The sequence below is a fragment of the Hevea brasiliensis genome, chromosome 12 (assembly GCF_030052815.1).
Source record: "Hevea brasiliensis isolate MT/VB/25A 57/8 chromosome 12, ASM3005281v1, whole genome shotgun sequence".
In the NCBI taxonomy this organism is placed as follows: Eukaryota; Viridiplantae; Streptophyta; class Magnoliopsida; order Malpighiales; family Euphorbiaceae; genus Hevea; species Hevea brasiliensis.
In genome coordinates this window covers 31,847,833-31,919,921 of record NC_079504.1, presented here as the reverse complement: position 1 = coordinate 31,919,921, position 72,089 = coordinate 31,847,833, and the positions used below count along the sequence as shown (strand labels likewise).

The 72,089-nt window shown below is 31.8% G+C and overlaps 2 protein-coding genes and 1 long non-coding RNA gene across 4 annotated transcripts; 1 reads left to right on the top strand and 2 right to left on the bottom strand.

The window, feature by feature from the left end:
- Positions 1–15,763: 15,763 nt before the first annotated feature.
- On the bottom strand, positions 15,764–30,020 carry LOC110631587 (histidine--tRNA ligase, cytoplasmic-like). 2 transcript variants are annotated; one of them, XM_021779461.2, is made up of 7 exons: positions 28,549–30,014; positions 27,462–27,641; positions 26,498–26,755; positions 25,818–25,952; positions 24,568–24,849; positions 17,030–17,170; positions 15,764–16,390 (listed from the first exon to the last, which is right to left on the bottom strand). In XM_021779461.2, exons 1-7 carry the CDS (start codon positions 29,887–29,889, stop codon positions 16,085–16,087), a joined length of 2,643 nt encoding a protein of 880 aa, XP_021635153.2. In that variant the 5' UTR covers positions 29,890–30,014; the 3' UTR covers positions 15,764–16,084. The 2 variants fall into 2 exon arrangements, with proteins under 2 accessions (XP_021635153.2, XP_057987442.1); XM_058131459.1 differs by lacking the exons at positions 15,764–16,390; positions 17,030–17,170 and adding an exon at positions 17,907–17,972 and having other exon boundaries at positions 28,549–30,020.
- Positions 30,021–33,223: 3,203 nt separating this feature from the next.
- Positions 33,224–35,791, bottom strand: LOC110631585 (probable protein phosphatase 2C 74). The gene is made up of 5 exons (XM_021779457.2): positions 34,965–35,791; positions 34,673–34,864; positions 34,099–34,269; positions 33,816–33,995; positions 33,224–33,623 (listed from the first exon to the last, which is right to left on the bottom strand). The coding sequence occupies exons 1-5, from the start codon at positions 35,631–35,633 to the stop codon at positions 33,474–33,476; spliced, it is 1,362 nt and encodes a 453-aa protein (XP_021635149.2). The 5' UTR covers positions 35,634–35,791; the 3' UTR covers positions 33,224–33,473.
- A 9,289-nt stretch (positions 35,792–45,080) lies between these two features.
- Positions 45,081–49,184, top strand: LOC131171093 (uncharacterized). Its single transcript, XR_009141828.1, has 2 exons — positions 45,081–45,340; positions 48,648–49,184. It is a non-coding gene; the product is annotated as an uncharacterized LOC131171093 (long non-coding RNA).
- Positions 49,185–72,089: the final 22,905 nt, after the last annotated feature.

Here is a 72,089-nt window from a genome sequence, read left to right as displayed (position 1 = left end):
TGTTCCGATACACTGTCTGGCATATCTTGCTCTGCTATACTATAGGCGAGTAATGGGTGTCACATTTAGTGGTATCAGAGCACCACAACTTATCCCATTAATATTTATCCATTCTTAATTTATTTATTTATAGTTATTAAGTGAAATTTATGAAATTGATCTCATTTAAATCATTTATTGAAATTATAAATTAATTTGGGTTCTAAAAATTTTATAGAAAATTCGGCAGAGTGCCGACTAAAAATGGAGAAAACAGTTCTTCGGAACCTGTAGAAAACACTTCCAATAATTGTTCAAATCACAACTCCAATTATCACATCAATTTTCAACAATTTCTCAATAATTCCTCCATTTGTCATTCATTCATTTCACATCATCATCATGCTCAAATCATAAATAAATACTCATATGTTATTTATAAACACAAAGTTACAAATACTTACATTAATACAAAATTATATTACATAGGTTTCAAATATACATGATAAAATAAGAGTTTGATTACAAAACGTACAAAAATCACAAAATACAAAATGGGAACTAGTTTCCTGCCAATGCACTGTAGCCTGAGAGGTGACTCTGACACTATGCAGATTTATGACCTCACCCAGTCTGTGTTTTGCTGGGCTCTCTATCAGTCTCTCCAGAACCTATGCGTAGCAAAAACAATGTGCTAAGCAATACTGCTTAGTGGTGCCAATAATAAAATAAAAATAACTAAAATGATATAAGCATACAGAGTGTATGCATATTTTTCATACGGACAATTTCTGGTACTTATTTGTAGTATTATTCATTTGGTACTTTTTATCCCAATAATTTAATTAAAATTTGTAAATCTTATTTTTTATTGCCCAAGTAACCTATACTCGGTGACTGAACTGGATAAATGAATAAACTGGCACTGGGTACCAAGTACCTCGGGCCATCACACCATCGGTCACAATGTGTCTCTCGGTGTGCAACAAAACAGCTAATGAGCTGTAATAAATATTGGGCACAAGGCCAAGTATTACAATAATATCAGAATGGCTAAAAGCCATAAAATGGCCGAATGGCCACTTAAGCCATAAATCACAGAATGGCGTGATGCCATATGCAGTACTGCTATCAGAACCCTATTGGCATGCCAACCTATCCAACCCAATCTTACTAGGTCTATTAGGGCATATTACAAAGTTCTTGATTAAATTTTTATGTTTAACATGTAAGGTTGCTATTCATTTTACCATTTAAGTCAAAATATTGACTTTCCCATGCATAATAGTTACATGAGTTCTAATCACACGAAATTACCACATTTTGGTTCCCAAAAGTGTTGGCATTAGTTGTCAATCAATACTTCAAACCAATAGGAAATAAATCAAAAATTTTAGTTTTGGGTGCTAGAGTTCACTGTTTCATTAGGCAATTCTACAGTGAGAATTTGGTCAAATGTTCTAAATCAAAGTTGTTCTTTATTATGTCTAGTTACATTTCCCTTTTTGAATCACTTCATTTGGAGTTTTCTAACTCAAGATATGCTAATTTGTACAAGGCTGGCTGGATTAGTATCTACCCAGAATTTCTAGGCAGAATCCCATTCTGCCAGATTTGGCAGCTCAACTTTGGCTACCAATTTCATTTGGTTAAGTCCAGAATTTGAGTTTGTGTTCTGCAAGAAAGTTGTTCTAAATTGTCTAAGCTTTTAGTTGATATAAATTTCAGGTCAATTGGACCCTTCTACACTGAGTTATGACCAAATGAATGAACACTATTCATTTGGTCATTTTGCCCAGGCAAAATGTGTACTACCCTGATTTGGTCAATTTTTAGGACATCCTAAGTTTGTTTTCTGAATAGGATTCCTTCATCAAAGTTGTGCCATTATATGTCTAATTCCATGTCTAATTGGTTTTGCACTAATTGCACTTACACAACTCAAGTTATAGCTGCCCAAACTTACTGGACTCACATCCAGCCCTGCAGGTCCTATGAGGCGGCATACCCAACCTCAAATCCAAAGGCATAATTCACTTCAATTCCTCATCATACATAGCCCAATGGTTGCTAATTGACCATTAGAACTTCCATTCACCAACACATGAACAAAACCCTAGGTTTTCCCCAAACCCTAACTCCACAATTCTAATTTGCTCAAACAACATACAATCAAGTGTTCTAATCATCAAATTCATGTTCAATGTCATCAATTCACAATTATATTTCACTTGAATCATTGAAACCCTATGGTATCTCAAGGCTGCTGAAATTTGAAGGATTTAAAACATGCACAATTCATTTAATTTCTCTCAAATTCATACTCAATTTACACTTCTAATGATGCCTACAAAATATTTAAAAGGTTTAATTGACACTAACCTTGTTGTGTGCCAACCCAAGCTTGACAAACTCCTTTATTTTCACTTTTTTTTGCTGCCCAAGTATTGCTCTAATGGTGAAGACCAGTTTTTGTGAAGGGATGATAGGGTTTTATGGTGGGATGAAGGGGGAAATCAAGCTCACAAGGGAGCTTTAATGGAGGTTAAGAGAGAAGAGAGAGAGGCTGCCGAATTATGGAAGAAGGAGAACAAAAATTTTGTTTCATTTTTACCTCTTTTCTTTCCTTTTTAATTAGTTTAAGAGTGCTTGTTGAAATGCCATTGGTGGAAGCCTTTTTAATGACATCATAATGATGTCATAATTCAAGTTTTCATGCATTTTCTTTTCTACCCATTTTTAATTTAATTTTTAGTAATATTTATTCAAATTTTATGTCATATAAATTATTTATTTAACTGGACTAGTTGGCCAAAAATCATCTCTGAAGACGAAATGACCAAAATGCCCTCCGTTTGGCTTATTAAGCCAAAACCGTCTGTACCGATCTAAAAAATTTTCTAAGCTTTTTCTTGGCATTTTAATGCCATCAAAACCTTAATGACTCTTCTCTGAAGTCCCAAAAATTATTTCATGAATTTTTCCCCCGGGTTTAGGCCTTCTAGCTGTGAAAACAATAACTTCCCGTCAAGTTACTCATCGCTAGGGCACCAGCTCATTTAACTTGACTTTATTTTATTTTTAAAATTTTTTTTAGATTTTTCTTACTATTATTTGAGTTATTTATGACTCCTCACTCTAGTCTAAATATTTTTTCAGATGTTCTAGCTGTCCGGACCGACACCGGTCATTAGAACAGTAGAATGTACGGAATTGCTACGGTGAGGGTGTTACAACTGATGATTGTAGGAGGAGATTTCTCTTTCTCTTCAAGTTTAGCTCATGCTTTTAGCTCTAGAAGACTATATAAGTAAGGGAAATTGTGTTGAGGTGACCCAGTATTTAAGAATTTGGTAGGCACCAATCTGTATACATTCTCCTTAAAAGAAAATGACGTTAAGTGTGTACCTAATGTTAAGCATGAAAGGATGATCAGAGCAGTGATAGGAGTTAAATCAAGTTAGTTACTAGGGCTTGCAACCCTTTTAAACTATAAGCTAGAGGAAGTACTATTTATGGATGAGTTTCAGTGGATGAAATTATTATTGATGGGTAAATTTGAGGCTAAAGTTTGGAGAGCCATGGGCAGTATATGTGGTTATATTAAGGAGAATGAACATGTGAAATATCTTGTCTGGAATTATAGCATAGCATACATTTCCCACAGTCATATTAGTTCAGGTGGGACTTATAGTTTCAAGGGCTCCTATCTAACCATGATGAGCGATCTCCTACAAAGGGTAGTAGGGAATGATAATGTTCTAATGATCAAGTTAGGAAAGGAGATACAAGAAGAATTTTCTATAGTTAATTATAAGTGTTACATAATGTGAAGGATGTGCTGGTAGGAGCCAGTCATAAGGTTAGAAGTCCAAAAGTAATTGACCTAGTAATTAGGATAGGACTAAGAAATAAAAAAAAGGTTAAAGTTGATGATCAGATGGACATCCTTAAAGGAAAAAGGTATAAGGGTGAGAGAGGAAAAAAGTTAAAGAATAAGTATAGTAGGTTGAAAAGATATCAATAATAACAAAAATAGGAAAAGGAAGTGGATAAGATCCAAAGGACAGGAGGAAAGCTTGGTAGAGTTGGTTACAATTATGAGAATAAGGAGGAATAAGTATGCTAGGGACACACTAAGGGATGTTTAAAATAAGTTATGGTGAGATGATAGATTAAAGGAGTAGTAGAGCCTCGATCTAAGTGCCAATGTGTCAAAAAGTGCGTCACATAATAAGAAGCTTTAGGAAGAAGTCAAGATACTTCCATTCCAAAGGAGTGGGAAATGATAAGGTCGCGTTAACTGAGTTGTCAGGGAATCAAGCACTTTTGTCATATAGGAGAAGAGACCCAGTTCACTTTCCAATGTTGATAGATGATGTAGGGTACACTTGACACTTAAATGGAACTCTACATGACTAGTTACATAAGATTGATAGGAGTTGGTCTAAGGACCTTAGTAATGACACAAAGTAGATTGGAAATTTAAAGTATCATGGGGGATGAGAAGATGCATAGGTGTTGACCATTGAGGTCATAGGACAAGTAAAGATTTGGAACGAGATGCATATGATAGGTGCTACAGAAAAGCATCTCATAGTATACTATAGGATAAGGAACATAAGTTTTTTCTTTGGGGAGCAGAGATTATTAAAACAGAGGGATGGGGACTAAAGTCACTAAGAGACATGTTAGGGCGTAATGAAAGTGAGGTAAGCACCAAAATTGATTGAAGTTATGAGATATCAAGTCAAGCATAATGGAGTTATAGTGAGTACTAGAGATATTAGAAAAAGGTAAACGAATAGACAGATGCGATGGTTTAGTCTCAGAAGGAGGACGGTGGCTAGCGTACTACAATAAGGGCAGATAATTGTAAAATGTTTTTAACCATCCATACAGATCCAAGGCGGAAAGATGTAGAATTTGCAATGGGTGGCTATGTGTTCTTGAAGGTTTCTCCTATAAAAGGGTTATGAGATTTGGAAAGAAAGACAAGTTGGCACCCCGTTACATAGGACATTTTGAGATCATGAATAGAGTGGGAGCAGTTGCATATCAGTTAGAGTTACCACCAAACTTTTCTCATGTCCACTCAGTATTCCACATTTCCATGCTTAGGAAGTATGTTCCCGATCCTTCACATGTGCTAGTGCTACAACCAAACACAGTAGAGTTAAATGAGAATTTATCTTTGAGGAGCAACTAGTGGCCATAGTAGACTATCAGGTGAGATGACTTTGATCAAGTTAGATCCCTATGGTTAGTCCTATGGAGGAATGCACTAGGGAGTCACAGCGGGATATGTGCAGCAAGTACTCATAAGTTTGATATGTAACTCTACGTCATTGTTCTGCCTTATGTAAAATTTAAGGACGAATTTTCTATAAGGTGGAAAGAATGTAACACTCCAAATTTTTAAATAATTATTTTATGTGTAGTTATATGATTTTTTACTGGTTTGGTAGGCCTAGGAGAGGTAGTATGATGTTATTGTGATGTGGGCCTGAGGCCATTGGATTTAGAAGTGTTGTTTGAGTTGCCTTGCAGGTTAGGTAGATCCTAGGTACAGAGAAAACTCTGCCAAAGTTTCGGCAAAATCTTAAAAATTATTTTGATTTTATGGTTTAAATCAATTATTTAATTTTATCAATCTTTCGATAGAGGTCAATGTGTATATTTAGGTGGTTGGTGTCGCCCGTCTTCTCCTTCTAGCTGGACTAACTGCAGTCCAATCAACCAATCTGTGAGTAAATATTGATTTTATTTATAAGTTTAATATTATTATATATTCAAGGCACGCTCATACATCACATATAAATATATGTATGTAGTAAAATATAGGCACACCTTGTGTTGCATTTTAAATTGATGAAATTGTTGTGGGTGTCACCTTAGGGTAATTTAGAGCTATGTGTGTGTGTCGGCGTGCGTGTGGTATGGTGTAATGGACATGGATAGGATGGACAAATCTACTTGAGCCAGTCTTTCTTAGGACCCAGTCCTTTTTATGAAAGTCAGGGTGAATACGGCTTTGAGTTGATCTCACTGACCCCCGCATTTAAATTATTAAGCGAAAGTCCAGCTCGAGTTGATCTCGCTGGAAGGCATTAGATTAAGAGAGTTGTATAGGGGACTAGCTCCCATATGTATATATATCTGATGTGATATATGGGTGTGTGAGTGCTCTAAATTATTCTTTATGCGAATGTTGTTTTAATTTGGCTGAATATAATGATCTGTGTTACATTTCATCCTTAGGGATGCATTAATGCTAGATAGATATAGAAATTATACTTAAAATCAATATCTTACTCTATGAGTTGAACGCTCACTCCTGTTCATCCATATGTATATATATCTGATGTGATATATGGGTGTGTGAGTGCTCTAAATTATTTTTTATGCGAATGTTGTTTTAATTTGGCTGAATATAATGATCTGTGTTACATTTCATCCTTAGGGATGCATTAATGCTAGATAGATATAGAAATTATACTTAAAACCAATATCTTACTCTATGAGTTGAACGCTCACTCCTGTTCACCCTATTTTTCCAGGCTACAGGAGGAGTTCTTTTTCAGAATAACCTGTTTCCTTTCTCACAGGTTTATTAGCGGTTATTTATTTGTATTATTATTTTCTAAAATTGTAATCTAAAACTCTGCATGTGTTAGTAGTAGTAATAATCTTATCAGGTACTATGTAAATTTAAGTTTTGGTGTTTTATTAAATGCAAAATTTTTACGATATTTAAAATATTTGCAAATAGTGGTATCAGGGTTGAGCTGGGCTCTCCTAACTTTAGTTTTTTATGATTATCGAATTGGGTTGACCCGAATAAAAATGTAATATTTTTATTTTATTTTATTTGCAAGATGGGCCTCAGTTTTTAGCCCTGATCATGGATTTGGGAACAATAAGGCTTACTAAGGGCCTCGGAGGCTTTATGTCGGCCTAGGTCCTAGTGTCGGTCTGGCCCATGGAATCGGGTCATGAAAAGGAGAATGGTAGCAAATTCTCTACTTCACATCCCTTTAAATATCTCTTCCTGTGGATGTTCAGCAACCGAAGATCCTCTGACTCGATTTTCAAAAATTTCCATCCCCGAAGTTTAAGAATATTCCATTTTCAAAAGTATATTATTTTTAGCCTGGGAGAGGGGTATTACAATATCAAATGCCTCAGTATGGAAGTGTGATAAGTTGTGGTGGAAGGAGTGAGAAGGGAAAGTGGAAGACCTAAAATGACGAGGGAAGTAGTATAAAAAAATTTAAAATTTTTGGATATTGATACAAAATTGATTTTAAACAAAGTTGAATGATGAAAAATGATCTATATAATTGACTCCAACTAGCTTAGTTGTGATTGTATTAATTAAAGGATTTATATCTAAATTATCAATAACTCAATATGCATTTCACAAAAATGTAAAATGTGTACACTTACTACACGAGATTGATCTTAGTGGTGTGTGCTATGGGCATGTTAATGAAGTATTTGATGCAATGAGTGAGAAATGGATCTATATCAACCGTTTACAATCAATAATAATTTCAATAGAGGAATATTTCACTTCAGCTTGGAGTAGTCTACAAACAAAGCGGCTTGCAAGACCTTTAGAAGCTTTATAAAGGTCTTCACCAACATTAGGAAAGTCAACATAATCCTACAGAACTTTTGGAAGCTCAGTGAGAATCTTTATTAACCTTAAAAAATGTTGGGAATCCTTGTAAGACATTGGAAAGTGTGGCAAGGATCTTTACCAACCTTAGAGGAGATTGATGAATCTCATAAAACCTTAGGAAGCTTAGCCAGGGTCCCTGTTGACCTATGTAAATGAACTTAATTATAGCACCTCAGAAAACATGTTAAGGATTTTCACTAACATTTGAAAGTTAAAAAATGAGGTGATCTCCAAGATCAAAGGAAAAGGGAGGGGAAAAAAAGGAAGATGAAAGACTAAAGAGTCTTATGTTTTGTGTCCATAATGATTTTATTCAAACAAGTATAAGCCTTTTTATAAGCTTCAGCTTTACAACTATAATGCATATGAGTTATACATAATGTCTAACTATATCACAAGAATAAATAGTGATGATTTATACAATAGTTATATAATCCTATTTTTATACAACATAAAATACAAGTATGAATATAATGGTGTTTAGCTTTATCCTATTCTATTTGCGACAAGTCTCCATCTCTGTCTTGGAATGTAAATAGTCATACTTCACTGAGATGGGAGCTTGAAATCCTTCGAAGAGTCAAGGTACTTAATGACTCCTATCCTTAGTGTAATCATGTCTCCGTAAGTAGAGGTGAGCATCAATCTGTTTGGTTTAGAAAATTAAAAAGAAAAATTAACAAACCAAATTGAATTAGGGAGAAAACTGAATCAAACTAGTTAATTCAATTTGGTTCACTTTATCAGTATGGGCTTTATCTTAGGTTTATTTTGGACTTATTTCAGACCCAATTTCAATTTTATTTTCTATTCTTAACTCTAATTTGAGACCTAACAAATAATTGAAAAAATTATTTAGTTTTACTGATTTTTTTGTTAGAAAATTGAACAAAACCAAATTACCAAGAAAAGAAACCACAATTTTGAATTAAATAGGATTAGTTAGTTTTCAGTTTGAACCAAATTCTATTCTGTGAGTCACTTTGTAACTTAGATATACTTCTACTTCATTAAGGACTTAGTCCCTCACACTCAATGAAATACTTATCTTCTAGTGAAATTCTTTTAGTTTTAGGATTTTTTTGCAATGCAATTTCATTTGGTTCATATCTCTCAAGTTTCCTTGCGTCATTGAAAGGAAGTTCTTATTTATAAAACATCCCATAGAGGCTAATAGACAGAGGTCAATCTCTAGCGCCCTTTTGGGATTGCTCCAAGAAACTGTTTCTACTTTGCCAATAAGCCCGAGGTGCTTTTGTGGCCATTTGTGTCCATTTCGAGACATCTTGGGTCTTTATTACTTCACATCTGACTTAGTGCCTCAAAACATTTTACTCAAAGACAAGGTATTTGAGGACTCATTTTACTCTTAGAAAGGTCTCAATGACACTATTTTATTCTTTGGAAGGTCTTCACGAAATTGTTTTACTTTTAAAGAGTGTGCCGCAAAAGCAAGTTTAGTAACAACTTCATCTTGCGGCTAAGAAACATTATCCAACTTTTTGTTTTCGCTTATTTCCCATTGAAAGAAATGTCAATCAACCTAGAATGGTTGCTTCATTATCCAATTGGTCAAGCTGCATTTTCATGCCTTAAGGGTTGGCCGCCAATAGGATGATGGTCATCTGCAGCAGTAAAATAGTCATTCATTCTTCAAATGTCCTAGTTAGTTTTCTTGTGTAAGTTTTATCATGCAAGGACTCATTTTCCTCTGCCTTTAAGCATACTCTCATGTATTGCGATATTGTTATGAAAGATAGTACAAAACAAGTTGTGGTCAATACATGCCAGTCACAGTGCTCCTCCTTTGATATGGACTTTCTAGCTACTAAACCATTCAATCTGATGTAAAACAGTTGTTCTCAAATGGAAATAAATGCTAACATGCACAGGGCTAGAACCACAAAAATCGATGTCTGAAACTTTAGTTTCCTCCCTCCCACTATAAAAAAACAATCAATATTGTAACCTATTTTGTAACCGACTGAAATCGGTTGCTAATAGCAATCAATTTTGCAATCGATTTGTGATTTCAATTTCTTCTTTTAGTAAAATAGTTAGTTTTTTAAAATTTTAGTAACCGATTAAAAAATCGGTTGCTAATAACAACCGGTTTATAATTGGTTATTAAATCTGTAACACCCTCATACTAAGTAATCATGTACATTCTACTGTTCCAGCGACTAATGTCTGTTCGAACAGTTAGGATATCTATAACTATAATTAAATTGCATAGAGAGATTAGAAATAAAATTAATTAAGATCAAATGAGGTTGGATGAACATAAGAAAAATGAAGCACAAACCGGTTAAATGAGCCTGAGTTCTGATGATGGGTGACCGACTCGGAAAGTGACTACGAGCTCAGTTACTACCCTAAATTCGTGGGGGACCCCATGACATCCTTAGTTAAGGGATAATTGTGAAACTATTGGGAACTAGAAAATTATGGAAATAAAGAGGAAACAAGCACAAATAAGTGAATCAGAACTTAAGGACTCATCGGGCATTATTAAAAGATAGACTATAACCAGATGAGAGGCATTTTGGTCAATTCACTCTTGGAGGTGACTTTTGACCTAAATGTCCATTAAATTGTGTGAGATTAAAATATTGAAAAAGGAATTAAAAATGAATAAATGTAGAGAAAGAAAAGAAAATGAAATGAAAATTTCTAATTTTAATTCCATTATGACATCACCATGACCTAAGCATGACACAATTAAAAATTATAATTTTAAATTACTAAATTTTCGGGATAACTATTAGAAAAAGAAGACAAAATTAATTAAAATCAAAATCATCTTCTTTCCCATCCCATTTGGCCAGCTCACCTATCCTTTCTCTCTCTCTCACCATTTCCTCCATTGTTAAGTGAATCTTAAGCTTGGGAAACCCTACTTTCATCCACCAATCTCACCCAAAATTTGCAGAAAACTTAGAATCAACACTGAATTAGAAGATTTGGAAGTAAGAAATTGGGAGAAAGTGGAAGATTAGAAGAGTTGGAAGAACTCCATTAGAGGTAAGCTTTCTTTTAAGCTAACCTGGCTATGTATGCATGGAAATGAGCTTGGATATGAGGATTTAACTTTAGAAATCATAAAAATTATGCATGAATCTTGATTTAAGAATTTTGGCCAGCTTAGGAACCCTAGGGTTTTGGTACGTTTTAAATGAATTGAGCATGAAATTAAGATTATATGAAGTGGTATTCATGAGTTAGGTGTTGAGCTTGAATGACTTTGCATGAGTTTGGAAAATGGAAAAATTAGGGTTTATGGAAATTAAGGCTTTCGTGGAATGGTGGTATGTTATACAATTGATGTTTATAAGGCCTAATTGTGGTCATTTGGCATACTTTAGTTGAGAAATTATGTTGAATTGATGAAAGAAATTGATAGACTTTTAGTGTATTGAGTTGCTAGAATTGTGGACCCTTGAGTCTAGCAGAGTTAAATGAGTATAAGTTGAGCTACATAGCTCTAATTGGTATGAGGTCAATTGGAGATGAAACCTAAGACATAATGCTAGAAGTTTCATGAAGCCACCTTGTCCAGAAACTGACCATAGGTTGCCTTAAATTTGGTTTGAATCTGGATTGCAATTCTGGACTTGACCAAAAATGACCAAATGAATAATGCTTAGTAAATTAGGCATAACTCACACTAAGAAACTCCAATTGACCTGATTCTTGAACCAATGGAAAACTAAGAAATAGAAGAACAATTTTCATGGGGACCATAGAGCCAAATTATGACCCTAAGTTGATCAAATTGCTAGACAAATTTAGTCTAGCAAATCTACCCTGATTCTAGACAAACCTGGAAATTTTGGACAATTATCTATCCGAGTAGTTTTGGCAAAATTGCCATAACTGGGGCTACAAAAATGAAAATTAGGTGATTCTAAAGCCAAAATTCTCATAAGACATAGAACTAAAAATTTCATGTTTTGATCAAAACCCAGATCCAAAAGTAACTTAGGGAAATGGTTAGGAGAAGTCAGGAATTCCCAATCTGAAATTCCTGCACTGGAACCAGTTTCTACCATTTGACCCTAGGACAGTAATTAGACCATAACTTTCACTAGAAAATTCCAAATGGGATGATTCAAAATGATCTGAAAACTAAGAATTAGGGCTACAACTTTGGTTTAGAAACCTTACTCAAATTTTGGGTGTAAGACCCTTAAATATTAATTGCAAAGCTGACCTAAAACCTAGAATTCTGGAGTTGTAGGATTTATGAGTCTAAGTTGGCTAATTATCCATAACTTACCATACACAACTTCAAATTTAGTGATTCTTGAACCTTTGTAACCATGAGACATAGGAGAACAACTCATATGAAGAACACCAAGCAAATTATGACTGTAACTTATCCAATTAGCTTAACAAAGTTGAGTTTCAGAGTCTGCCCCGTTCTAAAATAGTATTGGTTACTGGACCAATACTTAGTAAATTGACTATAACTAGAGCTACAAAACTCCAAATTGAGTGATTCAAATTGGAAAATAAAACTAATACATAGAGGAAAAAATTCAATGAGAATACTTTGCCAAATTATGACTAAAACTAAGTTGAAATGGGGTTACAAAATCAGAGTCTAGAACTGCTCTGAACCTAGAACATATGAAATTTCAAAATTTACTTAGGGATGCATTAAGCATTTATTTGAGTAGTTATTAAAGATAATTGGGAGGAGTATTAAAATACTTTAATTGTGTATTTTCAGTAGAAAATGAGACTTTGAAGGATAAGGAGAATTGAGTCAAGAAAAAGAAGATTCACATATGGTTTGTGCACAACTAATCCTATTTCTTTATTTTTCAATTGGAAATTGATTTGAATAAGCTTATATGAATGATTTATGATTTTTATTGCATTGAGAATTTTAATTTGAGAACTTGTGTATTGCCAACCGTACAAGGGGAAATTTATGAATGAAATGTGATTGCTTATTTGCAATGAAATTCTTTGAATGAAATTATTTGGATTGTTTTGAAACCACACTTGGCATGACAATTTCTTATTGTGTTGCTCCCCCATTTATGGGGTTGAGTTTGATTATGTTTCCTCCCTCTCTGGCTTACCAGTTGAGGTTGAGTTCGGATGAGTACTCATATAGCTAGCTAGCCACCTCCCTCATCAATTTCGGTTAGTGAGGTTGTAGATTGCTTTGTCGTGGTGTACAACACGGCATTAATTGAAAATTTTGTGTCATGACCGTAGCTGTGTGAATTGTTGACAATATTGTTGTTTGAAATTACTTTTATAAATTATCATTGAAAATGTTGGTATTAGTTTTGTGATTTATGGAATTGTGAATATTTTAAACTCTTGTTTACCAATTGATAAACTATGTTTATAGTGAGTTTTAATTTTTAGTTGTGCACAACTGAGTGTTATGCTCAGCGATAGCTGTTTCATGCTGTCGTAGGTAAGAAGAAAGAAAGAGCTACAGAGTGAGCAGTGTGGAGCAGTATTAGACCTAGCTTCGGATATATATCTTAGGTATACCCTTTTGTAAATTCATTTTAATATAAATTAATCTGTATGTATATAAAGACAAATGAGCAGTTGTATAAACAAAATTGTAATAATATTTTATTACCTTTGGTTTGTATGTAAGAACCTCTATTTTGATCTGTATATGAAAAAAACACACTTCTTGGTATTGAATGATTAAAAGAGATGACTTGAGTTTGATTGGGTTTGAATTGTGGATGATACATTCTTATAAATTGATTTTCACAGGTTTAGAAGAACTATTTTATTGTATTTTTAATCGTCACCATGCGGATTTTTCACAAAATTTTAAAAATACATATTAACTCCTAAATAAATTTTATATCACTCAATTAAATCAAAGACACTTTGATAATCCTTTTATCACCACACTAAGCCTATAAAATGACTTTGATACGTTAAAATCCCCTATAGCATATTTAATAGATTATCGGTAGACGAAGTTTGATAATTTATTAGGTATACTACGGGATCATGTTATGCCTTACAGATGGGTAAGGTGTAATAAAATCAGTTGTTAATCGATATTAGAAAAACCTTAAATGCACGATTAGCAACTGATTTTATAATTAGTTGCTATAAATTAGTTGCTAAATTGGTTATTGATAGCAACTGATTTAAGAATCAGTTACTAAATCAAAAAACTATTTTAATGGGCTCCAAAATTTAGTAACCAACTTAAATCGGTTGTTAATAACAATCTATTTTTGTAACTAACTGCAAATCAATTACTAAATTTCCCATCCAAAAAATTTCACCCAATAGTTTTTTATTTGCAACCGATTTGCGAATCAATTGTTAACAGTAATCAATTTATACAACTAAATAAAATCGATTGTTATTAGCAATTGATTTTACAACTGATAAGGAATCGGTTGCAAAATTTCCTCTCAAAATTTCGCGCCTAATTTTTAATTTTCTTTATTTGATTTGTGACTGATTTACAGTTGCAAAATTTTTCCCCTAAATATTTTTGCCTATTTTTTTATTTTGTTTTTTGATTTGCAATCGATTTACAAATTGATTACTAACAACAACCAATTTTTACAACTGATTGCGAATAAATTATAAAATTTTCCTCCCAAAAATTCCTACCAAATTTTTTAAAAAAATTAATAACCAACAATTGTTGTGAAATCGGTTGCTAAATAAGTTGCTAATTCGCTTATATAAACCATTGCTCATTTTTTCTCTTTCTTCCTTTTTTTCTCTTTCTTTTCTTTTCTCTCATTTTCTTCGTCATCTTTTCTTTCTCATCTATTTTATTCATCATTTTTTCCTTTCAATATATTTTCTTCACATCTATTTTCTTCCTCATTATATTTTTCTTCCTCGTATATTTTCTTTTTTATCATTTTTTTCTTTCTCATCTATTTTCTTTCTCATCTTTTTTATTTAATTTTTTTTGCATAAAATAAAATTTTTGTACAAATATATTTTTTGTTAGTAAATTATTTGTGGTATTAATTTTTAGTAATTTTTTGTTATAATATATATATATATATATATGTATATTAATTTTTTTAGTAATTTGTTTTATAAATATCTTTTTATATTTAATTTTTTTTAGTATTAGTTACTATTAGTAATTTTTTTGATAATATTTTTATATTGATTTTTTAATGTTAATTTTTCATTAATAATTTATTATTTTAATAATTTTTTGAAAATTTTATTTGTTTGAATTTTTATTTGTTATTTGAAACTTTATTTTTTAAAACATTTTAGCAACATACTTCTCGGTTGTTAAATCAGTTTGCAAATAGCAACTGATTTATAAAATGATTATAAAATTATAAAATTAAAGATGTCAAATTTTTTATAACTAATTATATTTCAATTACTATTAACAAACAACCGATTTCGGTTGCTAAGTAGGTTGCTAATAGCAATGAATAGTTTTTTTTTTACTAAAAGTTCATTTTTTTTTACTAAATATTTTAATTTTTTTTTAAATTCAATTTAGCAATTGAGTTGATTATCAATTACCATTTATAACCAGTTTCATTGCAACAGATTGAATTGATTACTAAATTAATTAGCAATCGATTCTTTTTTTTTTAGTGGCCAACGTATCTCTCCTACTAGCCATTCCTTTCGTGCCCCTTTCATTGTCCATGTTCAGCGTTTGAAAGACTAAAAAGTAGATTTGCATGGTGCGTTGATTTTGTGTTTAGGTCATCCAAAGAGAGGAAAAGGATGCAAGAGAGTAGCAAAAGACATGAGAGAGGTGAGAAATATCAAAGTGAATTTAATTTTATTAAAAAATAAAAATTCTAATTAAAGTGCTACCGAAGAAATCAACTTAATTCATGTACATAGAAAAGAGATATAGTAAATAAAAAAAAAAAGTGTAAAATTAGTCACCATTTTTCTTAAACAAAGTAGTTTCTCAAAAATAAAATCACATTTTAAAAATATATAATGCTTTTTTTAAGTTGAAAAACATTTCTCATTTTCTAATATGCATAGAAAAAAGTTGAAAATGTCAATTTTTGCAAAATCAATGCTAATATTCAAAAAAAAAAAAAAAGGAAAATGCCAATCAAATAAACTGTAAACAGAACGAACAAACAAATCCCATCACTCAGCAGCCTTCACTTCAAATTTCAACTATAACGTAACAATCATTCTTTTGTCAAATCGTATTTAACAGCACATCGATTCTCATAATTGGAGTAGTACAACCTATTCTTTTGGAGCTTTTGATATACCATCCAATTAAGATAATAGAGAAGATTAAACATAAAAAAATATATATATATTAAAAATTAAAAAAAATATATTCATTTTGGGCTTTTGGTGTCGATACCTTTGCCCACCACATCCACAAAATTATAAATGCTTCGGTAACAATGGCTCAGGTTTTGTGTCTACCAGATGAGATTTTCAAAGGTTCAACCGTCTCTTAATTTCTTCAACAAATGTACTTCTAGGAACTTCTTCTTCGACTGTGGTCTCAAGATTCTTTACTTTTACAATCCCTTTCTCTAGCTCCTTATCACCTACAAGTATCATCCACGGAATTCTTGACTCTTTGGCACGATCAATATGCTTACTAAACCTGGTACTCACAACGTATTCTGCTTTCACCATGGCACTCCATAGCTCACTGACAAGCTCTGCAGCTAAAGATAGTTTACTTTTATCCCCAAGTATGCTCAGCAGAACTTGGGTTTCAGTAGGTCTCGTTGTCTGCCAACACCCAAAAGAACAACTGCTCATCAGTTTCAATTTGTTATACAAGAATGGAGTAAATCTCTGAACAAGTTTCTTAGGAAAAAACTAAAGATTTGGCAACTTTTTTGCCTATGGCAATTCTAAACATTAATCAAATAAATTCTGTTAGTGATAGTTTACTTATTTCCAGAGCATAGACATTAGTCAGAGGCGAATGAAAAGCACGCCTAATCTTATTTTAAATTACATTAAAAATAGCATTCCATCCAACAAAGTCAGATGTGATTTCACTCTTGAATACCTAAAATAAAAGGCAAACAACTTTTTGACCATTTGGGCATTAACACACAAATGGGGATGACAAATGTAGTTAATATTTTTTTCAGTGGCATCAATCCAAAGGTGCAGTTATTGTTTTTTTACTTAAAATTAAGGTAGTTATTATTTTTTTACTGCAAAAGAAAAATTAGGGGCCAAAGAAGGTTTGCATGATAAGGGTTTACTTGCCAATTGACTAACATGAATTCAAAATACCAGCTTCTAAAAATTTTGCATAACAATTGGGCTACAGGTGAAGAATTCATAATTTAAAACAGTAACATATCATCTAATATATCAGACATGTACAGAAGTCACATGAAATGTCCTTATCACCTGGTTCCGGTCCTTTTGAAGTTGCTCCATTATAGTAAATACTCGCTCAATTCCAAGACTGACCCCAACAGCTGGAACCTGCTTTGTACCAAACATTCCTATAAGGTTGTCGTATCGTCCTCCAGCAGCAATTGAACCAACCTGAGTTAGAAGTTAATCAACAACCATATAATTCTAGGAATAAAATCACACGAGCTACACTTGCATTCATAGTTATTAAAAGCGTGCCTCAGGCTCCAATACTAGCGCCTCTACAGGAAAAAGGTGGTCAACATTCACCAAGCCCTCGCCTTATGCAGCTAGGTGTTCGCCTTATTCCAGGCGCAAGGCTAAAAAAACACGTCTTTTTTATTTCTACATTCGGCGAGTACTTCCATTGACAAAAAGCACTATCACCCAATTCAAAATTTGTTGATCTAGAAGTTTTCAAAATTAATATCGTTGGTGATAACTAGTCACCAAAATCTCATCAAACTAACATACTCAGGATTACAAACCTCTCATATTTTCATTATAAACACTACCACTCATTATCTTTTTCAAAAAAAAAAAAGTTAATACTCCTTTAGTTCTTAAAGATAAGGGAAATGATGAAAATATTGATTTTGAAGATGAATATTAAGAGGATAAAGCTGTAGAAAAAGATGATGAAAATATAGTTACTTTATAATTTCTTAACTTTAGTTATGAAAGATTAAAAGACTATTAAAGTTTTAATAATTTAGTACTTGAATGCTTATTGATTATTATTATTTTTAGTTTTATATTATTCGAAATTTCATGGGATATTCATATTTATTTTACTTTTATTTTTTTATTATTTTTTTTTTTGCGCCTCATCTCGCTCAAGCGTGCACCTTTGCCTTGCGCCTAGGCTTGGCCCCTTGGCGCCTTAGTGCGCCTTGAGCCTTTAATAACTATGCTTGCATTGTTGCATTATTGACTGGATAAATAAAAATAAAGAGAAAAGAGGTTTGTAAGAGTGAGATTAATAAGACGATCTTTTTATTTATCAAATTCAACTACATTTTTATTGCATAATTTGCAGACTTTTTAAGCATTTATCTTCACACTAAAATATAATATAAACCCAGTCTGATCAAAGGATATCCCAACTCCTGTAACTAAACTCAGGTCTATCTCATGATCATAAAAATAAATAAATAAATAAAAAAGAAAAAATAAAATTGTAAACCAAGCTATGGTCATTGACTAACTATAGCGTCGCAATTAGGCACCGCTATCAAGTATCAAGCATGTTTCAGTTGGAGAGTCACCATTCAAGACTAGTAATTTGATATTTCTATGTTGGTTTACAGAACCTTTCTTTTCCCTTTTTTTTTTCTCTTTTTTTTAGAATAAACTTTCTCAAAAAAAAAAAAAAACAAAAAATAGAAAAAGAAGAGAAGAAGAAGAAGAAGAAGAATGTTGAGCCCATCTCTCACACCCTCTTTCTCTGCTGGACAGCTTCAAAATGCAACATTAACCAACTTGATCCAAGCCAGTTCTCAATACCTTTACTTTTTCTTTTTTTTTTTTTGACACCATTCCCAACAAAAAAAAATCCAAATCAAACAACAATATTCTAAAGACTCGGCTACTGTAACGATTGGGCTCAAATCACTAGAGGAATTGTCCGCTTTGGCCATGAGCCTCACGGTTTTGTCCCATAGGTGGAATGGAGAACTTCCCAGGAGGTCACCCATCCTAGGATATCTCTTAAGCGAGCACGCTTAACCCTGGAGTTCTTCCAACTCTCCAGGCGCCTCTAGTGATTAGTTCCCCCATCTTATATATCATTACTTTTGAGCCCAAGACCATCTCCTTGCTTTGCCGATGTGGGATTTGCCTAAGGGACCTTTCTCTCCCCCTTTCGGGACTCAGCGTCCTCGCTGAGGTTTGCCCCACCATCGCCCAAGAGGACACGCGAGCGGCTCTGATACCAATTGTAACGATTGGGCTCAAACCACTAGAGGAATTGTCCGCTTTGGCCATGAGCCTCACGGTTTTGTCCCATAGGTGGAATGGAGAACTTCCCAGGAGGTCACCCATCCTAGGATTTCTCTTAAGCGAGCACGCTTAACCCTGGAGTTCTTCCAACTCTCCAGGCCATTCCACCAAAAGGCGCCTTTAGTGATTAGTTCCCCCATCTTATATATCATTACTTTTGAGCCCAAGACCATCTCCGTGCTTTGCCGATGTGGGATTTGCCTAAGGGACCTCACGCGAGCGGCTCTGATACCAATTGTAACGATTGGGCTCAAACCACTAGAGGAATTGTCCGCTTTGGCCATGAGCCTCACGGTTTTGTCCCATAGGTGGAATGGAGAACTTCCCAGGAGGTCACCCATCCTAGGATTTCTCTTAAGCGAGCACGCTTAACCCTGGAGTTCTTCCAACTCTCCAGGCGCCTCTAGTGATTAGTTCCCCCATCTTATATATCATTACTTTTGAGCCCAAGACCATCTCCGTGCTTTGCCGATGTGGGATTTGCCTAAGGGACCTTTCTCCCCCCCTTTCGGGACTCAGCGTCCTCGCTGAGGTTTGCCCCACCATCGCCCAAGAGGACACGCGAGCGGCTCTGATACCAATTGTAACGATTGGGCTCAAACCACTAGAGGAATTGTCCGCTTTGGCCATGAGCCTCACGGTTTTGTCCCATAGGTGGAATGGAGAACTTCCCAGGAGGTCACCCATCCTAGGATTTCTCTTAAGCGAGCACGCTTAACCCTGGAGTTCTTCCAACTCTCCAGGCCATTCCACCAAAAGGCGCCTTTAGTGATTAGTTCCCCCATCTTATATATCATTACTTTTGAGCCCAAGACCATCTCCGTGCTTTGCCGATGTGGGATTTGCCTAAGGGACCTCACGCGAGCGGCTCTGATACCAATTGTAACGATTGAGCTCAAACCACTAGAGGAATTGTCCGCTTTGGCCATGAGCCTCACGATTTTGTCCCATAGGTGGAATGGAGAACTTCCCAGGAGGTCACCCATCATAGGATTTCTCTCAAGCGAGCACGTTTAACCCTGGAGTTCTTCCAACTCTCCAGGCCATTCCACCAAAAGGCGCCTCTAGTGATTAGTTCCCCCATCTTATATATCATTACTTTTGAGCCCAAGACCATCTCCGTGCTTTGCCGATGTGGGATTTGCCTAAGGGACCTTTCCAGCTTTGTCACGACCCAAAATTCTGAACTGTGACCGGCACATAATTTAAGTATTCTTAAATCATGCAAGCCTTATCAGAGTATCTTGAATGAATATATTGTCATTTACTAATCCCAAAAATAGACAAAATCCAAATAGACAAAATGCTGAATAAACATCATAAATATCCCATAAGTAAACTGCGGAGTCTCTACAGATTTCAATAAAAACTTAAACTGTTCAATAAACTAAACTAATTATTAGCCCGAGAAAACATGAATTCGGGCATACCATGAGAACAAATCAAAGTTGTCCCTTTCCAGAAAATGGACTGAATATTTTGATCATTGCGAATTCTCTACCGATCAAAGCGGATAATGCAGAGAAAACGTGGTTTGAGCTAGATGCTCAGTGAATGATAATTATAGCACACAACGGAATAGGAACAGGCAGACGCTTGATTAATTTCACAATAATTTTTCTATTCAATAAAATCATGCTCATGCTGTCAAAATCATTAATAAAATAACTTCATAAAACATATATATATAAAAGAAATTCATTCAATAAAAATTTTATGGTAGTGCACCAGGGTGATGATACCCCACATCACCAAAGGCTAGATGGTAAGCGCGCTACCAGATATCAGATACCTTCCTCCTCCTTCACAGATATCAATGCATATGATACTAATGCAAACCATAAACTGCAATGATGCATGACTCGACAATGCAACCTAATACCGTGATAGTCCACACGGCGGGGCCAGATAACAGAAACAAATACTGGGCACAGGTACCAATTCAAAACAGAAAATCAATTTGTACAAATCAATCAAAATCAATAAAAAATTTCAGATAGCAAATAATAACTGATAGTGCAATTCCAATAATGTATTTCAATAGTTTCAGAGAGTCAATAAAATCAAATCAATCTCAAATTGATTCAATAAAATCAAATCAATCTCAAATTGATTCAATAAAATCAAATCAATCTCAAATCAATTCAGTAACACATCGGTAAATTTTATAGTCAAATATCAATCAATATAAATACATTAAAGGCCTGTTCCCGGAATCCTAATAGGTCTAATGCAGAGATAATTGGCAAAATCAATTATTTAATCAAAATCGAAATAAAATTCAATAATAAAATAAAACTCTAGAAAATCACATATAAAATCATTGTTAAAATATTGATTTAAAATTTCATTTAATAACAAACTTAATGCTAAGAAATTTTAAAAGGGACAAAAACGGTGCCATGTACTATAATTACCACTCACCTGGAACCTCCAAGACAATAGTTATTTTAATGGAAGAGAGACAATTTCAACTGACTGATTGAATATTCAAATCTCCTACACACCCAAAATATTAAAGAAAATATCAAATAATAATAAAATATAATAACTTTTATTTATATACATATATATATACATGAACGGGGACGGTGGGACGCTTCAATTGTTATATGAACAGGGACGGGACGAGGTGCATGTGGATGTACAGTTATATATATATATATATATAAATTGTAACGATCGGGAACCAACCACTAGAGGAATTGTCCGCTTTGGCCATAAGCCTCACGGTTTTGTCCCATAGGTGGAATGGAGAACTTCCCAAGAGGTCACCCATCCTAGGATTTCTCTCAAGCGAACACGTTTAACCCTGGAGTTCTTCCAACTCTCCAGGCCATTCCACCAAAAGGTGCCTCTAGTGATTAGTTCCCCCATCTTATATATCATTACTTTTGAGCCCAAGACCATCTCCGTGCTTTGCCGATGGACGCTTCAATTGTTATATGAACAGGGACGGGACGAGGTGCATGTGGATGTATAGTTATATATATATATAAATTGTAACGATCGGGAACCAACCACTAGAGGAATTGTCCGCTTTGGCCATAAGCCTCACGGTTTTGTCCCATAGGTGAAATGGAGAACTTCCCAGGAGGTCACCCATCCTAGGATTTCTCTCAAGCGAGCACGTTTAACCCTGGAGTTCTTCCAACTCTCCAGGCCATTCCACCAAAAGGCGCCTCTAGTGATTAGTTCCCCCATCTTATATATCATTACTTTTAAGCCCAAGACCATCTCCGTGCTTTTGCACATCATTACTTTTAAGCCCAAGACCATCTTCGTGCTTTGCACATCGGCAAAGCACAGAGATGGTCTTGGGCTCAAAAGTAATGATATATAAGATGGGAGAACTAATCACTAGAGGCGCCTTTTGGTGGAATGGCCTGGAGAGTTGGAAGAACTCCAGGGTTAAACGTGCTCGCTTGAGAGAAATCCTAGGATGGGTGACCTCCTGGGAAGTTCTCCATTCCACCTATGGGACAAACCGTGAGGCTTATGGCCAAAGCGAAAATTCCTCTAGTGGTTGGTTCCGATCGTTACAATTGGTATCGAGCGCTTGCGTGTCCTCTTGGGCGATGGTGGGAAAACCTCGGCGGGCCGAGTCCCGAAAGGGGAGAAAGGTCCCTTAGGCAAATCCCACATCGGCAAAGCACGGAGATGGTCTTGGGCTCAAAAGTAATGATATATAAGATGGGGGAACTAATCACTAGAAGCGCCTTTTGGTGGAATGGCCTGGAGAGTTGGAAGAACTCCAGGGTTAAACGTGCTCGCTTGAGAGAAATCCTAGGATGGGTGACCTCCTGGGAAGTTCTCCATTCCACCTATGGGACAAAACCGTGAGGCTTATAGCCAAAGCGGACAATTCCTCTAGTGGTTGGTTCCCGATCGTTACAGCTACAATTTTACAACAGCCGCATGCATCAAGTATCACCTATAACCACTACCACTAAAATCACCACCTCAACCAATCTCAACAGTCATTGTCAACATCGCTACACCACTTGCCACTGACTTTTCAATTGCCACATATAAGCAGGTGGAGAACTGGAGATGGAGCCAGCCTTAGATACAATTGTAGATGTTACACCACGACTTTCTTAAAGTGCCTTCTATTATGAATAGAATAGTTTCTTTAGAGAGGATGAATGCAAATGCTTGATGCAGAAACAAGATGCAGGGCCAGTTGAAAGTGCTCATTGAAGAAAGTATACCACTACATAATTTTTGTGTGAAACAGAACCATAGTACTTTTGAAGTAGTCAGGCAAACAATTATATGGGTGAGATACGAGTTCAGAACTAAAAAGTTTCAATGTCAGATTGAAAAGGGATATCAAATCAGTAGGAAAAAAAATAAGAATTTTACAAAATACATGAGAAGTCCACCTCTTTGAATCAGATCCTCAGATTAGGTCATTCTGTTTTAAGGGATTTCAACATCATTTATGAAATCACAGATACAGGAGAAATTGCAATCACTGATTCATTCGTTTTATTCCATCACATCAATAAAATACAACATACTGTTAAAAGTATTAGAACTTTCTTGCACAATATTCAGAACCTGGAACATACCCAGGCCGCAGTACCTTTATCTTTCTAGTGAGGTTGACCATTAAACCCGGTCCTATTTCAGCAATTTTATGAATCACTTGGCATTGAATCTGGTCCTTCTTAGAATTACATTTGATGTAGAACCAAGAACAAGAACAAAGAACAAATCAAGGACCAATCCTTGAAAAGAGAACTAATTCTTGAAGTTAAATTAATCTCATAAAAATTGTCATCACAAAACCCAAAAATAATGAAAATAACTAGAATTATATATAGTTTTTGTATAACCCCAAATATCTAATTAGGAATTAAGGATCCCAATCTACTTAGGAATTAAGAATCCCAATCTAATTAGGAACCCTAATCCAATTAAGAATATACAATCACAAATCCCTACAATTCCTATTTCTATATTTCTTCCTAAAATAGGTTTGTGGTCTCCTAAAATCCTTACCATTAGGAGATGGATCTACACAAATTGATGTAGAACCAAGAACAAGATCAAAGAACAAATCAAGGACCCATCCTTGAAACGAGAACTAATTTTCAAAGTTATATTAATCTAATAAAAATTGTCATCACAAAACTGAAAAATAATGAAAATAACAAGACTTATATATAGTGCTTGTACAACCCTAAATATCTAATTAGGAATTAAGGATCTCAATTTATTTAGGAATTAAGAATCCCAATCTAATTAGGAACACTAATCCAATTAAGAAAAATCACAAAACAAATTCCTATTTCTATATTTCTTCCAGTTCCATACATCCATTTCCTACCAACAGTTCTACATGAACTACAGGTTCTCCATTTGACTGATTTAACTACAATCCAATAACAAAACTCACAGATCATAATTTTTGCCAAAATCTTCCTCATGCATTACACTAAAACGAAAAATAATAAAAATAACATTTAAGACAAAGCAAACTAACACAGAGATATCCAGAGGCATGAATGGAATTTTACCTGTGTAGTCCCCTTAAAAACTGCTTCAAATATGACTCCGGTATAATAATCAAGCCCCCTAGCAAGACTCAAGTCAAAAACCACTTTGTCAATGCACCTTGACTTTTCCAGAGTATCAAATAAAATTTCCAAGTCATCCAATGCATGTTTAGAAGAAGTGTTTTCCAAAAACTTGCTGCCCTCCCGTTTAAGCTTTGATAATAATTCCTTAGGCTGTCCCCTTTCCTTGACAAAAGTGCCGATTTTGTCTGCTGTCTCAACATTTAATCCCTTCTCCTCAACCTCCAGACATTTTAAAATACACCATTAAAAGAAGAAAACCGATGAAATAAGATCATCATTCAATTAAGAGAAAACAAAGTATATATTACATAATAATTATAGGACAAGGAATATGATTTTAAATATTTGATGACATAAGAAAATGATATGAATGAAGTATGAAAATTAACTGATCATTAGAATAAACTCAAAATGGTTCAATGCCTCCTTGTGGAAATTAAAAGTTGTACTGGCACAATTCCAAGGAACCAAAAATATGGAGGCTTTTTATAGGATATCATATACCCATTCAAATCATCAATAATTAATTCATCTACTTAACACATGACTCAACCCAAGAATCTTCATGGTAAAGGGCCTCACTTCTGCTATGTCTAATATTTATGCACTTTTTGTGACTAACCACTGATTGAAGTTTTAGGTTTTAAGTAGATTGTTTCGAAAGAATTAAGGCGATCTAAGAGAGAGAAGCTGCATGGTTAACGAAGGTCAAGAATTATCAAGTCCAATAAAATACATGATGTGATGCACTTTCATTTATATCTCTCTGATGCCCCAGGAAATTTGCCCCAAGAACTCAGAGACCATAGACCAATAGTGCAAAGTCATGTGATATAATTCCAGAAATTTATCAACTCCTTTAACTTCAAAAATAAAATTCCAGAAAGGCTTTTGGAAACTTTCAAATGATACAATCATGTTAAAGACATACACAAAGTTCTATTAAATTTAGAAGAAAAATGATAATAGATTGATTTTGATAATTGATATCCTGGCAATGATTTTGGAAACAAATAAACAAAATTCAGCTCAAACTATCTAGCAGAATATATAGCAAGTGGTGCAATTTTGAACTGTATATATTACTTAAACAGGAATCTTTTTTCACTAAACCAATAGAAAGGATATATTATTGAAGGATGTTCTCTTAGAAAACTCAAATCAAGGTTGGCTGCATAAGCTCTTACCATTTCTTTTTTAACTTGCTCAAAGGATTGCTTGTCTAGTTTGTCAATACTTGAACAAATAGTACGAAACTTTTCAGCTGGCACTCCACAAATTTCTAGCATACCATCCAACAATTTCCGATGATTCAATTTAACCTGTCACATTAAAAATGTGTTTTACAAAAAAAAAAATGCACATTTGTATCAGCACTGAAATTATTTTGATGGCTCAAAATTATCTCCCAAGAAGTAAACAAAAAATGCAATGAACCACTCAGAGATAGCAGTTCCAGCAAGTTCTATACCACAACAAGCAAAGGAATGGGAAGAATCAGCCTTTACGCAGTCTAATGGTACCCCAAATGTGGTTGGATTCTAATGCTAGCCGCATTAACCTGAACTGTGTAGAAATGAAAGAACAGCCACGATACAACTTATTAAGTATCAACCCATTTTATTTGTCTGGGTCAGTAATAACCGATAATATAGAACTTTGATCCAGATCCAGAACTCGAATTTCATTATCATTTTAAGAATCCATGACATTTATGCATTTATCATATCATCTAATTCTCATCTGAAATCATATGCAATAAGAGTTAATATACACATTGAAAGGATCAGCTTTATCAACTACCACAATAAATTCAAGCTCTAGAATTTGCTAACAAAGTTAGGTAAAATCAACTAGCAAGAATTACCTCATAATCTCCAATGTCTAGCTCATCAAGCAACTCTGTCAAAATCTTAACAATCTCAAAATCTGGTCCCATTTCTTCATATTGGCCAGCAATATCAAAGTCACATTGATAAAATTCACGGTATCTTCCCTTACATGGGTTATCTCTCCTGTACACCTTAGCTATTTGATACCGTTTAAAGGAGGTGATGCCATTCATAGCCACATACCTAGCAAATGGAACAGTTAAGTCATAGCGCAAAGAACAAAGCTCTCCACCCTGCAACATGTGGAAAAAAAGTATGACAAAATATATTACAACTATGAATAATTATCTGCACTTTACCCCTTAACATAATCAATTAAATAAAAATAGTTCATGAAGAACCAAACACAGTCTATGAGTTAAGAACAAAGCGTGCACACACACACACACACACACACACACACAGAGACAGAGAGAGAGAGAGAGAGAGAGAGAGAGCAATTTCATCAATAAGAAAAAGAACCAAATATGAAAAAGCCACTGTGAAAAAGATTAATCAAAACACTACCTATTGCAATTTAACTAAAATAAAAAAAAAAAAATGATAAGTCTTCTATTATTATCCAAAATGGAGATTTTAATAATCAAGAAACTTTATGATAGATCAGGAATTTATTTTAAATGTTTTCCAGCCTCAAAACACTGGGCCTGACACATGCATGAGCTATGACCTAAAGCCATTTGCCTAAAAACAAACCTCATTCCTCTCTTTTCATTTCCTTTGTTTTGAAAAATGCACTGCAAAGGCTGCAACCTTCATACAAATACATCTATCAGCAACAATAATGACAACAATTATAAAAAGGATAAATATATATACTTAACAACTCCTATACACTATTATACAGACTATGAATTAAAATACTAACCAATGTCAAAACTAACAGCAACAAGAAACTATATATCAGCTCAATTGAATCAAGAAATAACAGTTATTTACCTGGTCGGCAAGATCATAAATTAATTTTGAATCCTCCCCATATTTCCCCATAAGAGTCTCTCTCAATTCAAATGCAGGAGTGTCTAAGGCTGTGGCACCATGCCTCTTGAAAACCTCTGTTATTATTGAAAATGCTCTCTCTCTTATCGCCATTTGTTCTTTTGCAAAATCACGAGTCCCCTAATAATAATAATAATAATAATAATAATAATAATAATACACCTTCAGACAATAATTGAAATAAAACAAGGAAAGTCAAGACAGGCAGAACTGTCTCCCAATTATAGTTTCTATAACAATAATTTCCATCATCATAACGTATAGTATACGCATTCCTGAATTGGATTCGAATAGCACAACACATTCATTTCAAAATGTTATATTTAGGGATCAAAGATTAACCTAGGTAGAAGAATAAGAAAAACAAGAAGGGAAAAGAGGACTTAACCAAGCCTATAAGCTTTAACCAGCCTCTTTAGCATCTATTAACATTTAACAATTTCACAAAACAAAAATCTAAATTATACACTATTTCAAATTTGTTTGACCTTTACTATTTTCAAGGAGCAAAACTGAATTCATTGAAACAAATCTTACAAAAAAAAAATCGAGTAACAGTGCTTTACATGCATAATTTACTCCCCTGTGTCCATTGACTGTAATTTTCATAAACAATCCATGAACAGTTGAACAACCATCAAGCTGCCTTAGCTTTGGAAAGCCTTTCTATTGAGCGCCTTTGAACTGATCTTGACGCTGGGAAACCCGGTTTATTAAGAAAGACATTATGTTTTCAAGATGAAGAGTTGATATCTTTGCGGCATACAGTTTACCTTCATTGTTCTAGGCATTTAAACTCACTTCCATTCAATGGCATTATTCACTATCCGTAAGCCCTGCGTCCCCTCTCTCTCAGTATCATTATTCTAAATATGACCCTCAAACCATACTTGATCTGAGACATGCATCAACATTTCATTATTCACTTCAATTTAAGAGGTTTCATAAAAAAAAATGATAAAACAGGGCTCCAACGAGAACCAAAAGCGGAATTAATAAATGTGAAATTATTATCAGAATTTATTACCTTTGGAAGTTTTGGAAGTCTTCTACTTTCATTGCTTTCCACAATCTCTTTCACTTTTTGCACTAGTTCATCAAAATCGGGTTCTTTTGGATCCAAAAACAACAAAAGATCTTGAACCCATTTTTCCAATGCCTGCAAACTACCACTGGAATCCCCTCCCTTAAGCTGCAACCTATCCTTAATTAATTGTACAATCACACTAGTCCCTTTCCCCAAAACCGCCTTTTTCTTCTTCTTCTCACCGTTCTTCTTTACCAAATTCACATCCCTCCCATTCACTCCAATTTCTTCAACACCTTTTTGACTCATCAATTCTCCACCCTCAAGTGCAACAAACGCTGTTATCCCCTCCCAGGAAACAATACTCCACACGGTCCCCAATAAAGCATTCACTTCATGCACAAATTTCCCAGTATCCTCCTCAAAATCTGAATCCAAAACCAGCTTATAAGCATTCCTTAAAACATCCTTATTAGGGCATTGCTTCTCAAACGTACTCAACAAACCAGTTTTCAGGCTTTCATTTCCCACTGCGTCTAAATTCATTTTCGCCCGACACAAACTACTCTTTCCCAATTTTTGGAGCGCTGCAGCCAATCCTAACACAGCCGGAATGGCATCACCTTCATAGACTTCCTCACGGGAATTCAATGCGATACGTGTCACAGAATGAACCGACTTCACTACCTCCCTCAGTCTCCCATTAATTTTGGGAATCTTAGAAAATGCTTCGTTCTGAACCTTACCTACCAGCTTAGACCCATTAAGCAACATCTTCATGTCTCCGGCAACCCCAGTCCCCTCCTTGTCAACGAAACCATCTCCGGTGTCCATGGAACCAAACACAGCCACGTCAGCCTTGGCCGCCTCACACGACAGCGCAGCCACCGAATCCACAAGTGAGGCCAAAGCCGTAGATTCATAGTCCAAAATGGAACAAACACCGTACACATGAGCAGATGATTTCTCTATTACGAGGCGTTCCTCTTGGGTCACATCAATGGAGTCGAAATTCCAAGTCTCAAATTTCGAATTAAGGCTTTTGGAAATGAGATTAGGAAGAAGGGTACGGATATTGGCCGAATTAGAGTGGAGGAGGAGCTTATTGAGGAGAAGGGTGAGAGAGGCACGAATTTCTAGAGGTGTTAAGATTTTGGGCAAGGGGATTTGGAATGGTTTAAGAGGCGTCGCAAAGTTTTGTTCAGAGAGCAACCTATCGAGCGCCGATGAGTCATTACGTAACTGAGCTTTGCCGGTGGCGACGGCGTAGACGGAGGAGGACGAGAGAGACGAACCCTTTCCTCCTAGGGTGATCACTTTAACTTCGCCTCTCTCCGCCATTAAAAAGATTTGGTGTAACAAAGTAGATAAGATAGGTGAGGATGTTTGTGCTAGGGTTTTATTATTCCTTCAGAAGCACAAAGCCCCAAAACTACAATGAACAGCACCGCCACTGGCTTCATTGATCCAATTTTCATTGATTTGGGATTTATTCACAGAGATTATTCTATTGGATTGCTGAAGGAAAATGGTAACCTATTCAACTTATAAAAAATCATAATAATTAAACACAAATTAATTTTATATAATTTGCCAAAAAATAAATTAAATTGGGTTGCAATCTAAATTTTCGTTGTTATTAAGAATCAATTAAATATATATAAATTAATTAAAAATTAATTAAATATATCATTTATTAATATAAATAAATAAATATAATTAATTAAATTTTAATTATTTAAAATAAAACTTTAACATTTATTAAATTATATTTAATAAATTTTAATAATATTTTTAAATTTTATATAAAAATATTCAATTAATATAATACGAAAATATTTTTATAAATATATAATTTTTTTAATATTTATAAAATATTAAGTATATATTAAAAAATATTAAAATAAAAAAAAACTACTTAGTATAATTTATTTTAATTTTAAAGGCTTTTTATATGAGATTTTAACTTTACTTCTTTATACTCACACTAAAAAAAATTATTGAATAATTGAATTGACTGAATCACTCAGATTCATCGATTCAATCATTAAATTATTTTTTTATTTGATTCAATTACAAATCTAAATTAATTAACTAATTCAATCAATCAATTTGATTTAAATTTAATAACTATAAAAATAGAACATAAGTATATTTAGCTTAACCATTTATTATTATTATTATTATTATTATTTATTTTAATCCAGTAAGAGTTAAATGGCCATGATAACTACATTAAAATATATATAATGAGAGTTACTATTTTCTTTTTTGTAACTATAAAAATAATAAATTTTTTTACAAGCATTTTAGGATTTCATTCATCAAATTCAAATAATAAATATAACCTTTTTTTAAGACCAAATTAAAAATAGACCGATATAATATCATAGAGTTTGCCAATCTCATACGAAACCTTATTTAAAACAGCTGAATTGTGAGTAAAACAGAGCATGCAGATCTTAGATTTTATTTACCTTAACCTACCCCTAAATCCTAAAAATAAAAAAAACGATGAAAAATGAATTTCACAAAAAAAAAGGCTGCAAAAAGTAGGCAGATTTTTAGAAAATAAAAAAAAAAAAAAAAAAAAAAAAAAACAAAACAATCAAACAAAAAAAAATAAAAAAAAATACATAATTATTAAAAAAAAAAAGCACAAGATTTAGAGATTATTTCAAAAAAAATTAAAAAAAAAACAAAGAAAATCATGAAAAGAGACTAAAAACCCTAAGAAAAAAAATGAGAAACAGGTTAACAAAATGGAGGGCCCCAAAAATGGTCAACAAAACCACATCTGCATAAAAAAAAAAAAAAAAACTTAAAGAGAAGAGAGAGCATTTTTGTGAGAAAGTGACAACGCTATGTGTTAAATTATTATTTGGCTAAAAAGTATTATGTCAATTGAATAACGCTATCTATAAGTGAAAAAGACAATATTATTACTATAATTAAATTAAATTTATAATTTTCTATCTTCTTCTCTCTCCATTTTCATTTTCCCCTCCCATATCTTTCTCCATCTTCTGTTTCTCTCTCAAAACTTGTGTAACATCCTAGTGCTAGGGATGTGAGCACTACTTGGATAACAGAAAATAAGGATAACCTTATCTCGACTACCACAATAAGTTAACCATTTTAATTTAAACCAATGATTTAAAGCCTGAAAATTATTTATGTCTTAAGTAGGTAGGGTGTCACAACTTGTCTCTCCATTTTTCTCTCCACAAACTCAATTGATCAACCTCTCCTCCAATATCAAATCTACACTTCTAAACCCCTTATGTAATCTAAAATCCAAAACTACAATACGTCTCAAAATCGCTTTTAATATGTCTCAAAATTGCTCCAATGACTTAGAGCAAAATCAAAACAAAAATATGAAGAAATTGGAGGGAAATTTAAAGAAATTTCTTAAAAAAATTGACAGTATATATCATAAAAGCTTTAATGCAGCTTCCCCAATCGAATTTCAATCAAAAGGCAATTAATTTCCAAATGAATGGAGCTTTTCAATCCTTTGATGGCACTATTGAGATGGCTGATTCAATAGCAATGGGGGAGTTGGGTGGTTCAACGATAGAGAGAAGGAATAAAAAATTATCACTTGTTTAATTTATTTGGTTGGCCAAATATGCCTACCATTGGGTATTTACAGGTATCAGATACAGGTATCAGATCGGATCAAATCTTGATAAAATGAATTTTTGTAAAATATAAGAGTATTTAATTTGGTTATTTATTTTTAATTTTTAATTTAAGTATATTTTTTAAATTATGAGTCAAATTAAAAATAATTATTTATTTATTTAATAAAATTATTTAAAAATAATTTTTAAATAATTTAAATATTTAATTAAAAAATATTTAAAAATAACTTATTTTTTGAAATTACTACAAAAATTATAAAATTAAATATCTAATTAACTTCATATTTAAATAGGATGATTTTCACGAGTATTTTAATCATTCTTAAATAAATAATTAATATATTTTTTAAAATAAAAAAATAGAGTTATAAATAATATCAATATATAAAAAGTACTTTATTTTATTTTATTTTATAAAACTGATCGGTTTGTGAGAGAATCAAACTTCACCGCTTCATTTTCTTTTTATTGAATTAATTTATTAATTAGAAAAATCCTTCAACATTTTATTGAGAAAATCAAACATTCTGTTTAAAATAATTTTACTATTCACAATAATAAAATATAAAATAAAAGTATTAATTTTTCTATTTTGCAATCTTTTACATAATCTGAGGATATTTTGGATTGTCAATAGTATTAGTTTAAAAGAATTTAGAAATTATATTTACTAAAATTTAATTTAAAAGTAAAAAAATTAAATTTTAATTCGTGTATTAATATAAAAATTACTTAAGTAAGAAGAAGAGGTAGTTGAGAGTGTCAGTTTGACCCTGTCCACAAGTGAGTTGGGCGTTTCTAGGGCCTGATCCTTTAGAATCCCACATCATATGTAGAGTGTGCGTGTGTGTGGATTATATAGAAAAAAAAAAAGGCTAAAATTGCTATGATTTTAATAGCGCGATCAATTCCTATCACTAACTCGTACGTGCGTATGTTTTATCTATTAAAAAAAATCATTAAATTGAATTCTTTTATTTTTGAAATTTTCATCAAACACAAACATAAACCATAGAATTCAAATATAGTGTGGAAGGAAAAAAATTGGAAATTATTTAATCTTAATTAATGTACAAAAATAAACTCTCCTCTATTCTCCTCTCATTCACTCTCCTCTTCCTTTACAAAAATTACATCTATTAATTCTAGCCACATCTACCACTCCGATTCCTCTCCACCCCTTGAACAAATAAAAAAAATAAGAAAAAAAAGGGCAAAATCTCTCTACAACCAAATTATTAAAATAAATAAAAGTACAAAATCTGTAATTTGGTATTAATTTGGCAAGAAATTATGAAGGTTTATGACCATCACAGTTATATCATCCATATTGCCTCTGCCAAATGACATATCTACAAGCTTTTTGCAACTCTCCACTGAATTCCCGTCTCTTAGTACTACATCAACTGCTTCTTGCTCATTTACCTGCAACGCAAACTTTTCATAAACAGTTGGCTTTGACTAATACTCGAATTCCAGACCATATAGCCGTGAAGACAACTCTAATACCAATCAGCTTTATAAAACAATTAGTTTTTAAAACTCATGCAGCATTCTGAACATTCTATTTCAAGAATTGTATTTTATTTCTATTTCAAGATTGAGCTTATTAATTACCTTATCCCACAATCCATCAGAGGCCATTATCAAGAACTCGCAATCGGAAGTTAGTGGAAGACATTTAATTTCTGGATCAGAAATGACCCAATCTTTCAAATGCAGGTCTCCAATAGCTCTAGAAATGGCAAGTGAACCTTGAACTCTCCAAATTCCATTCCGGCAATGCACAAAACCTCCCTGAAAATGTTATATAAGCTTCACTGATTAGTATATATTCAATATGTAGAAAAGAATAATATATTAGATTTTTTATACAATCTTCATGCTTTACTGAACTTACAGAATTCTCAATGCGAAGCTTCTCATCTTCTCTGCTAAGACGGTGATCAACTGTTAATGTATCAGCTACTCCTTTTCGGCTCAAAACTACTCTACAGTCACCCACATTCGCTACGTGTAATTCTCCATCTTTCAACAGCGCACTAGCCACACAAGCTCCACTACTTACACCCTGCAAGCGTAAATCGAATACAAAATAAACATAAATTTCTAAGCACGCTTCATCTCTGATACTCTATAAGATAGATATTCGATTATTACAATTCTTTCTTATTTTTAATTTTTTTTACTATTGGGAATTACATATGGAATAATTAGTCACAATCCATCCCTTTAGATCTTTAACTAAATTGATTGTTTCAGGTCAACTCAATTATATATGAACACTTCAGTAAACATAATGTTGAATTTGTTATATGATCCTTTCCTTACTATATGTAAGGATGCCATTGAACAAGCAAATCAAAGATGTGAATGCCTAGTTGTATAACTTCCAGCTGTGTAATAGTTCAAATACAGACCAAGTCAAATTCATTTATCGTGTTTCACAAGTTCAAGTTGAAATTTTAAATTACCTGCTGGCTGAGAAACTCCCTATCTGTAACCAGGTAGCCTTGGCGAATGGCTTGTTCTAGTGGTTGATGATGATCATCATCTCCGTCCTTTCCTACATTTTCCAGGGCTTTTACAATGTTCTTTCCTAAATTTTCAGCTACATAGTCAGCTGCTGCACGGCCTCCATGTCCATCAATCACAGCAAAAAATGCCTGTAAATCATGTCAGAATTACTTAATCCTTTACATATAAATAATGAGAGAAAAAAAAAAAAAGAGATAGATAATCAATAAGGCCCATATATTTACGTACCTGCTTTGCATCTCCTAGAATATCAGTCATGATCCCATAACCATCTTCCATGACTTGTCTTCTACCTTTCTTGCTAGCCAAACAGAAATCTCTACCTTTATCCTCAAATTCCATATTCTCCAATTTCCTATCTTTCTCCCCAAATTCTAGTTTTGGATAATATTCTGGCAAAACCAGCCTTGCAGGTCTCTTCTTCAATTTGGTAGTACCCTTACTATTATTCTCTGCTGCATCCTTTTCCATTACCAAAGAATCCAATTCTTTACCTACTGGGCCACCTGCAGGATCGACACCTGGTGATGAATACCTATCATGCAAACCCTTTTGATATGCTTCAAAATGCAGATTTTCTTGCATGGATTTCTCTTCCATCTGCGTTTCATGATCACGTAATAAATTCACATCTTCTGAAACAATATCATCTTCTCGACATGTCGTCGAGATTAATGAATCTTGAAAAGACCGATCTTCTCCTCGATCAAGAACAAGCTGGCTGGTAATCCATGAAACAGGAGGAGGCGGAGGAGGAGAAGGCAAAGAAGAAGAAGAAGAGGAAGGAGAACTAAGACACAAAGAAGCCATTGAAATGGCTTTCCTAAGGCTTTGAAGAAAGTATATGAAAAGAGATATGATAGAGAAACCCCATAAGAAATCTTCTAAGTGTATCATTCTTCTTTGAAAAAAAATTTTGTAGGCGCAATATGTTTCTGTCAATACTGCATGCGATTAGTTGAAAGAAAATTAAGAAAAAAAAAAGGTATAAGAATTCAAGCAAGAAAGAACTTGAAAACTACTTATTATAGGGATGGATGGGAAAGGAATATTTGGAGAAACAAGAAATGGGTGATAAATAATGATGATAGACGGGTCAAAGGGAGATTATATTGTATTGTACTTAACGGCTTCTTTAAATTGTAGCGGAAAACGACAAAGAAAGAAACAGAAAAGGCATGAGAAGATTTTGACACTTTCAAAGGTAAGGAAATGGTCTCACAAATGATGTCGGGCTGGGAATTAATTGATATATATATATGTTGGTTTTAGGATTTGGTTTGTAATTCAATGCCTACCCAAGTGGGAAAGTATAAATTGGATGACTTGGTGAACAAAATTGTTTTCTTGGACGGCTTGAAATTGTCATCCTTTTCTTTTAGCTTAAGTTTAATATTATATTTGACGACCATACATGTCGGCCGATACTGAAGCCGCGATATTCTTCCTTTCAGCTTCAGAAAAATAGTTAAATAATTAAATATGTTTATACGTTCATATAATAAATTAATGGCATTAAAACTCAATCATATCTCTATACTTATTAAGAAAGTTTAATTTAATACATTTTTAATTTTTTTATCTAATTTAATTCAAAATTTTTAATTTAAACTCAATTTAATCCAAAAATCAATAAAGTTAAGAAATTAAGTTTCTTAATTTTTTGGCTTAAATCAATATATTTAGTTTCTAAATTAAGAAATTGAGTATATATATATATATATATATATTAGAAAAATAGTTAAATAATTAAATATGTTTATATGGTCACATAATAAATTATTGGCTTAAAACTCAATCACACTCCTATACTTATTGAAAAAGTTTAATTTAATAAATTTTTAACATTTTGTCTAATTTAGTTCATAAATTTTAATTTAAGCTCAATTTAATTCAAAAATCAAGAAAATCAAGAAATTAAGTTTCTTAATTTTAGGGATTTAAATCAAGATATTTAGTTTCAAAAATAAAGAAATTGAACTTATTGATTTTTTATTCAAATCAAAAAAATAAAGAAATTTTGTTTATAAATTTTAATTTTTGGTTATTCAAATCAAAAAAATAAAGAAATTTTGTTTATAAATTTTAATTTTTGAGCTAAATTGAGTTTAAGTTAAAAATTTTGAAATAAATTAGATAAAAAATTGAAAATAAAACTAAATTGAACTTCCTCGATGAGTGCATATGCTAAATTAAATATTTTATCATAAATTAATAATAATATATTTTAATTAATTATGAAATTTTAAATTTTTATTTAGATAGAAGTTAAATTAAAAAAAATATTAAATTGATTTTTTTATTTTAAAAAATTTTAATTGATGTCATGAAAATAAAATATACACTAATGTATATATCCATTTGATCAGTTATTGAATATTATAATATTAGGAAATTGTGCATACTCATAGTATCGAAAAATTATATAATAAAATAATGATTTAATATTAAAATTTAACAAGAAATGATAATTAAATAGTAATTATATACATATATAAATATAGTTACTATTTTAAAAAATAAAAATAAAAAATATAAGATAATTGTAAATTTTTGACACCCACTAATATATATATAAATCCATTTATTATATATAATCCATTTATTATATATATATATATATATATATATATATATATATATATATATATATATATATATATATATTATTAAATTATCATTTTATATAAAATATTTTATATGAAATAACTGCTTTATTGTATAATTACACACAATACCCCTTTGTTTAGAACCAAAGGAATTCACCAATATTTTGGCTGCTCGTGGCTGATCATAAACCTGTATATTATAACTGCAAATTATGTAAAAAAGAAAAAACCGTTCATTACATGAACTAGTTTAAAATTAAATAAAATATTTAATTAAAATAATATAATATTATATAAAAGGTAAAATTTCCTTTTGTATATATTCTTAGAAAATCATATATAAAATTTTAAAGCAAAAAATTGAACCAAATGAAATCTTTATAATGATTTAATTTTATTAAATAATTTTTTTATATTAAAAAAAAAAAACTGGACTGTACGTGGTACCTCTGAAACGACTTTAGACCATCCCATTTGAACACTTCTCGCTTGGCCTTGAATGATTAATAATAATAATAATAATAATAATAATAATAATAATAATTTTATTTATATTTATATTTATAATCATTTTTTATATGAATAAATAATGCAACGAAATTAATATTTTAAATAATTAAAAAAAAGCAGCTATTTATAAAATAGCATGTAAAAGAAGAGAATATTTTTTCTCAGATTTAGATAAACTATTATTAAAATATTAGAATTAACCAATTAACTAGTCATTCTTCCATCATCATATATTCCTTTGAATTTCTTTTCGTTTTTAATGCAGGACTCTTGACAAAGTCTAATGATTAAAAAAATAATTTTTATCTGTTTTAATATTTTATGTTTATCAACATTGAAATAAATAAATCAAATATTTTTCTTCTTCTAATTGAAATATATATATATATGTTCTTTACTTTAATTTAATTTAAGGGTTAATTGTAAAAAAAAATTTGAAATTTGATAATTTTTACAATAAAATCTTGAAATTTCTATAATTACTAATTAAACTATTACGTTTGATTAATATCTCAAATTGACCTCAATTATTAAAAAACTATTAGTATACTTAATAAGTCCCATGTTAATTGCCATATCATCAATGAAAATGCGACATTAGAAATCCTAAATTTGTGTTAATTGCTAAAAAAAATTATAAAGTTTGTCATTTTTTGTAATTAAACTCTGAAGTTTACATAATTATCAATTAAACCTTCATGTTTTATTGACACTTCAAATTGACTTGTCTGTCAATAAATTATTAGTATATTTCAACAAACCAAAAATTACAAGCTAAATTCTGTTTTGCAAATACAATTATCCTATCTCATTCTAATTAACATTCACATTCAAGCCAACACTAATAAAGCTTGTTCACTATTATTATATATATACATAACAAAATAATACAACTTTAGAAACAGAGTAAAATAAAATAAAATCAAATTCTTCTTCCTACGCACAATTAACTCTTTTTTGAAATAAACTATTTAATCCTTTAAATTTTTTTTGTCTTTCTCAACACTTCAACTCTACTTTGCATATTATTAATCATTTTTTTATTTTGACTACACTTTTTACTAAACTACATCTATTTTTTTAGTGATTTTATTGTAAATCTCATCTAACTCTGTAACTTTTTCTTAAGAGCATTTCTTTGTCGAAGTAAATGTGTAAGTAGCTCTTTCTCTTGGCCATTGCAAGGTGGATTAAATCACTAGAAAAAAGAACAGTCATTCTCCTAAATCAATTACTCATTAATATTAGCTATTAACAAACATATAAAGTATAGCTCCCAACTAAAATAGTTGAAACAAAGCTATTAATAATTACCTGCCAAGCACTATATATTAATGGTTTATTGATACTCAAGATAATTTGAGACATTAATCAAACGTGAGGGTTTAATTGGTAATTATATAATTTTCATACTTTAATTGTAAAAATTAGCAAACTTCATGATTTTTTTTTTTTACAATTAAACCTAATTTGGGATTTCATATATGACTTCTTCATTAATGATATGACAACTGACATATAATTTCCGTTAAGTATATTAATGGCTTATTGACAATTTGGTCAATTTGAGACATCAATTAAACGCGAATGTTTAATTGGCAATTATATAAACTTCAAGATTTAATTACAAAAACTAGGAAACTTTAGGGTTTTTTGGCAATTAACCCTTAATTTAATTAATATAATATATTAACTTATATGAATTCTTTAATTGTTTGAATAATGCAATAAAAATTAATATTTAAATTTATAATCTTAATTGGTGCAGTTTAATAAATATAAAATTTTCAATAACTTATGAAATACATTTAGCTATAAAACAAATAAAATTGATAAGTATGTTAGAACCAAACTATAGAGGGTATTTAGTTTGACTACTTACTTTTAACTTTGATATATATATATTATCTTGTGAGTCAAATTAAAAATAGGTAATTCATTGTTTGGTAAAATTATTTAAAAATAACTTTTAGATTGTTTAAGTGTTTAGTTAAAAGGTGTTTTAAAATAATTTAATAAGTTAAATTACTAAAAAAGATATGTAATTAAATATTATAGTTATTAAAATGAGAATAATATTGATATTTTTAAAAATTATTAGGATAAAATAGTCTTTTATTTGGTTAAAGAGCAGTTTCAAAGTAAATAGATAAATCATAAGTAAAATATTCTTATTTATAACTCTTGATATATTTTAAGTAAATTTTACAATTTATTAGATAAACTAAATACTAACATACTTATACTTTCTATTCATAAGTAAACTAGAAAATTGCCCGTATTAATACATGTGATTATTAATAATTTTAATATATAAATAATCTTAATTTACATATTTTTTATTTTAATATAAAGAAATTAAATAATATCTTAATTTTTTATTGATTATTTCATATTTTTTTATAAATTTTTATCTTTCAAATTTTTTATGAAGATTTCACAATAAAAAAATAAAAATATAGTAACATAATAAGAATATTGCTTAAAGATATAGTTATTTTTTATATATTTTATTTTTTATTAATTTTTTATCTCTCAAATTTTTTAATAAAAATTTTATAATAAAAATAATAAAATATTACTTAAAGATATAAAATTATTTGAAATTAGTTTAATTATATAATTATTTTTATTATTTTAAATATTAAAATTTTATTAGATATTTAAAAAAATTAAATAAAAAAACGCTATATAGTAATGCCATAAATAATGTCACCTTCTTACTTTATATATATATAAGTAAAATCAAATATTTTAATGGAAATATAAACAAATGTATACATATAGTCAATTTATGAATAAATCAGCTGTTTATGAAAAGTAATTGTGAGTATAAAAATATAAAATTAGAAACCAATTGTTCTCAGAGTACAAAGCATAAAATCCCAAAAGAGAATCTTCCTAGAAAAAAAAATTAGAAGAAAGCTAAACCCAATTTATATGATTGACATATTTAATTATAATAATAAGGATTATTTAATTTAAGAATATTTTTATATACTCATTAAAACTTATTTAACAGGCGTCAGATGTATAAAGTCAATGCTAATGCTAATTAATATAAAAGAGAAAACATAAGTCAACAAAATAATAGCTCACCGCGTGAAATAATGATTTTAACTGGTGTAGGTAGATCCAGCCGGGGTCGGTTCAGGTCTTGAACCGGACTGAGATTAGTTTGGATTAAATTTTAGATCGACTCGAGTCAATAATTTAATAGTCTGAATTGAAATTGGACCGGTTATAGGGAGCTGGTATTGGTCCCCTACCTTAAGCCTTGAATCAGAACCAAACAAGAATCTGTAATTCTAATCATTGGTTTTTGCCAAATTCAAATCAGATTTTTTCAATAGGTGGAAGCTTTAGAGAGTACCACTGGACCAAATCAATTTTGAATTGGAACCAAAATCTTCAAAAACTGAAATCGAAATTGCCTTAATCTAGACTAAAATCCAATCAGAATTAACTAGAAATAAGGATGACAATAAGTCAAATTTTTGCCCATGCTCAATCTGATCAAACCCTAATAGAACATATTTGGATAGTATATAATCTGGTTTGAGACTGGTTCGAGTTTGAAGAATAACAATCATGACGGGCTTGAGTTAAGTTCGGATTTTACATATTGGATATCTATTATCTGAACCCGTTTATATAAATATTTAATTAAATATAAAATATATATTTTTTATATAATATTTATAAATTTTCATATATTATATTTTATTTTATATAAAATGAAATTTAAATATTTTATAATATTATTAAAATTTTAAAATATAAATTATTAATAAAATATATTTTTTAAATTATTAATGAAAATATGTAAAATTAAGTAGATTTGAGTTTTTATTTTTAACAATAATCGAATTTAGGATAAATTTAAATAATTAATAATAAATTTTAATCAAATTTGAGATTATTCGAGTTTTTCAGAAGAAGATTAAATTTTATAGATTAGTTAACTTGGCAATGTTATTAGAAAAAGTTAGAGCAAGACATTAAGGGATTATCAGATACATAGTTTCCTAGAGAGTGAGAAACCTTATCTTGAAAATTGAATCTTCATTTATTTATTAGAAAAATAATTTAATATTAAATTAATTCTGAATATGGGATTATGTAGATAAAGAAAATATAATTTATAAATTTCATTCTAATGTTAAGAACACTTGCAGTGCTTATTATGATGACATAATCGTATAATAGTTAGCATTCCTATTTTTTAGAAGTCCATGTCTCTATCTATCTTTCTCATCATTTCTTCTCATTTCTCTCCTTTTTTTTTTCTTTTGATTTACTCTTTGGGTGATCGTCGATAAATGTTTTCATTAATAACTCTCAGATATTTATATCAATTTAATATATATATATATATATCATCTATCACTATTAATATATTTTGAATGAACAAATTTCCCATTTGAAATAGATTTTGTGCATATGTTATGGATATTATTTCCATGAGCGGTGCTATTTTATTAAATAAAAATTCAACTTTTGAAAAATTTTAATTTCCAAATAAGGGGATAATCATATTTTTATATTCTTTGTGATTTTTTTTATTTGTCTTTTTTGAAAGATATTTGAGAAATAAAGAACAAAAAAGAGAGAGAAGAGAATAAATGACAAGATAAAACAAAGGAGAGCAAATATTGTAGAAAGAGCAAGATGGGTAGAGCATTAAAAGGGAAAATTTGATCAAGGATAATCTATATATTTAATAGGTAAATTTTATTATATATTATATATTTTAATTTATTATTAAACAGGTTTAGATAAAAAAAGTCTTAAACAAAGAGATAATAGAAAGAGATAAGAAGAAAAATGGGAGAAGATGAAATGAGTGCACAATAAAAGATGAACATTTTAATCATTTCATATCATATTAATGATAAATTATCTTTAATTTAGATTAAAGGATGTTCTTTTCTTTTTTTTTTTTTTTTCTTAATAAAAAAGGACAATGAAAATTGAGAGATTAAATAATTATATAGTTGAGAGATCTTCTTTGTTGTTCGCTTTCCTTGACTTGCATGTCTTCTTCAATAACCGTCCAAAGTCAATTGGTAGGGCGGCGATCCTTGCTGACTATTACTTCTTATTTTTAATCAAGTCATGGATTGAGGCTGTTGATTCGTTACAGTTAGGGTTTAGCTCCAACGTTGAGCTTGTCCTGGTGGGCTTATTTTAGTTTATTTTTTAGAATTCTTCTGTTATGGACCCAAGCCTTTTTTTTTTTTTTTTAATTCAATGAAATATCAATCGTCATATAAAAAAAAAAATTGTCCTGAAATTTACCTAATAAATTTTGGGCCTTCTAAATAAAAATTATGACCAAAGCAAACCCAAACTCAGCTGGCCCAGATCTAAACAAAAATATCATATTGAAAACACAGCCCGATATTTTCCCTCCATGGGACCCACAACCACAGAACAGTTGGTTCTATCATTGACTAAAAAATTAAATGATAAAAAATAATTCTAATATTATTATTATTATTCTTAAATCAACGATAATTTAATTATTTATTAAAATATAATTATCAAATTTGATTAGAAAAATTAACACTTTAAAATTTTAGAATATATTTATGATAGTAAATTTAATTATACCAAGTAAAATTTTATCATTAAATATAATATTTTAATGCACAACGTATTTTTAAACTCGATAATAATGAAATTCAGGAAATATATTTATAACATTTAAATAGATTATAACGGATAATACTATGTAATTTGGGAGAAGACATTACACAATCCATCACGAAAAACAGCTCCAAAATGCAATTTCCTACTTTCTAACATTATTTCCAACCTCAATTTTGAGTGGTTAAGTCTCCATGTTCTCCAATTTTATTTAATTGTGCTAATTTCAATAATTTTAGTATTTAAATTGGAGTTTGGCCTAAATTATTTAAATTAAATATGTTGGATGATTTCTAAAATTAATTAAAGCTATAGTTGTTAAGATGCGCTGGATTGCATAAATGTTGAGTAAATTTAAGTTTTGGTTAAGGTTTAAGATATATTTAACATTTGATTAATGTCTTGGATGCATTAGAATGATATTTTGACAACTATACCTTTGCTTGGAGTTAATTATGGACATAAATCAATTAGGTTCCTATACTTAGGAGAATGTGGATAGAGGATGAGACGATTGCTTGTAGGCCATAAAAGGGCATTGAGTTTGTGTTTTGTAGCTCACATAGGGCTTTGCATATTTATAAATGGCTATTGTATTTACTTTTGCAGGGAAAAATGTTCTAATTATAGAGCTGAATTTAGCAGAATTATGGGAGTCCTTTCACTTTCTTAAGCAGTTTCCTTAACAATTCTGTCATGGTTTTCTTTGGTTTATATATGTATGTGAGAGAGAAAATATTGGGTAATGCGTATTGCATCTTTATTATTATTCTGGCACGCTAATGCATTCTGTTTATTAACTATGTATTAGTTAATATTAATTAGAGGCGCAAATTAATATGATATGTTATATATTTATTTAATGGATCATATAATTGTTATTTATTATTTATTGTCTCTATTAGCTATCTTGTACTACATGAAATGTTAAATATAGAGCTTTTCATTATGAAAATAAAATGAGATATAATTAAAATAAATAAAGAGGAAAGATACTAGAGCTTGAGGGAATAATTAATTTAGTGTATTCTCCTATCCTTGGATAAAACAAAGTAGAAATATTAGGCCTTGTTTGATTCAAATGAGCTACTTTCTGGTAACTCTATTTTTCAGAAAGTAAATTACGTAAGTACCTTATTTCTAAGTAACTTTCTGGAAAGTGGAGAAAAAATGGTGTTTCACTTTTCAGGAAGTGAACACTTACTCTAACCAAATAAGGCTTTAGTGTGTTCTCTGTCTCATAGGGGGGTTCCTACTAGGGAGTGAAAAATAGGATTTTTGGAAAATTCAAGGATCAAAATGGATATTTTTCGTTTAACGGGCAGCTGGCAGCTAAGGGTCACATGATGGACTTCTCAATTAGTTTAAACCGAAAAAAAAAAAGAAATAAATAAATTATGAGCTTTTGGGTGGAAAATTAACTTTTGGAAAGTTGAAGAACCAAAATGAAATTTGCTTAAAAAGGACTAGACAGCTGGCTCATTTTCTTCTCCAGGCCACGTGACTTTTATACAACAGCAGGTTCTATTAAAAAAAAAAAAAAAGGAAATGGAGAGTAGAAGAATTGGGAAAGAGGAAGAAAAGGGGAAGAAAGGAAAAGAAAGAAAGAAAGAAGGAGAAGAAGAGAAGGGAAGAGGGAGGAGAAGAAGAGAAGGGAAGAGGGAGGAAAGATGGCTGGATTGTTAGAGTTTCTCTAGCACAAAAGGACACCAACAAGGGGAAAAGAAAGAGAGTGGTCTGAAAAGCAAAAAAATTGAGAGACAAATGGAGAAGATGGTGAATAGGAGCAGAAACAGGAGTTGAGCAGGGACAGTAAATTTGTCTTCCTTCTAGGTGAGTTTGGTGCATTTCACTATTGATTTTTAGATATATTTGACATCTATATGTTTAAAAGTTATAGTTAAAATTTGGTAATTTTTCAACCATTGGATTTGGAGAAATAAATTGTTGAACATATGCTGTCTGCTTTTGAAATTCTGAATTTTGACTACTGAAATTCGAGGAAAATAAATAGTTAGGATGCTTAGAAAATTATGAAATTTGGTGAAGATGATCTTTAGGATATTGGGGCTGTTGTGCTAAAATTTGATGAATTTTGGACTTGTGGTGTATGAGATATAAATTATTTTATATGAGTTGTCTGAGTAGGAATTATTTCTAAAAAATTCATAATTTGAATGATTGGATAGATAATTTGATATCTCATGATGTAAACGCAATTTGATGCCAAAAATGGTATAGATGTTGTATATAAATGTCTTGAATATATAGTTAAAATTTGGAATTTATTTGACAGTTAAAATATTTTATATAAATTTGAATGTACATAGTGTTAAATTAGGTATTAAAGATTGGGTTAAGTTGAGTAAGTTATTTTGTTGGAACTAAAATTATTTTGAGATGGGTTATGAAGTTGTTCAATTATTAAGTGATTGTAGAATATTTTTGAGAAATAATTATATGTGTTTAGTTGGATTTTAGTGATATGAACATATTTTGAATATTTGGGTTTAAAATGGTGGTATGTATGATTCCTATGGGTTCTTTAAATTTTATATACTTGGTTAAGAATGGAAAATTTATATTTGTGAATGGTTAAGTTTGGAGTGAATGTGAGCATTAGTAGTTGGAAAAATGATTTGATGTTGTTGTTACCAATTATAATTGAAGGAAGTAAAGAGCATTAAAATGGAAATTTGAGTTTATGGAGGAAGTGGTGGTGAAATTGTGATTTTAGTTATGCTAGTTAATATGTTGATATAATTTTGGAGTTGTGGATTTGAGTTTTGTGACAGAGAGTTTAGTCTAATTTTAAGACAAGATATTGTCGAATTTTCATTAGATTATTAATATGAAAAGTGAAGCATGTGGTTGATTTTGATTATTGGATTATTGATTTTCTAGAAGGAGCTTTTGAGTATGGTTTTATATGGATGGAGATGTGATATTTGTGAGTTAGTACTTGTAGTTAGGTGAGTGGTATTTTACAATATATAGCATGAATTTGCTTTTTAATAGATTCTTGTTCCTTCAAAAGTTGTGATTTACTTCTAATATTATTTGTTATATTCTGATAATTTAATTTCTCATTTTGATTCAATTTGATTCTTTTATATAATTGTTCATTATTATTCAAATCTTATTTCATGCATATTAACAAATCTAAAAAGAGAGTTAAGAGATTATAAGAATGGAAATGGTAATGAGATTAGTAGCACATTATGGAGCGCTAGCAGCAAAATTTAGCAAATATGATTTAATATTTTAGAATTACGAGAAATATGATGAGAATGTGGATTAGCATGATGGTTTATTAATTATTTAGCTACTTTGGGTAGCAATGAATTTTTATTCAGCATAATTATGTTATTGGAGATTGTGAGTTTGATGGTCTATGGTTTTGACAATTATGATATGCCTTAGTATCACTATAAGTTATTGAATTGTATTTAGCATATTTGCTCTCACTAGAGGGACGCCGGTAGTTTAATTTTTGCAGTAGGAAAGGACTGCCCATAGAGAGGTGGAGTCACCACTGCGAGGTTAACATAGTATATATATGATTTTGATATTTATTTTCATATCTTGGCATATCCTTGAATGTCGAGAGCCATTTATCGATATTTTTACATATGTGAGGAATGATTGGAGACTAGAAAGAATTTAATTTGAGATTGATATGGAGATTTTAGAATTTGTATAGCATGCGGTGTGGGGTTGAATTAGAGGTAAAAGATTTGCGGTCTTACAGGTATGAAGATTACTGATGAAATTGGGACTTACTTTGGGGTATCCCATCATCTAGGGTAGGGTTAACAAACATGTGTTTAATTCTTTGTTTACTACGGTGGACAATTATCAGGTAGGTTGGAAAATGAATATACTTTTGTATACTTGTAGAGTGACATCGGTTAAATCTATTCTTTCCTAATCATCTTATGCAATCTCTGTAACTTCCTTGAGCTGTGTTTGATGAGTTTGATATGAAAGTTTGTAGTTTTATATGGGGAGGTAGAGATGGTAAGTAGAGAGCGCACTTAGCCAATTGGTTGCAGCATATTAGTGCAAGAAAAGTTGAAGGTTTAGGTATTCGTACCTGCAGGCAAATGAAATCTATTTTTTGGCAAAGATGGGATGGCATTTGCTAAAGGAAGAGGAATCATTTTCGGTAAGAGGAATCATTTTCGGTTGAGATATTGTGGGCTAAGTATGTTGGTGTAGGGTTGGGTTGGATGATTTTGTTAAAAAAAATGTTGCCTCTGTTATTTGGCATGTTATGGTTAATAGTACTTTTTTTATAGTAAGGTTACTAATAAGTTGTTTGCAATGGTTCCCTTACTAGTTTTTGGTCGGATCTTTGGATAGGGGATCGTTCGTTGGAGTTTTAGTGACTAATCCTATTCCTTTTCATTTGAAGTCCCTTATGTTTGGTCATTTTTGGGATGGTCTTTCTTCGAAATAGGATATGATTAGGTATTTCTTACCTAAATAAGTCTGCCTCCTATTAGAAGCTCATTCTCTTATCTTGGATGTGAATGCATTGGATCAAGTTGCATGGAAAGGGACAAGAATGGTTCTTTCTCAGTCAAATATGCTTATGCTATACAAAATGCTAATGTTGTTTATGTTCCTAACGCTTTGTGGCGCTTAGTTTGGAAATTGCAAGTTTCACAAAGAATTCAGACGTTTATTTGGTTATTGTTGCTTGGGAAACTTGTATTATGTGGAGAGACATTAGAAAGGTTTCACTAATGATAAGGGTTGCATACTCTGCGGTGCCCAAGAAGAATCTCTTACTCATATTTTCCAAGATTGCTATGCAGCTCAGGATATTTGGTACATGGTCTGGAATGTATCCACCTTGCAATAGTTTCTTGATATGTCCATCTCTGATTGGTTTATGCACTTTGGTGGTTTTTCTACTAGGCATGGTTATGTGTCTTCTCCTATACAAATTCTTTGCATGTTCTTTGGTGGATATGGCGATGGAGAAATGACTTTGTGTTCCATCGAACCATTTCTCCTAGTTCTTCGAAACTTGCCATTTTAAAGACTTAAGTTGCTTCCAATCACTCTGCTTGGTGTTCTTATACTTCTCTTCTTATGAGTAGATCTATTATTGTTGTTTTGTGGATTCCAGGCGTTGGATGGGTCAAATAAACATTGATGGTACCTCTAAGGGTTATCCAAATAGAGGTGGTGGTGGAGTTTTTACTGTCTGATTGGGAATCTATACTTCTATCCTTGTAGAGCTTCAAAGTCTTCTTCATGGTTTATGCATGGCTTAGGATTTGGGCTATAGAAAACTCTTTGTAGAGTTGGATTCAAAAATTATCCTTGAATTTCTCGCTTATGCTAAGGTATGTAGCCTGAAGTTTGTGAATGTTCTTTCGTAGTGCAAGGAACTCCTTCGCCATCCTTGGCATGTGCATTTGGATCATTGTTATCGGGAGGCCAATGCTGTGGCAGACAAGCTTGCCAATCTTGTTGTGTTTGCCTCTCAAGGTTCTTGTTGTCTGCCTACCCCTCCTAGGGTGGTTGTTGATTTGTTGCAGTGTGATCTTCATGGTTTAGCATGGCCAGGGACTGTGCCTATCTCCCGTTAAGATTGTTCCTTTCTGGGTTTTGCACCCTCCTTTGTATTGATATATATATATATATATATTTTAAGTTTGAATATATTTGTTATCAATGCCAAATAAATCTCCAAGGTATTATATATCTCCAAGGTATTATATATCTCCAAGGTATATATAATAGAGATTAAGGCTTGCTATAAATTTTAATAGCCTTATGCTGATTTAAATCCTAGCATCAGGCCTACTTAGAAGTTTGGATCGTAACGTCAACTTTTAAAGGTATAACACTCCAACTTAATAAGTACAAGCCTAAAAATTGAAAAGGTTACTCTGAACTGCTTAGCTAAATAAGCACTATGTCTCCATTTAAATGAAAAATTAGGGAGACTCCCACAGTAGGATAATGTAGGATATTTGTGCACAAAGTATTCACAGAAGATATAGAAACATCAATTTGAGCAACGACACAATCCATGTATATATATTTAAAAACACAAAAAAAAAAAAAAAAAAAAACATGTTGAGCACAACAGCCAGCAAATCAAGATAACATTTGCAAGGAGAAACTGAATCCCAAAAGAAAAAAAAAAGTAACAAAAGAAGTATAAAATTGGGTCTCCTAATTGTCTTCTCTCAATAGAGGCCCATGATGGTGTCCTTGCACTTTTGCATGGTTAAACCTACAATCCAATAAAAGAAGAAAAAAAAAATTAAAACTTACAATTCAAATAATGTCTTCAACAAACTTAGACTTTAATAACATGTCTTATATACTGTTAAAAATTTAAAATATATTAATAAGAATTATCAATAAGTACCTAGTGATATGCATAAACTCTTTAACCTAAAGTTTTTAACAACATGTTTTATATTAATTTACAGAAAATAATATATGATATTGTACATATTATTCATGACTTTATATGTGACTTTGATGCCTAAACATGTTACCAATGATAAGATGCAATGAAATGTGACCAAAGCAAAAGATTATAGAGACCATGATTACCAACATTGTCAATTAGCTAGGCAAATAAATTCCAATATCCAAAAATTAAAATATGGGAAGAAAAATTTTAAGGAATGAATGATGATAAGTCATTAAAGCTAATGAGCTTTAACTGCAAGAACAAGGAATTCAAACTTAACTTCATTTTTTTGTTCAAATAAAAAAGCTATTGAAAGTACCTCTGTAATGGTTATTCCTGGTAGACCCAAATTCTCAAAAGGCGTGTTGCACGACATTAATTCCTCAACATCGTGATCCTCATTATATATTAGACGAAATCCACAATTCTTCACCTTTAACTGGTTAGAAAAAAATGATGCCCTGATTTGATTACATCCTTCCAACTGATCTAGATAAGTTATGGAACTACGAGGCACAAAGTTAACCCAAAGTTGATCAGAAGAAATGCATAAATCTTGAGAGATTTCCAACGTAGAGCAACCTAGATACAAGCTTTGTTTCGGCAAATTGTAGGCATGCAACTCACAGACAACAGTACAAGTATCTGAAAAAAGCTGATCATGATGGAATGTAATAACTCCAGTTACAGAAAATGCCATCCATTCATAACTCAACCAATAAGGAGGCAGTTGCACTTCTAATGAAGACCCAGAGCTTTGATAGTTGAACCACACAGGAACTTCACTTGAGGCTAAACACAATGATACAAGGGTGCTTGAACTAAAGAGTCCCTGAACCAAAATTATTGCTTAACAATTAATTAAATTGTGTAGCTTTGCAGCAATATTCTAAGGAAAAATAAAATTTTCTTGGGCAAGAAATCATAATGCACATAATGAAATTTGCTATGGGCCACCGAGATAACATAAAAATGGAACCAAATACATGATACAATATCATATGACACAAAAATATATAATCTTTTAAAAAAATAAGATAATATATATATATTAAAAATAAGACATTAAAATATATATATTGAAAGGAAACCGAAACATATATATAAGACATTAAAATATATATATTAAAATATATATATATAAGCTTACATGGATGTATGTGATCTCTGGGAGGCAGTGGAGGAGGACTATGAAATTCCTCATTTACCAGGCAATCCTACTTTGGCTCAGATAAAAAATCACAAGGAGAAGAAGACCAGGAAGTCTAAGGCCAAGGCCAGCCTCTATGCTGCAGTATCTCCCACCATCTTCTCTAGAATTATGACATTTGGCTCAGCCAAGGCAATATGGGATTTTCTAAAGGAAGAGTATCAAGGAGATGAGAGGATTCGAGGTATGAAGGTCCTAAACCTGGTGAGAGAATTTGAGATACAAAGAATGAAGGAATCTGAGACTATCAAAGAGTACTCAGATAGGCTTATCAGTCTAGCAAACAAGGTAAGGCTACTTGGTGCTGAACTTTCTGATAATAGAATTGTACAGAAAATTCTTGTTACCTTACCGGATAAATTTAAAGCTACTATTGCATCTCTAGAGAATGCAAAGGATCTATCAAGGATTACCTTGGTAGAGCTATTAAATGCCTTGCAAGCACAGGAACAAAGAAGGCTAATGAGGGATGAAGGAACTGTTGAAGGTGCTTTACAAGCAAGGCAACAATCCAACTCTGGAGTCAAAGGCAAGAAACAAAAAGGAAAGAAGAATAATGCTACATCAACTGAGGCTGCTATCAGTGACAGCAACACTAGCAGTAGCAACAAAGGGGGAAATATCCACCTTGTCAGCATTGTGGAAAAAGGAATCATCCACACTTCAAGTGATGGAGAAAACCTTATATGAGATGCAGAAAATGCCACAAACTTGGCCATGCAGAGATCATTTGTAAGGAAAAGGCGACATAGCAATCAAATGAAGCTCAAATTGCAGATCAACAAGAGGATGAACATTTGTTTGTAGCTACCTGTTTTGTAAGTGGTAGTTCAAGTGAAAGTTGGTTGATTGATAGTGGTTGTACAAACCATATGACTCATGATAAGGAACTTTTCAGAGACTTGGACATAACTACAACCTCAAAAGTCAAAATAGGCAATGGTGACTATATTGCTGTAAAAGGGAAAGGAATAGTAGCAATTGAAAGCTACTCAGGTACTAAGCTTATCTCAAATGTACTTTATGTTCCTGAGATTGATCAGAATTTGCTAAGTGTAGGCCAGTTGCTGGAGAGTGGCTTCAAGGTCATCTTTGAGGCCAAGAAGTGTATGATTATTGATGCAAACGGGCATGAGGTCTTTCATAGCAAGATGAATGGCAAGAGTTTTTCCTTTAATCCAATGGAGGAAAAACAAGTTGCATATCCTAGCTAAGTGACAGCAGCAGAAGTTTGGAATAAGAGGCTTAGACACTTCCATCACAGGGCACTCTTATACATACAAAAGAATGATTTAGTCCTGGGACTACCATCTCCAGAGGAGGAGCTCCCAAGTTGCAGGGCATGTTAGCTAGGCAAGCAAACAAGGCTACCTTTTGCCAAGACAACCTGGAGGGCATTTGAAAAGCTCCAGCTAATTCATATAGACTTATGTGGACCACAGAAAACTACATCTCTTAATGGCAGCAAATACTACATAGCATTTATTGATGATATGACAAGAATGTGTTGGATTTATTTTCTCAGGTTCAAATCTGAAGTAGCAGGAGTGTTTTGGAAGTTTAAAGCCCTGGTGGAAAATCAAAGTGGCTGTAGAATGCAAGTGTTGAGATCAGACAATGGTACTGAGTACACATCTAATCAATTTAATAGATTTTGTGAAGAAGCTGGAATTGAACATCAGCTTACTGTCCCATACACTCCACAACAAAATGGGTTTAGTAAGAGGAAGAACATAACAATAATGGACATGTCCAGGTGTTTATTGCATGAGAAGGGCCTTCCAAAGTGTTTCCGGGTAGAAGCAGCTAACAATGTTGTTTTTCTTTTGAATAGGCTGCCTATAAGAGTTGTAGAGGGCAAGACACCTTTTGAGGCATGGAATGGATATAAACCTTCCTTAAAAAATCTAAAAATTTTTGGCTGTTTGTGTTTCTCTTACATTCCATAGGTAAAGAGAGACAAGTTAGATAAGAAGGCTTAACCAGGTGTTTTCATTGGATATAGCACAGTCTCCAAAGCTTACAGGATTTTCCAACCAGATACAGGAAAGATCCTGATAAGTAGGGATGTATTTTTCATGGAGGATGAACAATGGAATCGGGAGAATGGTAAACAAAAGCAAAATTCCAGATGATCTACAGGATGCTAATGAAGACATAGATGATCAACCTGTGAGAGGAACAAGGTTGCTCTCTGAAATATATCAGAGATACAACGTGGCCATTTTAGAGCCTACTGGATTTGAGGAGGCTATTTCAAATCCCAAGTGGCAAGCTGCAATGGAGGAAGAGCTTACAATGATTGAGAAGAACAAGACTTGGCAGCTTGTAGATAAGCCTCAAGACAGAAAAATCATTAGTGTGAAGTGGGTCTACAGAACTAAATTGAATGCTGATGGTTCTGTCAATAAGTTCAAGGCAAGACTTGTTGTTAAAGGGTACGCATAGATTTTTGGAGTCGATTACTCAGATACTTTTATGCCAGTTGCTAGACTTGACACTATAAGACTCCTACTAGCCATTGCCGCTCAAAAAGGCTGGAGGATCTTTCAATTAGATGTCAAGTCTGCTTTTCTAAATGGTTTTCTGCAGGAGGAGATTTATATGGAGTAGCCTCAAGGTTTTGCAGTAAAAGGACATGAAGATAAAGTGTATCTATTAAAGAAAGCCCTGTACGGTTTAAAACAGGCTCCAAGGGCTTGGTACAATTGAGTTGATGATCATCTGCAAGGCTTGGGTTTTAAAAAAAGTCTAAGTGAATCAACTCTTTATGTCAGGAAATCAAATTCTGATATTGTGATTATTTCACTATATGTTGATGATCTTCTTGTGACAGGTAGCAATCCTGAGTTAATTGAGGAGTTTAAGATAGAAATGAAGAAAGAGTTTGAGATGACAGACTTGGGAGAGATGTCTTATTTTCTTGGGATTCAGATTCAACAAGCCCAAAATGCTGTGTTTATCTATCAAAAGAAATATGCAATGGAAATACTGAAAAAGTTCAAGATGGAGGAGTGCAAAGCAATGAACACGCCAATGAATCCAAAGGAAAAACTGCTGAAAGATGATGGCTCAGACAAAGTAGGTGAAGGAATCTACAGAAGTATTATTGGTTGTCTCATGTATCTCACAACCACCAGACCAGACATTCTGCAAAGTGTGAGTGTGCTATCTAGCTTCTTGAATTGTGCAAGTGAAATGCACATGAAAGCAGCAAAAAAGGTGATAAGGTATGTGAAAGGAACTTTGGATTATGGCATTAAGTTTACAAAGTGTCAGAATTTCAAGCTGCAGGGATATTCTGATAGTGACTGGGCAGGATCAGTGGATGATATGAAAAACACTTCTGGATATTGCTTTAATTTTGGTTCTGGTTATTTTTCATGGTGCTCAAAGAAGCAAGACATTGTAGCACAATCAACTGCCGAAGCAGAGTTCATTGTTGCTACTGCAGCAGTGAACCAGGCCCTGTGGCTAAGAAAGATCTTAAATGATCTTGATTTGGAGCAAAAAGGCAGTATTGAGGTGTTTGTGGATAATCAGGCTGCCATAGCCATTTCCCATAATCCAGTTTTCCATCGGAAAACCAAGCATTTTAATATTAGATTGTATTTTCTTAGTGAAATACAAGAAGGTGGCGAGGTGAAGTTACTGTATTGCAGATCAGAAGAGCAAATAGCTGATATATTCACCAAATCTTTTCATGTAAACAGATTTGAGTTTCTTCGAGAGAAGCTTGGAATCTGTAGTTCCTAATCCAGGAGGAGTGTTGACAGTGTCTCAGGACCTGCAACTGCTGAAGTTGTTAACAGAATCATAGGAGAAGACCAAGTTTTTAGGCTTTTAGTTTCAGTTTGTTATTCTGTTTTTTAATATAGCTGATGACATTTTTTTTCTGTTATTAGTGGACAACTTTAGCTAGTTTTCAGCAATTTTTTTTGTAATTCAGTTATATTTGCACTTGTGTTTAAGCAAGCATTTTGTTAAATGAAGTATCAGACTTTCCAAGTCATTTTTTTCTTGTCTTAGCTGATATACAATAACAGCTGTTAAAAGATGTAGAAATAAAGAGAGTCAGAAAGAAACTTAATCCTTAACCGTAAAACCAAAGAAATAAATAGATGTAAGAAGTTAGTTTTGCATACTCTTACTCCCTTCCATAATTGTTCAAATCTGCTATACGACAAATGGAGCTCAACAAGTTGATCTGGTTGAAAAGTTTGTGGCAAAGATTTGAAAGGATACCCACACTATTCCAAGTACCTTAATTCATTGGAAAGATATTCAATGTCTTTGGAGATGTTTAAATTGCGAAGTATGAGCAATCTGAGAGCTTTCATCTTTAAGAAGGCTTTAAAACTCTTGTATCTGTCTCCTTGATCAAACATATAATCCAGGACTACACCTTCAATTAGATTTGTTCCCTAAAAAATCAAAGGCAACAATTTGTGGTGAAAATAACTGAAAAACTTCTAACATTTATAATGGCAGTTTGTCAAATCAAATATAATTCTTAATTATTGAGTAATACTAACCGTATCATTCATTAAGATGTGATAGACATCCTTATAAAGCCATAGTCTACTACGTTGTCCAGGCTCTTCTCGACATTCTCGATGAACAATTTCTTGACCCATTTCTTCAAGCAAATCATGCATCCACACTCGGTTGTCTAAAATAGTTATGAGAGATTTATCGACGATCTCCCTTATAGCAATATCCGGGTATAATCCACCACTTTCCAATACTTTCATCACATAACCTTTCATTTTTCCTTTGAAAAAGCATGCGATGTCTAGAAATATTTTTTTTTTTGTATTTCCTCCAATCCATCAAAACTTATTTCAAGCTTACTTAGAATTTTTTCACTGGGGATTTCTTTCAACCTCTCCAATGCATTGTTCCATTCTTTCATAGATCTAGCATACAAGGAGGAACCCAAAACATTAAGCGCTAATGGGAGGCCACCTGCATAGTTTACAACTTTGTTGGATAGCTCCATGTAATCTTGTGGTGGACAATCTTTCTTGAAGGCTTTCAAGCAAAAGAGTTGAAGGGCTTCATGATGATTTAACTCTTCAACCCTATATATTTGATCTACTTCATGTTGGATCAACAAATGTTCATCCCTAGTCGTTATTATGATTCTACTTCCAACTCAAACCAGTTTTCATCTTTTTTTCCAACTAATAATTCTAATTGCTCCAACTCATCAACATCATCAAGAATGACCAAAACCTTCTTCCAAGATAGCCTATTTTTTATGTGATAAACTCTATTGTACACATCGTACACATCTATGTCTCTTTCCATCAATGTGGCACATAAAAGTTGTCTTTGTAAAGTGACTAAACCATATTTTCTTGAAGTTTCTCTAACATCCGCAAGAAAAGCACTACCCTCAAATTGGCATTGCATTTCCTGGTAGATGACACTGGCAATAGTTATTTTTCCTATGCCACCCATCCCACAAATTCCTACCATTTTGACATTATTCAGCTCCTCTATGTTTATACACAATCTCATTTTCTCTACCCGTGAATCCATTCCGACAAAATCCTTAGCTATGCTATGACTAAATCTTCTCAATTTATTAAGTATGTCTTTAGCGATTTTCTGAATAAATTCTGACTCCTCCCTACAATGTAAGAATACATAACACAATATTTTAAGCATAGAAATAATATTAAAAATATCGAGTGTTCAATTTTGTTCAAATTGCAAACAAAGATTCTATAATATGCAAAAAAAAAATGATGATGTAATAGAGATAGAGGAAGAAATTTATTTTTTTTTTCTAAAAGCACATTTAATTATTTATACTTTTTCAAAAAATAATAAATTTAATTGATTATCACAAAAGTTTAATTTTTTTTCCGTGTCAGCGTTCTTAAGGGATTAAGTCACTTGGGGGCTAATTACTAAAATAATTCAATAGTTTTTTTTTTTTAGTTTAATTCGATTTATTTTTTTAACTACTCGAGCTCATGTGTAATTTTTATAACTGTTTAATAAATAAGTCAAGTTCAAGCTCACTAATAATCAACTTGTTGAGCTGGCTCCTTAAATAGATTCATGATCAACTCATTATACAAGCTTGTCACTTAGTTGATTAGATTGAAATTTAACTTTATTATATTTTGATATATTTTTTGTGTTTAGAACTATGATTAATTAAATTATTTTTTAAAATGAATTTAAGTAATTTTATTGTATTAATTTAATTATGAGGTCTGATTAATTATTTACTAGATATTTTTAATGATTATTTATTGAAAATTAATATTTAATTGGAAATTTTTGGAGGTTATTACATAATGGGAAATGTCCTTTAAATTTTTAATTTACTTGCATTTTTAATTTTTAAGTGAGATTAACAAAACTACATTCAGTGTAGTCAATTTCTATAATTGTTTGATCCAAAAGTCAGAGAGCAATCTCATGTGATATAGTCAGTATCTGGCATGCTCACACATTTCCTAAGCTGTTAGCGAGCCAAATTGTTTTTTAAGGAAGTAAAATATAAGTTACCTTAAAACATTTGATAATTAAGTACTCCTTTTTATGCAACGAAAGAATTATATTTTTTTTTAATGTAATGTGACGCCCCTTACCCGTCTATTGTATAGCCGAGCAAGAAGTGCCACGTCGGTGCGAGCACCCTATCTTGTCTTGTCATGTCTATTGTAAATTTTAATGTCCTTTAAATCAGGTAATTTATGTGTAGAATTTTTTTTTATATCTTATTTTTGTGGAGACTCAATGATCTTCCTCTGCTTTATTAGCATCCGCGGTTCCACTATCACCTATTAACATATTCATAGTCATCTCACATATTTCCATATCATATTCTCTTTTATCATATCATTCGCAACTATTTATGAGATCTCAAAATGAAGTGTCATCTATTGCATTCATATTGAAATTCATAGATAATAAATTATAAGTTTTCATTTCAAGTCCAAAATAAAATACATCATAAACTAGTAATTACATCATGACTAGACATAATAAACCAAAATACTAGTCTACACATAGGCCCTACCAAAATACAAAAGACTGGTGAGGTGACTCTGATCGGTGGCAGATCTGGTTGGAACTCTGTCCAAATACTACTGTGGCGACTGCTGATCTTCAGTACCTACGCGATGGAAAACCAACGTGATGGAAAACCAACGTGCTAAGCATAACGCTTAGTGGTGCATAATTTATAATAACAATAATTAAACAATTGAATTAATATTTTTAAATCATAAATTCTGGGTCTTTTACATTTTTTTTTTATTTACACTTTGGAAACAATTAAAATTATTGGGATCTTTCCTGTTTACTTATTATATATTCAGTATTAATTAATTATTATCAATGCCCAAGAAACCTATAACAAAGTATAAAAGCTGGATACACGGGAGTATACGGCTTAGACAGCCATATGTCTACCCTGTATACATCTGTCAGGCACGAGGCCAGCTGTCGGGCACTTGTAAAGCCAGAAATAAAGTAGGCACAATGGCCAGTAAGTAGGCATATAGCCTGTAGAACAATCATACTAGACATATATTGTCAGTTCATGATTTTCTCGGTAGGCAGTACTGCTATCTATAGTCCCTAATTGGTATACCAATTTATCCAAACTAAATAAATAAGTCTAGGTATACTATGGGCAATTAAACATTTTTAATTAATTTAGCACTATTTACTGTTACTATTTTCTAGTACTGTTCATTAGTACCATTAATTTCATATTAATAGGACATTAGTCCCAATTTACATATTCATATCATTTTTAATATTTAATTTTCCTTATGAGTATTTTAATTATCATATATAGCATTTTTCCCATGAACCTTTCTTTAGGTTCATGTTGGTGTGTTATCTTTATCTAGGAATTTGACTAGGTTAGGATGTCTATTTAGTCACACTTTCTTCATAACAATTGCTCCTCTATGTTTAAACTTGAATTTCAGTTTTTAAATTACTGAATTTGGAGTTATAGAACTCAAGTTATGGTCAAAATACCATAACTGGTCCCTTTGCCTCTAAGCTGTCCAGAATTTACAATTCCTGGTCAATAAACTTTGACCAGTCATTTGATCATTTTATGGTCATTTTTAGACTTAGGTTCCTTCACAAGATATGTTCCTCTATGTCTTAGGGACTCCCAGGTACAATTTCATAATTTTTCAAGCTTAGGTATAGTGAGTTATAGTCAGTGTATTAACCTGGACTCTCACCCTATAAGGCAATAACCAACTTCAGTAAGTATGTTTGACCCTCTTTTTAGGGTCTTTACACTTAGAATTTGGCAAAGGTGTCTAAATCAATGTTGTAGCCCTAAGTATCATGTTTCCAGATCATATTGGACATCTCAAATGGAATTTCCTAGTGGGAGTTATGGCCAAATGAACACACAGGTATCAAATGGCATTCTGGGTTCAACTTAACATTTTCTAGATTTCAATTCCGAACTTTGGCTAATATTTTCCCTAAGATGCAATGGTTTCTAGAGCTTGGTCAAAACATAAAAATTGTTGTGCTATGTCTTATAAAACTTTTGGCACTAGTTTCACTCAATTTGCAGCTTTGGAGACCAAGTTATGGCATTTTTGCCAAAACTGGTAAAGCATACCAAAGGAACAGTATTTTGGACAAATTTCCAGGTTGGCAGTTTTAGTGACTCAACTTGTGCTAACAATTTAAATTGGTTAAAGGAAAAACTGGGTTAAGTGGTCTTCATGAAAAGTGTATCCCTATGTCTAAACTTTCCATGGGTAAAATTTTAGGTCATTTGGACCAGTATAGAGAGAGTTATGACCAAATGAACATGTACTGTTCATTTGGTCATTTTCTGGGTTGGCAGTTTCAGTGACCCAACTTGTGCTAACAATTTGAATTTGTTAAAGGCAAAACTGGGTTAAGTGGTCCTCATGAAAAGTGTAGCCCTATGTCTAAAATTTCCATGGGTAACATTTTAGGTCATTTGGACCAGTATAGAGAGAGTTATGACCAAATGAACACGTACTGTTCATTTGGTCATTTTCTGGGTTGGCAGTTTCAGTGACCCAACTTGTGCTAACAATTTGAATTTTTTAAAGGCAAAAATGGGTTAAGTTGTCTTCATGAAAAGTGTAGCCCTATGTCTAAACTTTCCATGGGTAAAATTTTAGGTCATTTGGACCAGTATAGAGAGAGTTATGACCAAATGTACTGTTCATTTGGTCATTTTCTGGGTTGGGTGCAGGGAAATCCGAATTTGGGCAGTATTTAGGTCAAGTTTTGGACAAAATTTGAGCATGGTTTCTTCATGGAAAATGGGCTATTTTGGGTCTAGTTTCACCTCCAATTGGCCTCATACCAATTGGGGTCACACAATTTCATGTATGGCCTAAAATGTACACTGCCATCAACAAACACAACCTGCAGAAAATTGACACTTCCAAAACTCAATCTCCTCCAACTTCCTTACTTCAATTTGCATGCAATACACTTCTATAAGCAACAATCTCATCCCAATTAGGTCAAATTTCAAGCATTTACATAAAATCTCCAAGTTATGTACACAAACCCTAATTTCCAAGTTTCAAACTCAATCAATTCAATCCCTTTTCACTTCTCATACATATAATCATATCAATCATCATCTCTAAACTCATTTACATTATTTGAACACAATAAAGCCCAGCACATTTCATGGCTGCCAAAATTTGGGGATATCATGGGTTCATGAATTTCTTGTTAATTTCTTGAAATTTCCACTTATCTCAAGTCACTTTCAAGTATTAAAGAAGAAGGAAGGGAGAAAAGCACTAACCTCTTGTGACCCAACTTGGAAATTTTCTCAAAACTTCAACTTTCCTTCTTCCTATGGGTACCTAGAGCTTCCTTATGATGTGGGCTAAATTTTTAATGAAGGGGACTATGGGTTTTGGGGAGTGAAAGCTTGGGAAATCAAGCTTTAAGCTTGATAACAATGGTGGGGAGGGAGAGACTAAGGGAGACGGCAAGGAGGGAGAGAGAAGAGGAAGAAGAAGATGGTTGGTGGGGTTTTATCTCTTGTGGGTATTTATATATATATACATTTATGTGTACTTTATTGTTTTTAAATTTCATAAATCTATTTCCTTTCTTTTCTTTTCTTTCCTTTCTTTTCTTTTCTTTCCTTTTCTTTTCTTTTCTTTTCTTCTTCTTTCTCTTCTCATTTTTCAATTTCAAATTCATAAAATTAATTTATGTTAATTATTCTATTTCCAAATTTTAATTTGACATTTAAGTCAAAATTCACCTCTAGGGGTGAAATGACCAAAATGCCTTTCATGGTGCTCATCGGATTATTTTTATTTTTTTATACCAATTAATAAATTCTCTAAATTTTATTTTATTTCTCAAAATTTTTCCTATATTTTTTAATATTTATTTCATTAATTTATGCCTCCTCACTATAGTTTAAGTGTAGTTCCAGACATCCTGACTGTCCGAACAGACATTAGTCGTTGGAACAGTAAAATGTACGGACTACCTACGGTGAGGGTGTTACATGTAAAGACAGTATAAGCTACACAATAGACAGATCAAATAGGGTTTAATTTGTTGGCAAATAATTTAGTTATTTATTTGAAATGTATTAAATTGATATAAGAGAACAAATGAAAAAAACTTATCAATTAAGGCTTGATTTTAAAATATAAAAGCCGATTCAACAAAATCCTTGCCGTAATTTTCAAAAATGGAATGTAATACAATGAATAAAAAAAAAAACTCTCACCATATTGGAGTTCAACCATACACTTCTTCTCCATTCTTCTTTCTTTTTTTTTATTTTCTTTTTTTTTTCTCATTCTGATCTCTTATTTGGGTAGCCACCAATGAGCTCTCACTGGTGGCTACCCATATATTGATTTTCTTTATTTGTCTTTTTTTTGTTATTTTTTTAATAAACTCTTAAATCTGTATCCATTTAGAATAGATATAGATTTACGTATGTTAGGAAAAAATATAAGGTTCTTTCCCCAATATTAGGGTCTTGTTCTCCCCTTAGTGGGGTCTTGTTTTATTTTTTTCTAGTATTTGAATATGCTCTTTGACAGTTCAAAATATCATTGATTTCTTTTTATTAAAGACTTTAAATATTTAGGTATGAGTAATTATCTTCTATCAATGGAGTCTATAGTGCGGCCTGTTCTTTCATTAACGTTAGTGGTTTAATATCTTTGTAGGTCACAAAGATAACGAATTCCTGAAATGACAATATTGCAAAAGGTTTCATTGATTGTCCAAAATGAAAAAGAATCAATTATAATCCAAAAGATTATTCTGCTATACTCAGATCATCTATGAATAGAAGATTTTAATTGTCTATAGTTATAATTTTTTCTCTTATAAGAAAATTATATTGTACTTATCTCATTATTCTTATTAATAAACTGCCAATTTATATATATATACACACATACATGCACGCACTCACACACTCTTAATGTAAGTATATGAATCCAATCAATTAAATTTATTGAAACACTAAATAAGTTATTATATATATGTGTGTGTGTGTGCCCGCGCGTGTGTGTGTATTGAAATAAAAGAGGATATTATTAAGAAATATCAAAGCGAATTACATTCTCAAGAAAATCTAGGATAACATAGCTCTACTTTAATTCATCAGTCATAGAAACAACAGCTCTAGCAATTGAATGAGCTATAACTGATTCACTGATTTTCTAATAAAACAAAATGAAATATCAGGAATTGCCATTGAAAACTCTAGAATGCAGCAAATGTTGATCGAGTGTTGCAAATAAGATATATAAGATTACTGATGAGGACCCCGTGCATTAGAAGATTTTCGCATATAGCCTTGGCTGGATTTATATTAGAGACAAATTATCATTTAGCTTTATATATATATATATATATATATATATATATAGTTAAAGAGCATATTTGTCTCCAAAATAGTAAAATAGCTTATTTAATCTATTTTTAAAATTTAAAGGACTTATTTGATCTTTTTAAAAATTTGAAGAGCTTGTTTGAACCCCGAAATAATTTAATATATGACTATTGGCCCATTCTTTAAGAGCCAAAATAGGCATTTTGCCAAAATAAAATAAAGGCAAGGTAAAGCCTATTTTGATCCTGAAAGTATTGGCCAATAGTCATATAAGCTTTCAAACTTTTTCGAGGTCCGAACAAGCCCTTCAAATTTGAAAAAAGATCAAATAAGTATTTCAAATTTTAAAGATATATCAAATAAGTCTTTTTACTATTTTGGGGACAAATAAACCCATTTGATAAAGAACAACTTATTAATCTACTTTAAGTTACAGATGTAGTAGATATCCACCGGTATGTTAAAATCAGATAGTAGGATAGCTGATGAGTACCCTGTGCACTAAAATATCTCCGTACATGGTCTTGACTAGATTTGATTTGGAGTCAAGTTATAATGCAATATATTTTTTTTTTATTTGTGTTTAAAAATTAAAGGGTTTATTTGTTCCCAAAATAGTAAAATAACTTATTTGATCTATTTTTAAAATTTGAAAAACTTATTATTTCTTTTCTTTTTTTTTTTTGAATTTAAAGGGCTTATTTAGACTCTGAAAACTTTAAGGACTTATGTGATAATTGGGCTAAAATTTAAGGGTGAAATAGGCTTTTACCTAAAATAAAATAACCTAATATTGTGTTTGGATTCATGGATTTGGATCAAATACCTTGTTTGAAAAGATTATATATATATATATATATATATTTAGATTTCAATCACATCCAAGATAAATATAAAGATTTAAAAAGGTAAAGATTTAAAAGAACAACATTAATGATGTTATTTGAAATTCTAATTCAACTTGATAAAAGTTTTTTTATTGGATAATCACCTCCATTTTAAATTAAAAAATTAAAATTCTTTTTATTATCTAAACAAGATATTTCCAAATTTATAAATTTCAAATTCTAAATTTTAGATCAATATCTAAAATCTAAAATTTAAATCTAAATCCATGAATCCCAGCACAAGCTAACTTCTTTTGCCACCTTTTTTTCAAAAATGATAAAGTTTGATATGAAATTTGATAGTAACTTGGAGTTTGAATTGCATATCAAAAGAAAAATTGAGTAGAAAAAAACCAGGTATGGTCTAAACACTTGACAAAAGTGAAAATTGGATCAAGACTCTGTGTAGGGAAAATGCTAAGTGAAAATTGGATCAGGACTACAAAATTCTGACAAAGTGAAAAATGAAGTTCAAATTGGCTAGAATCCGAATGGTCCTAACTCAAACTCACTCGATTTGCCATCTCTACCCTTGCGAATGAAATTTTAATCTTTAAAATTGAATCCATAAAAATAATAGAAAATAAAATAAGCTAACTTCTTTTTCCACCTTTGTTGAAAAATTATAAATTTTGACTTGAAATCTAATAGTGGCTCTGAGTTTGAATTGCATATCAATCGAAAAAAACGAGTAGAAAAAACCCATCAGGTCTTGACAAAAGTGAATATTGGACAAAACTATACGCAGGAAAAATGCTAGGGAAGTGAAGACTAGTTCAAGACTTTGTACAGGTAAAATGAATAAGAAAGTGAAGATTGGATCAACACGGCGTAGGGAAAGATGCTGAAAATTGGATCAAGATCATGTACAGGTAAAATGCTGAGAAAGTAAAAATTGAATCAAAACTAGAAAATGTTGGGAAATTGAAAATTGGATAAAACTAAGAATGACAATGGGTTGAGTATTCTCGGATAATTGATCAAACCCTATTGAAAGAAGCTTGAGTATTATACAATGAAGTTTGAGATAAGTTATGATTAAGAAAATAATGCTCACATTGATTTTGAATTAAGTTTAGATTTTATATGTTACGGGTACCTGTTACTCAAATACATTTATATAAATAAATAATTATATATATATATATATATATATATATATATATATATATTATACTTATTTTTATAAATTTTTGAATATTTTATTTTATATAATTAGAATTTAAATATTTTATAAGATTATTAAAATTTAAAATATAAATAATTACTAAAAATTTTTTTCTATAAATTATTAACTAAAACATATAAAATCAAAAGGATTCAAGTAATATTTGAATAATGATAATCGAATTTTAGATGAGTGTAGATAGTTTAAAATAAATTCTAGTTGAATTCGAAAGGAATTTGATATTAAAATTATAAATTAAATTTAGATAAAATTATTAATTAAATTTAGGTAAAGTAATTTTTACAGATATATGTTGCTATCTCAAGACTATGTACAAAGAAAATGCTAAGATAAGTGAAAATTGTTTCAAGACTATGCACAGAGAAAATGCTAAGGAAGTGTAAATTGGATCAAGACTCTATACAGGGAAAATGCTACACTTATGCTTTGCTTTCGTTATTTCCTTTCAGATATTATTGCTATTGCTTGGAATTAATTCACCAATTAAGTAAATTGAAAAATAGAATTTTTTAAGATTTGAAAAAAATCTCCTAAAACATTGCTTTAAAAATCAAGAGTTCTCCCAAACACAAATTTAAGATTTTTAAATTTAAAAACCTTCTCGTTATCTTAAAAAATTTCCTCCAAACAGAGGGTAAAGGATTTCTTCTCTTTTCTTATTTTCCCTTTAACTAAAGTTATCTTATTTATTTATTTATATGATTTATTATTTGGTATAAAAAATTATTTAAAAATTATGAAATTTAAAATTTAAATTTTAAAACTATATATTACGAAAAAGAATTTTAAATAATAAATTAGCGATCAAATTAATAATTAAAATTCATGCAACATCATCTGCTATGTCAATAATAACATATATAAGAAATTAATATTTTTGCCACATCAATTGCCACATGAGCATTCATTTTGCCCAATTTGGGACTCAGGCCATAACTAATATGAAAGTTTCAAATTAGGTCAAGATTGACCAAAAAAAAAAAGTTTTAGCTATAATTGACAAAACACACAAAGTTTGTTTTTTTTTTAAACATTATTACAAAAATGACTTATTTGATTTATTTTTAAAATTTAAAGGACTTATTTGATTTTTTTAAAATTTGAAAAGCTTGTTTGAACACCAAAATACTTTAAGGACTTATATGACTAATGATCTATACTTTAAGGGCTAAAATAGACCTTTTGTCAAAATAAAATAAAATCAAGGCAAGGGAAAAGGGTCTATTTTGTCCCTTTAAGTGTAAACCAATAGTCACATAAGCTCTTAAATTTTTTTGAGATTCGAACAAACCTTTCAAAATTTTAAAAAAAGATCAAGAGCCCTTTTACTATTTTGGGGACAAATAAACTCATTTGATAAGAACAATTTATTAATCTGTTCTAAAATGCAATAGATATCCACTAGTATATTATAGATCAGATACGTAGGATAGCTGATGAGTACCTCGTGCACTAAAAGATCTTCGTGCATAGCCTTGGCGGGATTTGATTTAGAGTCAAGTTATAATCTAGTTTTTTTTAATCTATTTTTAAAAATTAAAGGACTTATTTGTCTCAAAAATAGTACAAAGATTTATTTGATCTAGTTTTAAAATTTGAAAGACTTATTTATTTATTTATTTTTTAAATTTAAAGGACTTATTTAGACTAAAAAACTTTAAGAACTTATGTAATAATTGGCCAAACTTTAAAGGCTAAATAGGTGAGGCCATATTGTAACGTCCTCACCGTAGGTAGTCCGTATATTTTACTGTTCCGACGACTAATGTCCTGCTCTGACAATGTGATGTCCGAACTACACTTAAACTATAGTGAGGAAGCATAAATTAATGAAATAAATATTAAAAAAATATAGAAAAAATTTTGAGAAATAAAATAAAATTTAGAGAATTTATTAATTGGTATAAATAATAAAAATAACCCGATGAGCACCATGAAGGGCATTTTGATCATTTCACCCCTAGAGGTGAATTTTGACCTAAATGTCAAATTTAAATTAGGAAATAAAATAATTAACATAAATTAAATTTATGAATTTGAATTTGGAAAATGAGAAGAGAAAGAAGAAGAAAAGAAAAGAAAAGAAAAGGAAAGAAAAGAAAAGAAAGGAAATAGACTTATGGCATTTAAAAAAAAAATTAAAGTACAATAATTATAGAATATATATATAAGACACAAGAGACAAAAATTCACTAACCACAAGTCTTCTTCATTTTCCTCTTCTCTCTCTCCTTGCCGTCCTCATTGTTCTCTCCTCTTCACCATTTTTGCTCAAGCTTTGAGCTTGAGTTTCTCTTCATTTATCCACCAAAACCCCTAGTCCCCTTCATTAAAAATCCTCCCCACTCTATAAGGAAGCTTTAGATACCCATTTGAAGAAGAGAAATTGAAGTTTGCAAGTTGGGTCACAAGGTAAGTGCAAAAATACCACTCCCTCTCTTCTTTAAATCTTGTAAGAATGATGAGATGAGTGAGTATTCCATGAAAATGAAAACAAATAAAAAGGAATTGAAGAACCCTAATTTTGGCAGCCATGAATCTTGTGAGGTTTGCTGTTTTTAAATGATGAAAAATGGTTCCATAAGAATGTTTGAATAGTTGATATGATAAAAAGTGTAAAAGAGTTGATTTTGTGTAAATTGGGTGATTGGAATTAGGGTTTATGTATATGATGTGGGTACTTTATGTAAATGCTTGAAATTGACTTGGTTGAGTTGAGATTGTTGCTTATAGAAGTGCTATGCATGCCAATTGAAGTAAGGAAGATGGAGGAAATTGAAATTGGGAGTGCTTGTTTTCTGCAGGTTTTGGGACTCATGAGTCCAGCATGAGTTTTGAACCATAACTGAAAATATGTGACTCCAATTGGTATGAGGCCAATTGGAGGTGAAACTAGACCCAAAATAGCCCATTTTCCATGGAGAAACCATGCCTAAATTCTGTCCAAAACTTGACCTAAATACTACCCAAATCTGGATTATCCTGCACCAAATCCAGAAAATGACTAAATGAACAGTACGTGTTCATTTGGTCATAACTCTCTCTATACTGGTCCAAATGACCTAAAATTTCATCAATGGAAAGCTTAGACATAGGGCTACACTTTTCATGAAGACCACTTGACCCAGTTTTGCTTTTAACCAAATCAAATTGTTAGTATAAGTTGAGTCACTAAAACTACCAACCCAGAAATTGTCCAAAATACTGTTCCTTTGGTATGCTTGACCAGTTTTGGCAAAAATGCCATAACTTGGTCTCCAAAGCTGAAAATTGAGTGAAACTAGTGCTAAAAGTTTTATAAGACATAGCACAACAATTTTTATGTTTTGACCAAACTCTAGAAACCATTGCATCCTAGGGAAAATATTAGCCAAAATTAGGAATTGAAATCTGGAAAATGTTAAGTTGAACCCAGAATGCCATTTGATACCCGTGTGTTCATTTGGCCATAACTCCCACTAGGAAATTCCATTTGAGATGTGCCAATATGATCTGGAAACATGATACTTAGGGCTATAACATTGATTTAGACACCTTTGCCAAATTCTAAGTGTAAAGACCCTAAAAAGAGGGTCAAACATACTACCCTGAAGTTGGTTATTGCCCTTATAGGACTGAGAGTCCAGGTTAATACACTGACTATAACTCACTATACCAAGCTTGAAAAATTATGAAATTGTACCTGGGAGTCCCTAAGACATAGAGGAACATATCTTGTGAAGGAACCTAAGTCTAAAAATGACCATAAAATGATCAAATGACTGGTCAAAATTTATTGACCAAGAATTGTAAATTCTGGATAGCTTAGAGGCAAAGGGACTAGTTATGGTATTTTGACCATAACTTGAGTTCTATAACCCCAAATTCAATGATTCAAAAACTAAAATTCAAGTTTAAAATAGAGGAGCAATTATTATGAAGGAAGTGTGACTAAATAGACATCCTAACCTAGTCAAATTCCTAGATAAAGATAACACATCAACACGAACCTAAAGAAAGTTTCATGGGAAAAATGCTATATATGATAATTAAAATACTCATAAGGATAATTAAATATTAAAAATGATATGAATATGTGAATTGGGACTAATGTCCTATTAATATGAAATTAATGGTACCAATGAACAGTACCAGAAAATAGTAACAGTGAATAGTGCTAAAATAATTAAAAATGTTTAATTGCCCATAGTATACCTAGACTTATTTATTTAGTTTGGATAAATTAGTATACCAATTAGGGACTACAGATAGCGGTACTGCCTACCGAGAAAATCATGAATTGATAATATATGTCTGGTATGATTGTTCTACAGGCTATATGCCTACTAACTGGCCATTGTGCCTACTTTATTTTTGGCTTTACAAGCCTGACAATGATCTCGTGTCTCGATACCGGCCTCGTGGCTCGATGTGACGATATACTGGATAGACATACGGCTGTCTAACCAGTATACACCCGTGCATCCATCTTTTATAATTTGTTATAGGTTTCTTGGGCACTGATAAAAATTAATTAAGACTTAAAATACAATAAGTAATTATAAAAGATCCCGATAATGTTAATTACTTCCAAAGAGTAATAAAAATGTAAAAGACCCAGAAATTATGATTTGCAGATATTATTTCAATTGTTAAATTATTGTTATTATAAATTATGCACCACTAAGCGTTATGCTTAGCGCGTTGGTTTTCCATCGCGTAGGTACTGGAAATCAATCCCAGCAGCCGCAGCAGCAGCAGCAGTAGTAGTGCTCACACAGAGACCGATCAGATCTGCCAGTGTTTACTAGTCACCTCTACAGTTGTATTTTGGTAGGGCCCATGTATAGGCTAGTATTTTGGTTCATTATATCTAGCCATGATGTATTTCATTTTGGACTTGTAATTAAACTTTGAGATTGAAATGAAAACTTGTAATTTATTATCTATGAATTTCTATTTGAATGTAATAGATGATACTTCATTTTTAGATCTCATAAATAATTGTAAATGATATGATACACGAGAATATGATATGGAAATGTGTAAAATGAATATGGACCTGTTAACAAGTGATTAGTGGAACCCGCCAGATGCTAATAAAATAGGGGAGGCTCTGTCTGGGTCTCCACAGAAATAAGATATAAAAAAAAAAAAAAATTTCACACATAGAATATATTTTTTAAATGACATCAAAAGTTTACAATAGATATGATAAAACAAGATAGGGTGCTCTAGCACTGAATGTGGTACTTCTTGCTCGGCTATACAGTAGACGGGTAAGGGGCGTCACACATATAACCCTCAGATCAGAAAGCTAGATGCTAAATCTGTTAGTAGTTTCTTTATTGGCTATTGTATAAGTTCTAGAGGTAGTAGATTTTACTATCCAACTCATTCTACTAGAGTGATTGAATCAGATCGTGCTATTTATTTTGAGGATGAGATGGATAGTGTTAGTCAAATACCTCGTGTTGTCAATCTTAGAGATGAGATTGTTATCTTTCCTATGCCTTTGCTGCCTTCCTCAGTAGATTTTAATCCTCCTGAGTGCAATGATGAAGTTCAAAATCCTGTTGATGTCAATTTAGAACCACCGGTTGTAGATACTGAGGGGCCTGATACAATTGATGAAGTTGTACCTTTGAGGAGATCTCAGAGGATTTGTAGACCTGCAATATCAAATGATTATATGGTCTATTTACAGGAACACGAGTTTGATGGTGCTGATATTTTTGATCCTATTTCTTATCAGGAGGCTATATGTGGTCCTAATTCTTTAAAATGGATGAGAGCCATGTAGAATGAACTATCTTCTATGTGTCACAATCAAGTCTGGGACCTTGTTGAATTACCAGATAGTTGAAAAGCTGTGGGTTGTAAATGGATCTTTAAGACCAAACGTGGAGTCAAAAGTAAAATAGAAAGGTATAAGGCCAGACTAGTAGCAAAATGTTATAATCAGAGGGAAGGTATAGATTATACAGAAACATTTTCCCCAGTATCCACTAAAGATGCCTTTCATGTGGTAATGGCTTTAGTTGCTCATTATGACTTAGAACTCCACCAGATGGATGTTAAAAGAGCTTTCTTAAATGGAGACTTGTACAAAGATGTGTATATGGTTCAACCTAATGGTTTCATAGAAGCTGGCAAAGAACACTTAGTGTGCAAGTTAAAAAGATCCATTTACGGGTTGAAACAAGCTTCTAGACAATGGTATCTGAAGTTTGATCAAGTTCTGACTTCTCTTGGTTTTAAGGAGAATGCTTCAGATCAATGCATCTTTCAGAAGGTGAGTGGGAGCCATTTCATTATTCTATTGTTGTATGTTGATGACATTCTTCTTGCCAGTAATAGCATCAATCTCTTGAACGAGACAAAATACATGCTTTCTAGTCACTTTGACATGAAAGATCTTAGTGAGGCCACATATGTTCTCGGTTTTCAGATTCACCGTGACAGGTCTTGAGGCATATTGGGTTTGTCTCAAGGAACTTATATTGATCGAGTTCTTAAAAGATTTAACATGCACACTTGCTCAACTTCTGTTGCACCTGTTCTTTAAGGTGAGAAACTCTCTAAAGATCAGTGTCCTCAGGATGACAAGGAAAGGACTGAAATGGAAAAGATTCCATATAGTTCTGCTATTAGGAGCTTGATGTATGTTCAAGTATGCACTCATCCTGATATAGCATTTGCTATTAGTGTCCTTGGTAGATACTTGAGCAATCCTGGATGGAGTCACTGGAAACCTGCAAAGAAAGTTATGAGATATTTGTAGAGTACTAAGAATTATATGTTGACTTACAAAAGATCTAGCAATCTAGAAGTCATTGGGTACTTTGATACTGACTTTGCAGGCTGTGTAGATGATAAAAAATCTACTTATTATTACATCTTTATGATTTCTAGAGGAGCTGTTTCTTGGAAGAGTGCCAAACAGACACTTACCTCTACCTCCACTATGGAAGCAGAGTAT

What these genes read in the sequence shown, in the direction of transcription:
- LOC110631587 (XM_021779461.2), bottom strand. Translation starts at nt 29,889, where the DNA reads ATGGCGGAGAGAGGCGAAGTTAAAGTGATCACCCTAGGAGGAAAGGGT. An exon ending in TAGACATTGGAGATTATGAG is followed by an intron (nt 25,953 to 26,497) that starts GTAATTCTTGCT and finishes TTAATGTGACAG; the next exon opens with GTTAAATTGAATCATCGGAA. An exon ending in AGCAAGTTAAAAAAGAAATG is followed by an intron (nt 24,850 to 25,817) that starts GTAAGAGCTTAT and finishes AAATGTCTGGAG; the next exon opens with GTTGAGGAGAAGGGATTAAA.
- LOC110631585 (XM_021779457.2), bottom strand. Translation starts at nt 35,633, where the DNA reads ATGATACACTTAGAAGATTTCTTATGGGGTTTCTCTATCATATCTCTT. An exon ending in AGCTTCGCATTGAGAATTCT is followed by an intron (nt 33,996 to 34,098) that starts GTAAGTTCAGTA and finishes TAACATTTTCAG; the next exon opens with GGAGGTTTTGTGCATTGCCG. An exon ending in CTGATGGATTGTGGGATAAG is followed by an intron (nt 33,624 to 33,815) that starts GTAATTAATAAG and finishes TTTGCGTTGCAG; the next exon opens with GTAAATGAGCAAGAAGCAGT.